The sequence below is a fragment of the Carassius auratus genome, unplaced genomic scaffold (genome assembly GCF_003368295.1).
Source record: "Carassius auratus strain Wakin unplaced genomic scaffold, ASM336829v1 scaf_tig00216649, whole genome shotgun sequence".
In the NCBI taxonomy this organism is placed as follows: Eukaryota; Metazoa; Chordata; class Actinopteri; order Cypriniformes; family Cyprinidae; genus Carassius; species Carassius auratus.
This window is the reverse complement of record NW_020528678.1, coordinates 1-61,172: the sequence shown is the minus strand read 5'-3', so window position 1 is coordinate 61,172 and position 61,172 is coordinate 1. Positions and strand designations below refer to the sequence as shown.

General features: G+C 35.7%; 4 protein-coding genes across 4 annotated transcripts; all 4 read right to left on the bottom strand.

The window, feature by feature from the left end:
- Positions 1-11,667: 11,667 nt before the first annotated feature.
- Positions 11,668-14,913, bottom strand: LOC113098779 (bone morphogenetic protein 10-like). Its single transcript, XM_026263858.1, has 2 exons — positions 14,463-14,913; positions 11,668-13,375 (listed from the first exon to the last, which is right to left on the bottom strand). Exons 1-2 carry the CDS (start codon positions 14,860-14,862, stop codon positions 12,294-12,296), a joined length of 1,482 nt encoding a protein of 493 aa, XP_026119643.1. The 5' UTR covers positions 14,863-14,913; the 3' UTR covers positions 11,668-12,293.
- A 2,234-nt stretch (positions 14,914-17,147) lies between these two features.
- LOC113098777 (rho GTPase-activating protein 25-like) lies at positions 17,148-26,856 on the bottom strand. The gene is made up of 10 exons (XM_026263856.1): positions 26,466-26,856; positions 25,726-25,807; positions 25,502-25,609; positions 25,074-25,278; positions 22,586-22,718; positions 22,437-22,510; positions 22,216-22,337; positions 21,504-21,664; positions 20,273-20,874; positions 17,148-18,539 (listed from the first exon to the last, which is right to left on the bottom strand). Exons 1-10 carry the CDS (start codon positions 26,646-26,648, stop codon positions 18,338-18,340), a joined length of 1,872 nt encoding a protein of 623 aa, XP_026119641.1. The 5' UTR covers positions 26,649-26,856; the 3' UTR covers positions 17,148-18,337.
- Positions 26,857-33,806: 6,950 nt separating this feature from the next.
- LOC113098776 (phosphatidate cytidylyltransferase 2-like) lies at positions 33,807-48,605 on the bottom strand. Its single transcript, XM_026263855.1, has 13 exons — positions 48,421-48,605; positions 44,973-45,112; positions 44,634-44,730; positions 41,357-41,454; positions 39,308-39,447; positions 38,220-38,278; positions 37,998-38,080; positions 37,772-37,859; positions 37,094-37,162; positions 36,751-36,903; positions 36,339-36,458; positions 36,000-36,103; positions 33,807-35,215 (listed from the first exon to the last, which is right to left on the bottom strand). The coding sequence occupies exons 1-13, from the start codon at positions 48,484-48,486 to the stop codon at positions 35,083-35,085; spliced, it is 1,350 nt and encodes a 449-aa protein (XP_026119640.1). The 5' UTR covers positions 48,487-48,605; the 3' UTR covers positions 33,807-35,082.
- A 1,758-nt stretch (positions 48,606-50,363) lies between these two features.
- On the bottom strand, positions 50,364-51,600 carry LOC113098778 (heparan sulfate glucosamine 3-O-sulfotransferase 1-like). Its single transcript, XM_026263857.1, has one exon. It carries the CDS (start codon positions 51,563-51,565, stop codon positions 50,654-50,656), a length of 912 nt encoding a protein of 303 aa, XP_026119642.1. The 5' UTR covers positions 51,566-51,600; the 3' UTR covers positions 50,364-50,653.
- Positions 51,601-61,172: the final 9,572 nt, after the last annotated feature.

Here is a 61,172-nt window from a genome sequence, read left to right as displayed (position 1 = left end):
ATCAAGACGGACAACTTTCTAATTCACATTGAGCTACGACCAACAGGAAGTCGGCTATTTTGATTTGAATGTGGATTGTTTTTTACATTTAGCTGTGAATTAATGCATACTGCTCAGAGGAGAGTAACACTATACACACCAAACTTGGTGCACATGTTGAAAAAACATTGAGGAACTTAAATTGTGAATGGGTTTTGGATAGCTTGGATGGTTTTGTCGTGGGGATTTTTTTAATGACAATAAAGATGGAATTATTAATTTTCCTGCATTTTTAAATTCCAAACACTTCAAAACTTTTTTCATACAGAAAAAAAGTTATTCTGAGTAAATATTGCATAGTTTCATGACTTTACAACACTGTATGGATAACAGAAAATTAAAAAAGTGTCAGACATCTCATATCACTCTGTCCCTCTGTTTGAGTGTGTGTGCTTAGACTTCCATTGTCTGAGAGAAATAGCCCCTACAGGTGCAGTTACGGACTAAAAAAGGGAGGAGACTGTCTTTTTGTTTCACTTTTAAATCGGTTAAAATACAAATAAATACTTGATTTAATTCACACTGACAAGCTAAACCAACATATATGATTATTATCAGGTCAGGGCTCATTAATAATTGATGTGTGGTCAGTGATACGTGAGAAACACGAGAGATGAATCACCGCTCTGAGCACCAGCGTGTGGAATGATGAGCTCAGAAAAAAACGAGTTTATTCTTGTTTTATAGCTATTTAAAATAAAGTATTGCAGCGATATCACACAATTCACCAATTAGAGCACACCAAGAGCTAAATTAAAATGTTTTTGAACTGTTTGTGTGAAAATGAAATATTTGCGGCTGCCTATCTGAAATCACTGCCTCCGATCAGCGCGCACAGTGTCACAAGTTCAAAACTAACGAATTTATCTTGTTTAAGAGCTTTTTCAAAATAAATTATTGCCATAAATGCACACAATACATCCATTATAACACAACACGAGCTAAATGTAGGTGTTGTGACCCGTTTAAGTGTGCAAGACTATTTGAAAGCGCGACTGGCAGAATAACATATATCTCTCGAGCTGCAGGATTCTGCCTTTCGTCGCAAGAACGAACACATCACGGACAAGATTATTTCAAAATACATAATAGCTTGGCGAATATAAACGAAAACAGCCACGTGAACATAAACTGTTGAGAAATAAATCTGAAGTGGATCTACTGGATTTTAATATTAAGTGACCGCATATACCAGCTGCTTCTGTCTTCACTTTTAATCTATATAAAAAATTAAACTCATTCATCTTGGCTGCTTTTTTAATGTGTGTACGTATTTATTTATTCATTTTCAAGAGCCAGCATAAAATTAAAACTATCATAACATATAAATCAAGCTTGCAATTCTTAGTACCAATAATGGCCACCAGATGGAGCTATAGGATCACTTTTAAATAATTATGTAGAAACAAGTTTGATTTAAATCATTTATAGAAATCTTTCAAAGAAAAATAATATGAATTTTATGTATTTTACTGATAAAATGACCCTCACTTTATTAGAATAACAAGCTGAAGTATTGTGAACTATATATTAAGAATAATTCTTTATGGACAGATAAGTTTTGAGTGACTCTTGAAGGATCAGCACCACATCCTCTTTTACCACTGTTTAAAGAATGTATCTTACAGTACAGGTGCGAATTAATTTTGGATAGCTTGAATGGTTTTGTCGTGGTGATTTTTTGAAATAACAGTAAAAAAGTAACCAGTAAATGTCTTTTTATTTTTTTAAAGTGCAGCTTCTAAACACTTCAAAAAAATGTACACATAGAAGACAAGTCATTCTTAGGAAATATGCATAGTTTCATGACTATACAACACTATATGGATGATAGAAAATTAAAAAACTATCATAGATCTGATGTCACTCTGTCCCTCTGTCACTGTGGGTAATGTGTGTGTGTGTGTGTTAAGTGAATTAGGTGTGAAACTATCAGGGAGCATTTAGTCTCCAGTGCCAACATTTTACAGAACTGCCACTTTCCTGGAGTCTCAGAATTACAATGTGTCAGGTTCTGAGAAATCTAAGATTCCAAAAAATGATTTAATTAGAATACCATGAAGTATTGTGAAATACTATATATTAAGACTTTATATATAGGCTTTATGAACAGATTAGAGTGACTTGTGAAGGACCAGCACCACCTCCTCTTGTCCGATAGTTTGAGGAATATATCTTTCAGAATCCGGGATTAAGATTTAGGAGCTCATTTTTATTCCACCTCCTTTCCTGAAAGTTTGTCTTGCAGAATTGACTAAAAATTAATCTTCACATTAATTCCTAATTATTTTGCAATTATTTTTGTCAGTTCTTCTTGACCTGTTTTTTTTTCTTCTTCTTTTCTGACCTCATGACCCAGTCAGCATTTTTGTACAATGGTCAAGTCTTAACTTATCCATTTCTGTATTGCATTTGTGTTTGATATTTCTCATGGGTATTTCATAATTTTCGACTTTGAGTTAAAACAGTTTGAGTTAAAACTCTTTTTAGCGCATTTCATCTGTAAAAGAAAACATGCCTAATAATTCTGCACATGAATATAAGGAGTTTTTCTCTTCCAGCTTTCCTGGACTATTGTATAGCACTCATAAATGATTAAATAAAAAATAATGGTAGTTATTAAGATTGATATGGTTTGGAATTGGTAAAATGTGCTTGGAAAAAAATCACAATAAAACAATGTTTTAATGTTTAAGTTTGGAATATTAACTGACATGAATGAATGCTATATAAATATTGTTCATGTTAACAATGTTTATAAATGAAATCTTATTGTAAAGTGTTACTAAATATATATATATATATATATATATATATATATATATATATATATATATATATATATTTATATATACATATATATATATATATTGTTCTGTGAATGTGATTTTAAAGTCTAGATGATTCGGATTAACCCTTTAACCGCCATATCCTTTAAAACCTCACTGCCAGAGGGATATTGTGAATGCATGTGCCCGCTGGACACAGTTTACCTGATGCCACCGGCGTGGTGATGGCATTGGTGGCTTGAGCCCGCCATCGCTGCTTGCAGCTATATTTATTATTATTATTATTATTTTTTTTCTAACGTTAAGGGGGCTTTTGGGGTCCTTAACATGCTCGAAAACTCTTGAAAATTGGCACACAGATTGGAACCTGCGGCCATTAGGGTCGGGCAGAGACTGATACACGGGCGTGGCACAGGGGCTCTACAGCGCCCCCTGGAATACTGAGGGCCATATATCATACATACTTGCACGTAGACACATGAAACTCGGTACACATGTAGATCTCATTAAACCAAACAACTTTCGTACTGCATGTCATAGGCTCCGCCCAACAGGAAGTTGGCTATTTAGGGTTTATTATTCATATTTTTGGTCAAAGTTGTGGGGGCTTTTGGGGTCCCTAACATACTCAAAAACTCTTGAAAATTTGCACACACTTTGGAATCTGTGGCCTTTAGGAGCCTGCAGAGGTTGGGACCCGGGCGTGGCACAGGGGCTCTACGGCGCCCCCTGGAACACAGTCATAAATGTTGATGTATAGCTCACACATACTTGCACATATTCATATGAAACTCAGTACACATATAGATCTCATCGTGCCGAACAACTTTCGTATTGCATGTCATTGGGCTCCGCCCAACAGGAAGTCAGCTATTTAGAGTTATGTAAAAAGCGCATGCTCTGGAATTTGATATACTTGTCATAGGTTTTTTACTCGTTTACCACCAAACTCGGTCAACATGATCTCAAGACATTGGGGATGAAAAATTGCCAGGGGATTTTTGATATCTCGAACGGTTTGCTCGTGGCGAGGCGTTGAAATTATGGCGAGAATTGAGAAACAGGAAGTGTCTAATACCATCCACATACATTTCCTGATTTCAATCAAACTTCATCAGATTATTCATTGTATGATGTCGATCGCATATATGTGATTATTAGGAGTCAAAGTTATAGCGCCACCAACTGGCAGCAGGAAGTGTGTCATTTTCAAAATGCTTTAAATTCAGCATCCTATTTTTATTCGATTTGCTTCAAACTTCATCAGAATAATGTTAAAACACAGCCGATATGAATCTGCTGGGGGAAATTGGATATCTAAAAATATTGTTGCCGTGGCAACATGTCAAACTGGAATACTTCTCAGGTGATTTTGAGGCAAATAACATGCTTAGAATTTCATCAAACTCAGAACACATATCAGTATTAGTGACAGCTAGACACTGGCAAAAGTTCATAAGAGGGCGTGGAAGAGGCACTCTATAGCGCCACCTTTTGTCAAAAGTGGGGGGGTTAGTTTTAGCTACAGACACCAAACTCAGTACAAAAATTGTTCTTATCAAGACGGACAACTTTCTAATTCACAGTCATCAGCTACGACCAACAGGAAGTCGGCTATTTTGATTTGAATGTGGATTGTTTTTTACATTTAGCTGTGAATTAATGCATACTGCTCAGAGGAGAGTAACACTATACACACCAAACTTTGTCTACATGTTGAAAAAACATTGAGGAACTTAAATTGTGAATGGGTTTTGGATAGCTTGGATGGTTTTGTCGTGGTGATTTTTTTAAATGACAGTAAAGATGGAATTATTAATTTTCCTGCATTTTTAAATTTCAAACACTTCAAAACCTTTTTTCATACAGACAAAAAGTTATTCTGAGTGAATATGCATAGTTTCATGACTTTACAACACTGTATGGATAACAGAAAATTAAAAAACTGTCAGACATCTCCTCTCACTCTGTCCCTCTGTTTGAGTGTGTGTGCTTAGACTTCCATTGTCTGAGAGAAAATGCGCCCCTACAGGTGCAGTTACCGGAGTTAAAGAGGGAGGAGACTGTCTTTTGGTTTCACTTTTAAATCGGTTAAAATACAAATAAATACTTGGATTTAATTCACACTGACAAGCTAAACCAACATATATGATTATTATCAGGTCAGGGCTCATTAATAATTGATGTGTGGTCAGTGATACGTGAGAAACACGAGAGATGAATCACCGCTCTGAGCAGGAGCGTGTGGAATGATGAGCTCAGAAAAAACGAGTTTATTCTTGTTTTATAGCTATTAAAAATAAAGTATTGCAGCGATATCACACAATTCACCAATTAGAACACACCAAGAGCTAAATTAAGATGTTTTTGAACTGTTTGTGTGAAAATGAAATATTTGCGGCTGCATATCTGAAATCACTGCCTCCGATCAGCGCGCACAGTGTCACAAGTTTAAAACTAACGAATTTATTCTTGTTTAAGAGCTTTTTTAAATAACTTATTGCCATAAATGCACACAATACATCCATTATAACACAACACGAGCTAAATGCAGGTGTTTGTGACCCGTTTAAGTGCGCAAGACTATTTGAAAGCGCGACTGGCAGAATAACATATATCTCTGGAGCTGCAGGACTCTGCCTTTCGTCGTAAGAACGAACACATCACGGACAAGATTATTTCAAAATACATAATAGCTTGGCGAATATAAACGAAAACAGCCACGTGAACATAAACTGTTGAGAATTAAATCTGAAGTGGATCTACTGGATTTTAATATTAAGTTACCGCATATACCAGCTGCTTCTGTCTTCAATTTTAATCTATATAAAAAATTAAACTCATTAATCTTGGCTGCTTTTTTAATGTGTGTAGGTATTTATTTATTATTTTGCTCTAACAAGACTTAATCTATATTTAATTAAATCAATTACATTTTATTTTACATTTGATTTGTCCATTTCTGCATCTAAACGCCTAAAAACCTAAAACATGCTCTATTATATTATTGTTAGCAATTTCTTTATCGTCCAATTTATCTGGTGTACACGCTTTTATTTTCATTATAAACTTGTTTGTTAGATTATACACAGTTACAGTGGTCTATAATAAATATTAACAGGTTTTATTCAAGCTGTTTAGAATGATTGCGTAGGCTAATTTTTTTAAATGTAAAAAAAAAAAAAAAAAAAAAAAAAAAAAAACATTGGAAAAGAATAACTGTTGTACATTTTTATAAATTTTGTATAATTTCATAGTTTATGCATTATAGTTATAAAAACAAATAAATTTAGCCACTCACATAGAAATCTTAGGCCTTATCCTTTTCTGACAGTTTTAGGGATTTTTAAAAATCCTAAAAAACCTTATTTGTGCTGCAAATAATAATTTCAAATTAATTTGATACTGACCTCTGACATCCTGTGACATGATATTTATTTGAATTTACATAATCTCATGGATGTAACAGTAAATCTGTTCAGCTCACAGATCAAGACTAAGCTGTAATGCAAGCAGAACTTTCACAAATACTTGTAGGTCAATAAAATCATTACAAAACACTTACAAATCATTGAAAGGATTTAATAACACTGTAAAATAATGTCTAATTTGTTAACATTAGCAAATGCATTGATAACACTTTATAATAACTGCACTCATTAGTAAATAGTCAGTTCATGCTTCATAAAGCCTTGTCCCAATATTAATAGTCAGTAGTAAGCAGTTTATAAATACAGCTATAAATAGCTTGTTCTTGGTTTATAAGCACATTTATTAAAAAGGAGAGTAAAGGGTCAGTTATCTTCCTATGAAAAATAAAAATAAACAAACAACAACACAGATTGATACAGAACTCAGAAATGTTATTGTGGATTTATGATAAAATCAGCCTGTAAATGAATTCATTCTCCTCTAAGAAGACATAAGTAGTTCACACCAAACTGTTTTAACATGAAGCCATATACTGAAGATGTTAAATTTCGAAAGGGTTTAGGATACCTTAAATGGTGTGGCCATAGCGATTTATTAAAGTAACATAAAAAAATACAATAGTTATTTTACTATATCTTTAACATTTTTAATTCCAACTCTTCATAATTTTTTATATACGTAGAAGTCATCATTTGAAGGAAGCACAGTAAGTTTCATAGCTTTATCATTTTCAAGAGCCAGCATAAAATTAAAACTATCATAACATATAAATCAAGCTTGCAATTCTTAGTACCAATAATGGCCACCAGATGGAGCTATAGGATTACTTTTAAATAATTATTGTAGAAACAAGTATAATGATTTAAATCATTTATAGAAATCTTTCAAAGAAAAATAATATGAATTTGATGTATTTTACTGATAAAATGACCCTCACTTAATTAGAATAACAAGCTGAAGTATTGTGAACCGTATATTAAGAATAATTCTTTATAGGCTTTATGGACAGATACGTTTTGAGTGACTCTTGAAGGATCAGCACCACATCCTCTTTTACCACTGTTTAAAGAATGTATCGTACAGTACAGGTGCGAATGAATTTTGAATGGCTTGAATGGTTTTGTCGTGGTGATTTTTTGAAATAACAGTAAAAAAGTAACCAGTAAATGTCTTTTATTGTTTTAAAGTGCAGCTTCTAAACACTTTAAAAAATTGTACACATAGAAGACAAGTCATTCTGGGGAAATATGCATAGTTTCATGACTATACAACACTATATGGATGATAGAAAATTAAAAAAACTATCATACATCTGATGTCACTCTGTCCCTCTGTCACTGTGGGTAATGTGTGTGTGTGTGTGTGTGTGTGTGTGTGTTAAGTGAATTAGGTGTGAAACTATCAGGGAGCATTTAGTCTCCAGCGCCAACATTTTACAGAACTGCCACTTTCCTGGAGTCTCAGAATTACAATGTGTCAGGTTCTGAGAGATCTAAGATTCCAAAAAATGATTTAATTAGAATACCATGAAGTATTGTGAAATACTATATATTAAGACTTATATATATATAAGACTATATATAGGCTTTCTGAACCGATTAGAGTGACTCGTGAAGGACCAGCACCACCTCCTCTTGTCCGATGGTTTGAGGAATATATCTTCCAGAATCCGGGATTAAGATTTAGGAGCTCATTTTTATTCCACCTCCTTTCCCGGAAAAGTCTGTGTTGCAGAATTGACTAAAAATTAATCTTCACATTAATTCCTAATTATTTTGCAATTCTTTTTGTCAGTTCTTCTTGACCTGTTTTTTTTTTTCTTCTTCTTTTCTGACCTCATGACCCAGTCAGCATTTTTGTACAATGGTCAAGTCTTAACTTATCCATTTCTGTATTGCATTTGTGTTTGATATTTCTCATGGGTATTTCATAATTTTCGACTTTGAGTTAAAATAGTTTGAGTTAAAACTCTTTTTTAGCGCATTTCATCTGTAAAAGAAAACATGCCTAATAATTCTGCACATGAATATAAGGAGTTTTTCTCTTCCAGCTTTCCTGGACTATTGTATAACACTCATAAATGATTAAATAAAAAATAATGGTAGTTATTAAGATTGATATGGTTTGGAATTGGTAAAATGTGCTTGGAAAAAAATCACAAAACAATGTTTTAATGTTTAAGTTTGGAATATTAACTGACATGAATGAATGCTATATAAATATTGCTCATGTTAACATAATGTTTATAAATGAAATCTTATTGTAAAGTGTTACTATGTATATATATATATATATATTGTTCTGTGAATTTGATTTTAAAGTCTAGATGATTCGGATTAACCCTTTAACTGCCATATCCTTTAAAACCTCACTGCCAGAGGGATATTGTGAATGCATGTGCCCGCTGGGCACAGTTTACCTGATGCCACCGGGGTGGCGATGGCATTGGTGGCTTGAGCCCGCCATCGCTGCTTGCAGCTATATTTATGGTTGTTGTTCTTTAACAAATTCTTTTATTTATATATATATATATATATATATATATATATATATATATATATATATATATATATATATATATATATATATATATATATATATCTAAGAGCTGTTATTATTTGTTATCTGTGCAAATGTTTTAAACCTGCATTACTCTTTGCTCAGTTTATATAACCTTGTTTTGGTCAATTTCTTTTTCTTTTTTTCTGTCATCTTTATATTTTTTATACATTTGATCTTTTCATTCATCTATATAATTTTGCAGATATATTATATATTATATATTATCATTATATAGAATTTTTTCTCTATATAATGAGAATCACTATATACTAATCACTAATCACATGAAATTGGAATGTTTCGAAAAAATTTTTTTTGCTGCTGCTATTTTTAATATCAATAGCAAGTTTGTTATCATCAGCACATGCTAATAACTTCCTCTGTCAACACAATAAATGAGCAACCGGAATTAGATGACAATATCCAGACACAAATGCTTCTGCAATTTGTAAATAGCTCATTAATAGGACTCAACTCAAAGGCTTGTGTAAAATTGGTCAGGAGGTCCTGAACTGTCATCATTCAAGCTCAATGAACATACTGGAGGGACTACATCGTTTCTCGTCCTTGGTTTAACTTTCCTGACATAGCTTTTATTGCAAAATAAATAAGAGACAACCATTAAGTCTCCACTTGGACATCAACAGGACTACAGTTGACATAAGAGTATTGTCGGTGATACATTTATTAATAAATACTATGGTAAATAAAAATAAAAAAGAACAACATCACAGAAAGTTTCTTCAAAATATTATTTTATTTACAACATTTGTGCGTTTGTACATGATAATAATAATGATAATAATACCTGTTTTAAAATGGCAACTGGCATTTACCAACTTCACATCTTAAATATACAGAAAACAAAGTTAAATAAACACTTCGTAAGCTCCCCTACCCCAAAAAAGAACCAAATGCATCTGCACAGTCTCAAGCCACAGAGCAGATGAGTTTGTGTGCTTGTTAGTTTCCAGTCAGCTTCCCATGGATGTGGATCTGTTTGACACTTGTAAACTATGGGCCTTTGAGCTGCTGGTCTTCAATGGGAAGTTTAATTTATGAATCGCTCCCACACCCGATGTCTAAACAGCGAGCACTGGACTGATTGTGGCTAAATATATCTTGTTAAGGAGTTATGGAGTGTCTGGGTACAAGGGACAAGAGGATCAACAAACTATTTAAAGATATAAACAAATCCTAAAAAGACATCGGTGCTTGAAAAGCGATTGATTAAAGCGCATACAATATCATTAGTATTTCAGCACATAATATATGAGACAATGATAAATTATTACAATTAATAATTTGATTTTAAATTAATTTATATACTTGTATACCCATATTATTTGCACAACAACATCATACAGTATAAAATACTCTGGGGGGGAAAAAAAGCGAAAGTCACATACAGCCAAGTATGGTGACCCAAACTCAGAATTCATGCTCTGCATTTAACCCATCCAAAGTGCACACACACAGCAGTGAACAGAGACGCACACACACACTGTGAACACACACCCAGAGCAGTGGGCAGCCATTTATGCTACGGCACCGAGGGAGCAGCTGGGGGTTCGGTGCCTTGCTCAAGGGCACCTAAGTCATGGTATTGCCGGCCCGGGACTCAAACCCACAACCTTAGGGTTAGGAGTCAAACTAAGCACTAGGCCACGACTTCCCACTACATACACTGTATAGTTTTTGTAGTCCTATGTACAGTATTGCTAAAAGTCGCCTAAATAATAATAAAAACAAATAAATTAATCAATAAATAAGCTTTATAATCATTCAAAGCAGCAGACACAATTTGTTCTCCAACAACAGTAAAGTTTATAATAAAATCAGTAATGCAAAGTATTCATCAGGCATGGGAATAATCCTGGCAGAAATTATCAGGCTGAAAAGTCTTGTGAAGGATATCTGTGGGTGGCATGACCTTGCAAGACAGTTTCCATTCATCCTCCTGCCCTAACGGTGATAAGGGTCCAAAAGGAATAGAAGAATGACAGAAGACTACAGGAGGAGAGCGATAGGGAGTAAATTATGTGTCTTTTGTGGGGTCGAAAAGTAGATATGACATATAACTCTCTCATTCCCAGGACTCTGTTGTCTTCCGGCCTCCGTGCAGCTTGGAATTGTCTTTGGTCCTCAAACACATGTTTTTTTGGACCTGACACCTTCTTATCATGGTCGTGCTTAGGGGTTGGAGCATAGCTCACACGGCATGTGGTGCAGGAGGGGGTGATAGCCCCCTGTATCCCTCTTGTTGATGTCATCTGTTGCCAATGGCACGAGGCGGACAACCTGCATCCTTTGTCAACTGCCCCATTCTCATATCTCAGCAGTGACATGCTGAATTGTAAATTAATTCCATAGTAAAATGCACATAAGGTTTCAGTATGGAGAAATGTTACTGAAGCAAAGAGAATGGCAGGATTCAGAGTAATTCTAGATGGTTTGAGACATTTTAGAAGTTCTTTTTCCAGAGTCTCTGTTTCATGATCATATATTTACTGATTTGTTTTTGGGTCTCATTCATTCATTATTGCATGAATTATTTTGTATTTATTCTCACAGGAGTGCTTCTAACAAAATGATTTTGCGTAATTCACAACACATACATATGCACATGAATTTATTATTTACTCTTTTTGAGTTTTCGAAATGATGATTTGAATGCCTGAGGTTACTTATTTGCATAAAACACACCTAAACCATTAATCATACTCCACACAACCTTTCCTTTACAGCCTTTCATCAATCTCAGCAGCAAATGTGCATCCTTAAAACCAGTTCAAAGACAATAACCACCTTTTATACAGACCCAGATTAAAAACTCTCAGTAGCCAGCTGTATATACAGGTTTCTGTTTTTCTACAGAGAAACCCAAATGCTCAAAAATCTGTGTGTATGCAATGCATGAGTAATGAATGAGACCCATTGCCGTAATAGGCCATTTCACATGCTTCTTGTCTCTGGTAGTGTCACTCGACTGACCTTGTGGTGCTTGAGTTCGCTGCCATTACTATGAAATGCCCACTTAGCGAGGGCTTTGCTGACGCAAACGATATGGCCAAGAATGTAACAAGCTGGAGTTGATATAATCTCTAACTTAAACTTCAGTCTTTACTGATAAGAACAGCTCATTTATCCCGGCTGATCTTGAGGCATGTCAAGTGGTTCAATTATTGTCTTATGTTCCACCCAATCCTTATTCAGCAGGAATGAAATGGTCACCATTCCCACTAAATCTTGTATTGTGGCCCCTCGTCACATGGGTCCAGAATTGGCAGATTCCACTGATTTCATGACTCCTGCTAACGCTGTTAAGGTTGGGAGTAAGAGCTTATCCACTGCCATTTGGAAGAAACTTGGTATGAAGGCAATAGACAATAACTGTCTTTTAGCTTCCTTCCAATTCAATCGCTAAGCTTTTGGCCCAGCTTCACCCCACTCCACCAAGTCCATTAAATACTATCTGCATCCACACTTAGCTACCACCATACCTTCATATTTATACTGATATGTCACCACACCTGCATCATCTAGGTAGAGCAGGGAGATGGGATCTAGTTCAGTGGGTACGCAACAAGCCTTGGACACTCTTTGTGGACTTTTCAGACTGACCAATGTTTGCACAATGGCATGTTTTGTAGGTGTAACGTGATTGGTCAAGGGGTACATGCACGTCCCCGTACACTCAAAGGCTTCATAACCGGAGGGAGCTAGGATCCAACTGTCCCAGCCGATGTCTTTGAAGTCCACATAAAGGGAGGTCTTTTTACACTGGTTGCCCTTGGCATTGCGTCGGAATCTAGACGCCGTGTCATAGATGAAGTTGGAGCGCATCTGTAGGAGAGCTTCCTCACTCTGCTCCTCTTTCTCACTCCCATCTTTTTGTCCCATAAGTTCCAGGTCATCCCAGAGACCGTTCAGTTCTAGCTCAAGGTTGTTTTGAACACCCGGCCCAGTGGTCTCATGCTGGATCAGTTCATTCAACTCTCGTTTGTCTCCACGGTGGTCTCTGCTCTGGTCATCAGAAAAGACGATCATTAAGGGTTTGTGTTTGTCCTCAGGGCTAGTGTCAATGTCCATTTCCCCTCCTCTGGTGTTGCCTTCATCCTTACCTTCAGTTGATGTCAAACTCTGGGAGTTCAGACTGGCTATGTGGACCTCCAGCCTGTGGGTGGTGCCATAGTCTGATTTCCACCAAAGTTGCACAGCAGAGGTCATGTCAAAGGATTCCCACCCACTATCTGTACCGTAAACCTGTCGAGACGCCAACTCCACTAGTTCTGTTTCTTCCTCTTGCTTGGTTTGATTTCCTCCCTCAATAATGTCCTCTCCTATTTGCTGACTGCGGTTCATTTCAAGAAGTTTGACTTCATATATGGTAACTTTTCTGTCAACACCAGTGTATTTGTTGCGGTCAGTCTGGACCAAAGTGTACAGTCGGAGCTCAGCTGCGGCAACTCTCTCGTGATGTGGGATAGACACGTTGAAGATAAGAGGGTGTCGCCTCACCCCACCAGGTCCCACATTACATGGGGAAAAGTCTGTAAAGAACAACACACATACAAAAAAATAGGGAATTCAGATTCTCATGTTGTCATTAAATCTACCATAAATAATGCACCAAAAACATCACAATTATATATGTGTGTGTGTGTGTGTGTATATATATATATATATATATATATATATATATATATATATATATATATATATATATATATATATATATATATATATTCAAGATTCAATTCAAGATTCAAGATTTTATTCGTCACATACAAAATTATATATAGCATATATAACCAGCATTGAAATGTGAGTCAGGTCCGCTCCATGGACAGTGCAATTATTAAAGAAAACAACACAGATGAAAATATACATAAAGCTATGTAAGAATGAATTAAAAGTAAACAATAAAAATATAAGAATAAAATATAAAAAATGTATATTGTAGAATTAAATATAGAACGCAAAATAATGTGCATGAGTGTAAACTTTAGTCTTAAATATTAAGATGTACAGGGATGTACAATGTGCATATGTGCATATTATATATATATATACATATATATATATATATATATATATATGTATGTGTATATGTGTGTGTATGTATGTGTGTATATATATATATATGTGTGTGTGTGTGTGTGTGTGTGTGTGTGTGTGTGTGTGTGCGCGCGCATTTGGACAAGATCAACTGTTCTAGACAACATGAAGATTAACTTTAACAACACAAAAATGCATTTTAACATTTCTTTTAATTGTTCAAATAGTTATTCAGATAAATTACATTTGCATCAAAGTGCTATTATTTATAATGATACACACCCAAAAGAGCCAGCTATTATTATATTTTCTCCATTAATTGTACGTAATTCACCAAGCATTAGTATTATATTTTAATTGAGCAAATAGTGCACAACCAAAACTTTTCTAGAATTTTCTAACATTATTCATTGATTATTCATTTACTTTAAAAACAAAGACACCAATAATTTGTCTTTGTATTACATCCACCTAGAAAATAAATTTTATTGCAATCACCATATTTTACATAAACCAACAAAAATGTCCAGAATACAAACAGTTATACAGTCCTTCATGGAAAAGTAAATATGCAGTTACCTTCATTTTTAAAGCTGCGTACAATGTTTGCAGAAGGCATTGCTGTCCGGTCACTGGCAAAGCGGTTATAGAGCTCCAGCATGTATTCAGGGGGATCTACTCTAGTGGCCCCTGGCTGCACAGGGGGGCTGGGTTGTGTCAGGTTAAAAGTGCGTAGAAACTGTCCTTTCAGGGTCTCCAGCAAGCTCTGCATGTCCATCTCACTGTCCTGCTCCAGGAGTAAAGGATCCAGAACCCCTCCATGTCCGTCATCCAACCCTGGAGCGGTGCGGAGTTTCTCGGGGGAGCCGATAGGGCTACTTTGTGTACAGAAAGGCCCCCAGGAAAACAAGAAAAAGGCCAATAATACAGATGTGCTGGATGTACACATAACCAAAAAGTTCTTCCTGCTGCCACCCATGATGTGAGGCAAATGAGGTGTGTATCAGCTATAGGTGCAGAGTTTCACAGGAGCAAAAACTAGATCTATAGATTCAGTGACAAACGACCTTTTTTTGAAGAACTCAACCCTTTCTTCTGGATAAGGTCAATGGTCGCTCCAGTACAGAATGTAGGAAAGAACAGCCGTCGTATGCTGTTTTGTTTCTTATATGTAGCCGCAGAGTAGTCACTGCATTAAGGAGCCTCTATTCCTGACCTCTGAGCATTTATTCTTCTCACCTTTTGATGTCTGAAAAGTTGAGGGTGGTTTCATTACGTGAAAGAGATGTCCCTCTGTGACATATTTTTTCAAATGTTTTTTCCTCTCTCTCCCTCACTCTTACTCTCTGTACTTTCTCTCTCTGACCCTTATCTACAAACTAGGAAGCTCTGCATTTCTAGTGTTCATAGTGTTCCTGTGTGTGTGTGTGTGTGTGTGTGTGTGCGGCCATGTACCGTTATCTTCTTTCTTTTCCTTAATGAGGATTTTGTAAACATTGCTCTGATACGTGCAGAAGCCTCTTCCTATGTTTGGGTGGGTTAGCCAGGGCAGGATTTTGGGTCTAGTGTTTATTTGTTTTTCCCATGATTTCCTATGAATGTCGGGACTTAAGTTTATTGACCATTTCTTTTCGACAAATGTCCGAAGAGTGCCTCCATATCTTAGAACAAGAGGGGATAAATATCTGTGGCGACGGAAATTGAAATGAAATGAGGTTTGAGAGGTTGCAGGATAGACTGAGCCACTTTTTGCCATTGCTGTGCTGTAATCGGTAAATCTGTGACTATCTCCGAGAGGTTTGTAAGCATCAATTGCAATGAAATGAGTACTTAAAGTCAAATACTTCCTCAAGGGAATTTAATAAGTTGTTCAAACTGTGGACAGAAGACTGTAACTTTGACTCTGTAACACAAACAAAATCTACTAAGAATTCTGTGCATGGGATTATTTAGTTTGTTTTCCACTGACTTCTTAAGCATTTTATCATATGTAGGGGTGTGCAGCAGGGTGCCCGCTGAAGAGCTTCTGTGCTTAAGGGGAAAAACAAATCACTCATTCGGAAGTGGAGGGAAGCCCTTATCATCCATTCTGAGGGGCTGTCACAGCTCTGTGGCCAGTGGAAAACGTCTCTAAAGGCTCAGGATGTCAAGTACTTAATAGAGGGACTTCATACAGTGGCATACAATGCTGCAAAACTTTGAGGTAATTATCAGAAGAATGCTTCAGTCAAGAAAAATATCTACTTCCAGTACTTGCCCAAGATCATTTTCAGCCTGTACGATCCAAATCTGTGTTTCCTCTAAACTGGCCCAGGATCTAGAGCAGTTCTCAAACATGTTGACTCCAAGGCTATTCAATAACAATGGCACATATAAATGGACAACAGTACTGCATATTCATATAAAAATGCACATGCTTTGCAGATCTAGAAATCTAACTTTTAAAATTAGGCAAAATAACAGTTTTATATCAATATACATATTAATATAGTTTACTCACCCGATGCTCAAAACCTCTCTGCTGTTATTTTTCCTTGTAATACAAAAATATATTTTTTAAACATGTCCATACTTCAATTGTTTCCATAGACTGTCAAGTGTCTAAAAGAAAAGTTGAAGTATTTCTTTATTTGTGGTTTATTTCCCAAATATGCTGAAGTCGTATTGGTTATACCGATTACAAAATTCAGCACTTATCAAAATGCGTCGACCAAAATTAGTAAAAAATATATAACAAAGGGAATCGGAATTCAGAGTAGGGAGAGAGGGTAGTTTAAGACGAACCGATTTGTCAGTCGCTAGAATGAGAAAGGCTCTGAATAACCCATTTATAAACACGTTTCGCTCGGTTTAGCTGTAAAGCTGTGTTAACAATGAACAGCCATGTAATTTTGCATCACACTACCTTGATGGAAAAAGTAACTGGTTTTAAAATATAGCTGACATTCTGTCAAACTATGGTAGCTGAAAATGTAGTTAGATTCAAATTATCGTTTTTATTGGCTGATTAAAATCAGTACTTACAATAACTACTGACGACTTGGGTCCGAAAAGATTCGAAAAATATTTGTGTATCACAATTCAGTCTGAATCATATGATTCAATCGTTTACGTTTAAAAAAATAAATACAATAATAAATAAAAATTGTGCTAATAAGTCACTTGTTAGCAGCCTATATCATATTTAGTGATATACATGAATACAAAATAAATAAACACACACACACACATACACACACAATTATAAAGAACAGCATGTGCATTGTTCAAAATTTATTTAGTTCCACAGGTAAATACTGGATAGGTATGCACGTGAAATGTTGACCCAGTAATGAGTGGTGTCACATGCTAATGCTCAAGCTCACCCTCTTCCTCTATGTTCTTCCTCACACTCAATCTTTCCTGTATGTAGGAGATTCTCTTGATGACAGTGTTGTTTATCTTTGAAACTGTGGTGCTGCTATGAGCTCAATTTGTGAACAAGAAACATCGGAAAGATCCACTTAAAAGCATCACAGAACAAGCTGGAATCCACACATGAATGACTCACCTGATCATATATTCTCAATATCAGCTTTGTGTTGATTTTGAGCAGCACATTGTCTGAATAAGCCAGCCTGATCGGAAATAGGAAATACCTTCCCTATCATTTAATCAGCATTATGACAGCTGACAGACACAATGGTATCTGGTCTTCTCTTCCTTACGTAATTCCTAGTCTTTTTTACCACTTCCCCTAAAACACACATGGGGTCTCTTGTGTGAATTCTGATCTGAAAGCATTCTTCCCATTTCTCCCTCACACTCTGTCACATTTTATCTCTTCTGACTGCAACCAGACAACAGAAGTGAAGGTGCAGGAAAGAAAAGCCAGATAAAAACTGTTTATTTACTGACAGCAAATTTTTTTTTTGTCCTTTTCACCAAATTGTTCACAGACTCTAATGTAGTCTAGTGCAGTTTTGTGATCACAGAAGCAATAATCATTTTGAACCTCTGTCACAATAGTTTTTAAATGTATCTTTAATAATTAAAGGTGGGCAAGACTTCTCCATGTAGAAAAAACAAACAGATTCAACCGAACTGGCCTTAGTTGGATCGAGGTACTCTCTGGCAGACTAGCTGTCAAGTGCCTTTAAACTCTTTAAAACCAAATCTGATTAGCCTGTTCACTTTTGTTGGCAAGTTATTTTTTGAGATCCATTAGAAAATACTAATTTCAACAAAAAAATTAAATATTCTTCAAAAAGTAGATCAAATCTGTAAATTCTGTACACATACTGTAGCGGTGTTACTTATGTCACATCATAGACAAAATCTGAGATGGACATTACCACTAGCTTTACTTTGAAGACATTAATCAGAGCAGTTCACGGTGTAAAACCTGATGGAGTTGTCCAGATTGCTTGTTTTGTACAGGACTTATCTTGAACTTTGTTCATTTGATCGAGTCACTATGACGGTCCAGCAGTCGGTCTGCTGAGGAATTGTTGAATCTCTCTGTTCAGCTGCTCATTGCGCGTGAGTGCTTCGTCCCTGCTGCGCTCTGCGTTGCGTAGTAAGATCTCTAACGCTGCTTTGCTGCGTCGCTCTGCCTCAAGTGCTGCCTGCAACTCTGTCACTGTAGCACTCAGCTCTTTGTTCTTCTGCTGGAGACTGAAGGTACAAACACATACAGGACTTTATATACAGCCTATACATATGAGGTCAGTAAGACTGATCAAAAGTTAAAGCCATTTATGATGTTATGTTACAAAAGATTTCCATTACAAACTTTCCTTTTCAACTTTCTATTCATCAAAGAATCCTGAAAATAATGATCACCGTTTCCACAAATATATTCAGCAGTTTTCAATATTGATAATAAGAAGAAATGTCACTTGAGCACCACATCTCGTTCAGTGACCACGTTTTTGCTTCGCAGGCTTTTATCCTCACCCTGCTTCATTCTACTACATTAATAAATCATTAGCTTATCCATGAACGTGATTTCTGCACTCAGTCATGGAGTCATCAAACTACAGCTTTGTTTCTTTGTTTAATTTGAATACGTGCACTCTAGTGGCGAAAAACTACATTGTGCCTTTAATAGTTAAAGGGTTAGTTCAACCAATAATCAAAACGATGACATTAATGACTCACCCTCATGTCGTTCCAAACCCGTAAAACCTCTGTTCATCTTCCAAACACAGTTTAAGATATTTTAGATTTAGTCCGAGAGCTCTCTGTCCCTCGATTGAAACTGTGTGTACGGTATACTGTCCATGTCCAGAAAGGTAAGAAAACATCATCAAAGTAGTCCATGTGACATCAGAGGGTCAGTTAGAATTTTTTGAAGCATCGAAAATACATTTTGGTCCAAAAACAGCAAAAACTACGACTTTATTCAGCATTGTCTTCTTTTCCCGGTCTGTTGTGAGATTTCAAAGCACTGCAGTTTAGTGAGATCCGGTTCGTGAACGAATCATTATATGTAACTGGATCTTTTTTTAACCAGTTCAACAAATCGAACTGAATTGTTTTAAACTGTTCGAGTCTCCAAAACACATTAATCCACAAATGACCTAAGCTGTTAACTTTTTTAATGCGGCTGACACTCCCTCTGAGTTCAAACAAACCAATATCCTGGAGTAATTCAATTACTCAAAGTACACTGACTGAACTGCTGTCAAGAGTGAACTGAAGATGAACACCGAGCCGAGCCAGATAATGAACAACAAAAGAGTCAAGAACAGTTTCTGTAAGACGCGTCCGATTCGAGATCTGAGGAGCTGATGATACTGCGCATGTGATTCAGCGTGAAGCAATACGACACACAGAGCGTCTAAACTGAACTGATTCTTTTGGTGATTGATTCTGAACTGATTCTGTGCTAATGCTATGAGCGCGGGTAAACCATAGGCTTGAATGAAGGGCAAACATTGCAAATGTCGTCATTACGTTGAGCGCAAAAGAACCTGTGAACAGTTTTCTTCAACCGGTTTATTGAATCGAACTGTCCGAAAGAACTACTGGTGTTGGACTACTTTTGATGATGTTTTTCTTACCTTTCTGGACATGGACAGTATACCGTACACACAGCTTCAATGGAGGGACTGAGAGCTCTCGGACTAAATCTAAAATATCTTAAACTGTGTCCCGAAGATGAACGGAGGTCTCACGGGTTAGGAACGACATGAGGGTGAGTCATTAATGACATAATTTTGATTATTGGGTGAACTAACCCTTTAACAGTTTTTTTAAATTGTAATATTTTTTCACAAAATTAGTTTTTACTGTATTTTTATTCATATAAATGCAGCTTTGGTGAGCATAAGTGATCCTTAACAAACTCTTCTAATTAATGCATGGCAAAATATGAACACAGGTACACTTGTATTGGGCCATACCTGTTGATGATAGCTGAGTCTGTGTTTTCTGGTTGAGCTGCACTGATTTTCTGTAGAGCTGGTGCTGAAGGTGCCGCTGGCTTCTCCCTGCTCACAGCTGCCGCACTCACTTCGTTTCTCAGCCGAGGTTGGGGCAAGGGCGTTGTGATCTGTGCCTGTGTTATTTGAGCATCTATCTGTTTGTCTACAACATCGCTGGCTGTCTTATGCAAGCCTGTGTCCTCTGTGTCCTTGTGTCCTTCAACTTTTTCCTTTTCACTTTTCTGCCCACCAGAAAATAGTGTCACGTTCTGCAGGTCGAGTAACTTAAATATGTCCTCTGAGAATGTTTTCTCTTCGTTCTCATTAAAGCTCTCCTGCAACTTGCACCATGAAGGCTCGCGGACTGTTTTTCCCACTGACAGACAGCCCAAGCTAGGTAGAGTTTGAGTCCTTTTTCTGGGGCTGTCGGGCCACATGTCGGGTGTAGATGAAAATGGAGAGGTAGGAGAAAGAGGGGTGCCTTCTGACCCTGTCTCAGATGACCACAGGTCCTTCCTCTCTTCCTCAAGTGTGTCCATTTCCTCTTCCTCAGGAGATTCAGACAGGGAGGACACCTCACACTTTGAGAGAAGAGTGGTACGATCAGTTAAGAGATACAGGTGTGAAAGTTATGCAGTGACAGCTCCAAAAAAAAAAATCCACAACCTTGGCAAACAGTAAGTGTGTCTTCATTAAATATGACTGTATTCTCATTTTGAAGCCTACAAACAAAAACCTTTTCAAAAACCTATTTTGATCGTTTTATATATATATATATATTACAAATTACATTACAAATAATGTGCCTTCTAAATTCTTAAATTCTCTAAACAATATGTACAAATTTTCTAGCTGAATAATTTAAAACTAATAAAATATTTCAGAATTTTTAAATGTCCTTACCAAATTAATTTTTTTAAGTAAGGGCATTTTAAAAAGACATCAATACTTTTATTCAGTAAAGACACATTAAATTGGTCAAACATGACAGTAAAGACATTTATAATGTTGCAAAAATGTTTTATTTTAAATAAATTCCTTTAATCAGCATATTAAAGGGATTTCTAAAGCATCGTGTGACTGAGATTGGAGTAATGTTCCATGATTTTGTTATTTTAGATTTCTCCAGGCCTATAAATAGTGATTTTAAAATCGTCTGATATTTGCAAGTTTTCCATGGATGTATGTGTTTATTTTACGTGATCGGTACCTCTGCAGACTCCCAGCCCACAAAACTGCGAGGGTTACTGTTCTTCTTGCTTTTGTTTTTCTTGTTCGGAAGAGGAGATGGCTGCTTGTCTTTAGAGGGTGGGAAAAGCAGCTCATGGTGTCTGATCATCACCGTCATTACCTTCTGTATCATGGGAGTTCCTGTGTGTGTGAGGAGAGAACAATTATCATCGCTATAATGTGTTAACCATAAACCCTTGAAATCTCATTCTTACTCATTGGAGTTCAGATTAAATTCCCCATAAACAACCAGTCAACCAATCTTTTACTGTCTGACATTAAAACAGGACGTTATGGGTGTGATTTGTAAAAGGATTTGGTTTTGAATATAGCCAATAGCATTTAGTTTAAACCATATTACCCAACAGTTGAACTACTAAATATATAGTATGAAAAGTTTAGTGCAGAAAAAGTAGTATGCTAGTATGCCATGATATGCTTCTTGCTTTTGCAAGGGATATTTTCATTCTAGAGAGCATTTCGTTGGACAAAAATGCTTATAATTGAAGCAAGGGATTTCATTAATATTTTTGGTTCATTTTTTCCAGAAAATTGTCTGCTTAATATGTTTAGGTATATTTAAACAGACATGGACTAAAAGACACAACATTTTTAATTTATGAGGTATTTTAAAAACAATATACAGTAAATGACATAGAACATGTTTTGTATGTCTTGGGATGATAAATGACCTTTCATCATACTGATGGCATCCTCCACTTGTGGCTTGAACAGGTTCACTCCCATCACCGTGGCCAGATTCTCAACACTCATCTTATTCACCTTTGAGTTCTGCTGGACCTCAAAAAGGAATCTGCGGGAATAAATACGGATATACCAGTGTTAGCCTTCCACAGCTTGCTTTTGCTCCTATCAGTGTCTGATCCTTTTTCGTTCTTATAGGGACTTGTACCTGCAGATGTAACTCAGGAGGTTGTAGTTCACTTTTGGCAGAAGGCTGATTTGTTCCTCCAGCTTTTCTTTGCCCTGGGATTGATCAGATTGCAGTTAGTCAAAGAATCATTACTCTTCTGATGTACTCTTTGTGAATGCGGTTCTCACAGCTGCAGTGGCGGCATCCAGCATCAGAGTGCTGTCAAGAAAGTCCTGATATTGAGTCCAGGGCACAACAGGTTCTGGAAGCTCTCTGAGGTACAACTTAAGTAATGACGCCACCGTGTGGACATCAGTGTCACTGCAGGCAGAAGGAATGAACAAATCGAGTAAAAAAAATGTTTAATTGTGTCATTACAGTCTATTCATCATCTTTGCAATCAGAAAGGATGAAGATGAAATGCACAAACATTTGCTTGTCAAATAGATACGTGCGTGTGTTGAATGGCAAGATCTCTGTTAGACGGGACAGGATGTGGCTAAGCCACAGATCACCAGGTTCCTCTGAAATAGTCTGCTTTTGTATTTCTCTTTCGCTATCTCGCATGCTTTTGCATGTTCTTTCTCTCTCTCTCTCAAACACATGCATCTAGTTCAAACTTTCTGGGTCAAACTCTTTACCTATTCTACTTCCTCAAAACAGCAATGAAGACTTCAGTGTCTATAAATTCACCATAAATGGTCATGGAGAGTGTGGTTATCCGATTAAAAGCCCAATTTGCATGCAAACTTTAAAGAACATTGCATGGTCACAAAATCAGGTACAAAAAGTCAAATTACAATTAAATCATTAAGGAGATTATGGATATTTCTTGACTGTTGTGCATTTATTTAATTATTTCATTTAATGCTTCTCTTCACCAAATGTAGTGAAGAGGATTCTGAAGTTATTGCAAACAAGTTATATGAATAACTTTTTTTTTTTTTTAAAGTCCGGGATCAGTATCATTTTTTACTAACATTTATTTTAATACATTTTAATACAAACGTGAATGTAAAGATATTTGTACAATGATTCATTTATTTCTAACAAATATCAAAGAATCCTGTTTCCACAAAAATATTAAGCAGTCCAACTGGTTTCGACATTAATAATAATAGGACATGTTTCTTGAGCAGCAAATCAGCATATTACAGTTTTTTTTTTTTTTTTTTTTTTTTTTTTAACTACAGTGAGCACTACTGGAGCTACATGTGCAAAACTCTAACTACAGTCTGCACTAGCAACAGTCACCTGAGCTAAACCGTTTACATCACCTGCAAAACTCATTCCAAGTAACACAACTCTTAACACATGGCTCAAAACAGGCTCAGTGCAGCCAAACACTACACACAACCCTAACTGAGATAACACACACCGTCACTCAGAACACACCGAGAGGAAAAACACTTGCATCAAACACCAATACAGAAAATACTCACTTTTCACTTTTACAGTTTGAACAATTTCAGTGACTTCATACAAAGTAATATTTTCTTCAAAGAAAGGAGTGACATTCTTTCACATGATTTATTTACATTTTTAGAACATAACAATTATATTAGGTAAATGAAAATGAGCAATTTGCTTCAATAGTCTGTAGAAATTTATGGAATTACAGTAATGAGAAAAAAAAAGGTAGAAACTAAAAGAACATACTGTAATTTGAACAAATAATTTTCAGGGCTAATCCTGAAATTGCAATCAGCAGTGTTTGAAAGGTATAAGGCTGAAATCTATTCTTATTTTGAATGTGTGGTTCACAGTTTTGACAGCAGTGTGTTAGCATTTGAACAAGGTGCTGTAAATCCACAGTGTTGTACAGGTTGTGGTTAAAGTCATGGGATAAGTGTGTAGAGTTTTGAAAACTGTGTTCAAGCAATGAAAAACGAACTAGAGTTTGGTCCACATGAACTGCTGCTGTGCAGACTGTAGTTAGAGTTTTGCACATGTGACTCCAGTTGTGCCCACTGTCGTTTAGCAATCGCAAAAAACTGTAAAATCATTTCTGAAGCATCATGTGGTACTGAAGACTGGAGTAATAATGCTGAAAATTCAGCTTTGCCATCTGAGGACTAAATTATTATTTAAAATATATTAAAACATATATAATAAAATTGTAATATACAGTAAGTAGACATTCAAAAGGCCCTTTTTACCGCCGCGGCATTTGTAAAGTGCATTTGCAGCTTTTGACCACTGAGTGTGTGTGTGTATATATACGCACCCACTCTTTTTTATATATATATATATATATATATATATATATATATATATATATATATATATATATATATATATATATATATAAAAATAGTATTTCACGATATTTTAGTTTTTACTGTATTTTGTACCATACTATACTTTATTTGATCAAATAAATGCAGCCTTGGTGAGCATAAGTGATTTTTTTCAAAAACATTAAAAAACTCGTAACAGACTCCATAAGTCTGAATGGTAGTGTGCTGTGGTAATATCATCATATTCTTTGAAGTTCTTTTTAAATGCCATAGCACATGAATGAATTGAGTGGTACATATCAGTATTACCATTGCATGCCATTACTGGACTATAGTACCATCACAATACTTTCTGTAAACAACATGCTTTATTCAGATCAGTTCTCTACCCCATCCTTGAGTCGTTTCACACAGATTTACACATGTGAAGCTTTACCTGGGGAATGAGGGTCTCTCTCCGGCATCAAAGGCCTCTCTGAACTGTTTGACCTGGTTGTCCTGTCCTGGCAGGCGAAAGATGCCCTCCTCGATCAGACCGTGTTCTCGGATGAATTCAGCACACTTCTCCACCAGGATGGGCACGAGACGTGAACCAAATTTCTTCTCATATACCATGATGTCTGAAAGGCTCTTCCCAAATACTTTGGAGAGAGAAACATAACAATTTGATTGAATTGCAGTGGCAGTCTATGAAGTCATAACATTATGAATAAGACAGCCTTCTGGATATTATACATTATAGTGTGATACAATACAGCAAAGTTATAATAAACAAGAAACATTCTTACAGTGATTATTATTAGAACCTCCTCAGTCTATAACATATTTACTGTATATTGTTTATTTGTATGGTGAATGAGATACCTCCACTGGACCGTGATCCGATGGCTTTGCGAATGGAGCGCACCCACTCTTCCATCTCGCTCTGACTCGTCGCCATGAGAACATCCCGCTCCCGATCTGTATTGCTACCTGCAGCATCAGGGACACAACAGCTGTAGGATTTTACCCTCCAACATAATACAGTAGTAGCCCATGATACTGTATCTTACACTATACAATATAAACAAATAAATAAAAATACTTACCTGGGATAATCTCAAATAGGAATTTATCATCTGCATTTGATGGCAGCTCATTAACTTGGCATGAGAACAAAGGTATAGTTCCCTGAGATCAGAATGATACAAAAGGGAATAGTTGCTGAGTGGAAAAATATTTAGTAATATTTAGCCTTGATGAAATATTGTAAATAAATACTAGTAAATAAATGAAGTAGAGCAGTAGATAAAATTGTCATAAATATAATAATAATAATAAATATCAGAATGAAAATATAGAAATAAAAGGAAATTTCACTTTAATAGGGGAAATGAGCATGCACAATTTCACTTAAAAAAAAAAAACATTAGGTTATTCGTTTTGAATGTCGCTAACGTTTTAGAAATATTTATATGACGTTCAGATAGAAAAGTCTAAGACCACACACAAAATCTAAAACTCAAGAAAATTTATATTAAACCTGAAAACAAACAAAAGAAAATGATTTTGAAAAAAAAAAAAATAGAAGAAAATATTACAATTAAAAATAATGAGCAAATATAAACAATTCTGGATAACATGAATATCACATGACCAAATACCTGAAAAAAAAAACCTAAATTAAAATTTTCATGACAGGCCTGGCATTGAAAAATAAAATATTCAAAAACCAAGGAAAGAACAAAAAGAAGGATATTAAGAGAGAGAGAATTCCTGCATTAAAAATAACAAAAAAATGGTTATTTTTGTAATGTTTCTATTGCTCATGCTTGCTTCTGTCTCCTACCTGGACGGCGCTCTCTCTGTCATCTTTATGGTATGTAAGGACATTTCCTCTCAGCACAAAGAAACGCAGCTGCCAGTTCTTTACGATGGATCTCTGCTTCTTCAGCCAACCTGTCTTCAGAGGTTTCTCCATGGATCTCTTTAAACCAGTGTGAGTGGATCCAGGGCTACCTTCCCCTGGCATAACACTCTTGGAGCGAGCTGAGGTGGAAACCGATAAAAAGCAGGCATAAGACACAAACACGTCGAGTCTGAGATTGCTGAAAATCCTGTCACTGAACTTATTCTATTTTTATATCATGAGAACATCATGAATATATTGTTGTGATGACAGTAGGTAACTGTCTGAACCTAATAGCTTCCTGCATGACAGATATATGCAGACTGGCTGTGATTGTCCTAATGCTGAAGAAAATGTCCTGCTGTGACTTTAGGGTGGTGAAAAGATCAGTTCTGACAGGAACAATACCATGCACTTAAGCAGAAACAACTTTCGATGTTACTGTGCAATGGATTGTTTGATAGGTCAAAAGGGTATTATTGGATTTTGACTCTTTGCCACATGAGTTTGAGAAGTGAAACATCAAAGAGAAACATTTTATTGTTCAGAGACTTCACTTTTATACATTGAGAGATCTAATAAAGTTCTCAGTTATGTTTCATTCAAGAATCAGCCTGCATGGTTTTAGATGTTTATGTATAGAAATCTAAATAAAATAGAAATAACAAAAACACAAGTTAACATACTATAGGTGCACAGAGCTTTAAAGATTTAAGTGAATGTAGCTTGAACAATTCAAGATATGATTTAAACCTGGAAATAAACCTAAAATAAAAAAAGTAAGATTCAAGATCACATGATCATTAGGTTTTATACAAACTTATAGTTGATCACATGCTGTCAAAGTATAAAAGGAACAAACCAAATATTTAAAAATAAGCATACTTTGACAAATGTACAGTGTACAGATCTTTAATATTTATGTGGATATTTGGTTTAAAAAAAAAAAAAAGGTGGTTTGCTTGTTTAAGCAGGTCTTATGGCCTGGTCAAACTGGTTTGTTTGACGGTTTTAGAGTGGTTTGGGACACTTTTCCACTGGTCAGGCTCAGACCAGATGACTGCAAGGGTGAACCAGGTCTTACACCAGCTAAGACCAGCAAAACATGACTAGCATTTGTATGTTTTCTTTTGTTTTTTTTTGTGCGTGTGATTTTGTTTTCTGGTGGGATAATCCATAGCAAAGGGAGGGTGGAGTAGAGACCCCTGTGATTGAGAGATATGAAACACGGAGAAGTTCAGAGAGGCAGAAACTAAGAAAATGATATAAGCATCCCAATCAGCCCCACATGGAAAGAACCTATATGTGGATATATGCGCATATATGAAACCCATATGCAGTGTATATGCACATATACAGTATGTTGCATGTATGCACATATATGATAATATATATGCTGCATATTTGCGTATATATACTGCATATATGCTCAATATATGCGTATATATGCCACATATAGGCAAAATTTAGGCGCATATATGTGCATATACAGGAAATATAGGTCTCCTGTATTGCTTCTTCATATCCACATAAAAACCCTAGTATACATACAAGATATTTCTTCTATATAGCTAATGTACATATATGTACACATATGTGTATATATATATGTGCATATATGTACATATAATAAAGGAAAACCGCCAATTTTATGTCACATATATTAAAAACCTATATCAAAACCTATATTGAAACATATATGTTTATATAGGTTTTTTCCATGTGGGGCTGCTTAGTGAAGCCCCAACTTTGAGAAGAAAGCATCTACAACAAATATATCTCTAGAAGCAACAAATCACCCAATATCTAATTGACAAAAAACAGTGTCACAGTGATTTAAGTAGCCTAGCGGTTTTTTTTAAAGTCACATTTTCTATAACCCATTGAGATCAGAGGAAAAGGCTAGAGAGAGATCTAAGATAAACAGGAAGTTACAAGCTCATCAGCTACAGGAAGTAGCATTTTGAAAGATCCCCACCTAACGCCAGCCTCTTTGATCTGTTTTGAAAAGATCTTCCCTGATCACTGTTCTCTCTCCTGGACCACAGGCCCACACACAGTCCCGGGCTTCAGACCTCACCCATTTCAATGACACACGCTGGGATCAGGGGAAGGGAAGAGAGTAGGTTCAAGCTCCCAAAGAATTATCAAGGAGATCATAGCAGAGATGTAAGAAGCTGTTTGCCTCAGGCTTAAGTTTGTGACATTAGTAAAGGAACTGTTGATCATTTCCATTCAGCAAAACAGCTCTGCATAAAAATGTCTTGGCAGACTTTCATTAAAATAATTGGCTAATAATAAATGGCTAATAATAAATGGCTGGTAACTTAAATGGCTGATATTAAATTTGTTAAAATCTAAATAGTTTAAATAAATAAAACTGTAATAGCTTAAAACTATCATTTTAAAAGGTACAAGTGAACTTAGGCAAGGCCCGTTCATTTATATAGCACATATCATACACATGGTAATTCAAAGTGCTTCACATTAAAGGAAGTAAATCACCACATTAAAACAAGGAATTTAACATGATTTAAAAAAAAAAAAATTAATTAAAAACAATTAAAAATAGAAAATGATTATACATATAAAATACAGTGAAATAAGTAGCACAGTTCTCATTCAGTAAATGCACAGCTAAACAGATGAGGTTTTTTAGCAATTCTGATCTTTTCTGAAAGCTTATTCCAACTGTAGGTGGCATAATAACTAAAGGCGGACTCCCCTTGTTTTGTGTGAACCCTTGGTATTTCTAACTGACTTGATCCTAATGATCTGAGTGCTCTGTTAGATTTATATTCAGTGAACATATCTTTAAATGAGTAAAAGTACTTTAAAATCAATCCTAAATGTAACTGGAAGCCAGTGTAAGGACCTGAGGACTGGTGTGATATGCTCAGATTTTCTGGTTCTAGTCACAATCCTGGCAGCAGCGTTCTGGATGAGCTGCAGCTGTTTAATGGTCTTTTTGAGGAAAGGCCGGTGACGAGCCCATTACGATAGTCCACCCTGCTGGTGATAAAGGCATGAACAAGTTTCTCCAAGTCTTGACTGGAAACAAAACATCTAATTCTTGCAATGTTTTTTAAATGATAGTATGCTGATTTAGTTACTGCTTTGACATGACTACTGACACTAAGGTCTGTCTCCAGAATCACACCAAGATTCCTAATTTTGAGAGTATAAATTATTAATTTGTTTGTATTTTTTAATTATTAATACTTTTACAAATTCAAAGTGAGTGTTAGATGATGGCAAAAGTAACCTTAAATGCAAAAATAGGGGAAATGACCATGCTATAGATTAGATTATATTAAATATTAAAGCTTGTATAATAAAATCAAAACAACAGTAATAAAATGAAATTAATAATAGCTCCAGAATTGAAAGAGTGGTCCAATGCAATGCTAGAAATCACATCTTATGAATCAATGCTTAATCGAATAAATGGTGTTAGAGAAGAGGGGTTGTCTTCCTGGGAAGATCCCTAGACATATATCTCAAAATTAATAGACAACTATTTTATGTTCATTCTTGCACTGTATTGTATTTCATGGTCAAAATGTGCCTGTAAAAATGTGTATATAAATGTGTAAATAAATAAATAAATATTAATGATAATAAAAAAACTCTAGAATACCAGTATATATATATATATATATATATATATATATATATATATATATATATATATATATATATATATATATATATATATATATATATATATATATATATATATATATATATATATATATATATATATATATGGAAAAAATAATACCAATACTGTGCAACCCTAGTTGTGAACACTGTTGTTGCTGACTTTAAGAAATTAGGCTTTACTAAAAGATGCTTTGAATAAATAATGTCAGCAAAATATTAAGTAACAATACACTTTATATAATAAGAGCAATGTGAAGCCATCAGAAAATGATCAGATGGTGAGAAACGCCTGCTCTCTTAACCTAGGATACTGCTGAGCGAACGTTAACCAAAGACCTTGTAATAGGCCGCATCGCAGATTATTATCTAGCATTTAACAGTATGCTGACAATTTTGAGCAGAGAATGAACGTTTCTCAGAATGTCGCAGCATCTTCCTGTCTGCAGCATGTGAAAATTACACACTCGGAGGAAATCACGAATGCTTTGCATCTCAAACAGAGAGTGCATAATGAGACCAGAAACACCATGCGTCACCACATACAGCTGTAAAACTGCCTCTTTTTATACTTGATTGCACTATAAATCTGCTGGAAGTTATGCTTTTACTCTTAACAAGAGTTTTTAAACAGCCTGGAGATTAATGAGAACATTTAGTCAAATTAGAAAGAAAATTCTACAAATAATCCTGTCACAATGACTATACAACACATCAAAAGGTGTGTCAGAGATTCAACACAAACTGTGAAGCAGACGAGAAGTGCTTATAGTGAATTATATAGCCTCAGGGTGAAGTCTTTATACCATCACTATGCCAGTTAGGTCTACGATTTACACATACTGTAAAATCCCTCTGTTAACCTAAACCAAAACCGTAGTTCCTGTAGTGACAGAAGGACTGTTGTGTCAATGAATCAAAGAATCACACATAAATCTACCCACCAAGTGAAATTCCTAAAACAGGAAAAAGACTTTTGACATTTGACCACAAGCATAAACACACAGTGTTACTCACCTATCTTTGCAGTTTCAGCTCTGAAGGTGCTGAAGTCCCAGTTGCGAGGTAGTCTCAAAGACATTTCTTTAAAATCGGACCAAAAGGTTACACACACACTCTCGCACACATTCTCTCGTTCACACACACACTCACACACACATACACACAAAACACAGTGTACTCTAAGAGCACATTCTCTCCAGTCAGCCTCTCTTCTTCTCTTTACTTCCTCCTTCCTCTACTGATCTGATTATTCTTCTTCTTCTTTTTTTTTTTTATTAACACCTCTAAACACGTTGAATCTTGCCCCCTAGCTCGCCTGTAGTGTTTTTGTTATTTTGAAGTTCCTACATCCAGCATTTCTGTCAGGCTGCAGAGAAACAGCAGAGCAGCACTGTCACTCCTCGAACCCACAATCTTCATGAGCAGAGGAAGTGAGTGAGTGAGTGGCAAAGTCAAGACTGCCACAGAACAAATAACAGAGGTGATGAATTTTTACACAGGCGAAAACGCAGACTACAATTGTGCTGTACGTACCTCAACCAATAGAGCTACTTTCTTCTCAGACATTTGTCATCATTCTCTTGGAGAGAGGCACCATGGTGTTTCTTTGTTTGTCACAAATCAAAAAAATTAATAAAATATTTTAACATCTAAAATGAACACAAAACTGTTTCTGTCATTTAAAAAAAAACTGCATCTGACACAAAAAAGGAAGTTCAAACAGCAGGAGGCATAGACCAAATTTGAGTATATTTCTATATACTGAGCTTTCCTTTTTATTAACCATTTACAAATGAGCAAATCACTGTACACAAAGCAGCAGGGAAAGCACATTTATCTGCTTTATCAAAATTACAAATCCAAATACAACAGAAATACAGACCATACTTAAAGACAAATAACATATTGAGCTGTTGTTGTTAATTTGTTTAATAGAGATTAATAAGGTTTTTTTTTCCTATCAGTGGCAAACCAAAAGAGCTTAACATGTCTGAGTGGGTTTAACATTTCTGTTTTTACTTTAATGGTCATGAATAATTTTCCAGAAATACAGAGAGCACAATCGCACTGTGGTCAGTTTCTCTCTGTGTATGTGTGTCATACTTTCTAAGAAGGATGAAAGGTCATGGCAGTGTTTATGAATAAGAGAAGTAAGGCTGCACATTAAAAGGGTCATAAACTGAGAATTCAAAATTCCCTTTATCTTTTGACACATAAGAAGCCATTGTACTATAAAAACCTCCTGTGAGTTTCAGAACTCAAATCTTTCCAGTTAGTCTAAAAACAGCTTATCTTGAAGCCAACCTGCCAAAACTACAGCTTGTGGAATAACCCACTTTATGACTTAATAGTTTGGTTAAACCCCGCCTCCTCAAAAGAAGATCTATGACGGTTTCTTGATATGCAATTACTGAGTTTTTATGTGTTTTAACCTAAAACACACTATCTCTGAAGGATATAAATTAAGCTGTCAAACATACACAACCGTTAGCCAGTAACAACAGTAGGTGTCTACAATCTACCACGGGATAGAAACAGCCTATTACTTTTAAATTATAATGTTTTTTTTAATGTAAAAATCTTAATAACATTATAAGTGGGCAACAACATAAAAAGGAAGTTCATGATCCGTTTAAAACCCGTTCATAACATTGTAATGAACCGTGTTAGTTGCTTTTCTCTAACACTTGTTAAACCCTACCCACACACACACACACACACAAAGATGGTTTGGTGCCCACTAGTGGCTATGAACGGCACGCGCAAGAGTCTGAAGATTCTATCAGAAGTGTTTTACTTCAGCATGCAATGTAGGCCTATCATCACAGAAACAAGAGCTAGATATTTTAGCATGCATTTAAGACTTTATTTAAGACAAATGTGTCTCTTTATAAATGTTTACGGTCACCACACTCAAACGCATTATGTCTCTGCTCACCCGCCTGACATCAGTGACTCTGTAACTCTCTGTTGACTCTAAAACTTTGAAATTGCTCTGTTAACATCTGGAGTTTGTACAGTACGGGAATGTTTCAGCACAGGGGCCTAATACATACACAGAGCACAGACTGGCTTAGAGGAAAAAATAAGAATAGAATAATCTCTACGTCAAACATATAGCCTACTATATAATCTTATATTCTAATATAATGTAATTCTCTATATAAAATAAGCAGATTGTACTGACTTAACACAAAATCATAATGAATGAAATAACTTAAAAACAATCAGCACCACTTAACAGATGAAGATAATGTGTTTGTTTACTAGTTGAAAAAAATAAATTAATACATTACAAAACATGCATTGATGGTGGATGGAGAAAATATGGAGGGGCTCCAAAATGTGCACACACATTTATGGTCATAACTCTTCAGCAGCGTGACGCAGTGTTTATTATTGTAACATCACCACTCTGTGCGCCATACTTAAGCTATTTGGCTTGAGCTGTCCATCTAAATCATGCTAATGAACAAAAGCAAAACAAAAGTGAACATAACTCAGGTAATAAGCTACCTATGTATCTTTCAAGACCTGTGGTCATTAAAAGAAAAATAAATTTGAACTGAAAAACACCCATCAATAGTTTATCAGTCATGTCAATACACACATGTCTGAAAGTATGTGCTCATGGATCTTTATTGATGAATGGCAGTGGACTGTATGTACAGACTATCCTGAGCCATTACGTCCTCCTACAGCTTACTGTATAACACTACTGTGCACTACTCTTTTGAAGCTGCTCGATGGCACCCATTAAGGTTGAAATAAATAATGTCTATGGCACGTGTGTTAATGACATCACGTATAAGAGGGAAACAAAACACCTTACACGAAACACACAATAGTTCTGACCCTTTTTTGTTAGAGTTTACACAGCAGGCGATGGTAAGAACAAAAGATGAAATAGAATTCTAAAATGAGACGTGGGGGACGTGGTCTCATGCAGTGAAGATGGCCCAGCCTGATCATGAACCATTTAGTATGTAAGAGTTCACAAACACACACAAAAACAAGACCCGTAGCTTGACTAAGATTAGCTTGTAACTGCTTCGTGACAATAGAACATTCAAATAAAACTAGAAATGATAAAACTATGATTTAGACCACAAACAGTAATTCTTAAAACATTTAACATTCAGTGTGAAAAATGTTTGTCAGTGTCTCTAAATGGTATTTTTCAGTGCGAATTCTTATTAACCGTTAACAATATAATTAAAGTTACTTCATATTTGTTGGGCTTACATGTTTCTTTGTAACAAACATTAAAAGCCAAATAATTATAATCTGATGAGGCCTTAATTTCCTCTCAAACATTGAATAATGACATCTGAATCTTCTCCTTAGCTCCAGGAGCTACAGCATACATAGACCAGTCATCTCGCAGTCATTTTGAACTATGATGGGGTATGGAAACACCGGTTAGCAAAAACTAAATAAAGGCTAGCCTGAGGTTGAAATGACAGTGTGATGAGCAGTGCATTAAAACAAAATGAAACATAAGAAACACTATAAAATATCCAGGCAATTAATAGGTACAGAATATTTGCACACAAGTGGAATTGTACAGTTCAACTCACAAAGAACTGTAACAACAACGTCAATGTTATCTTAATATAATATATAGAATATTTTTTTATGGTGTAAGAGATAAACATAAAACAAACATTCACAAAAAAATTAAATAAGCAAAAACACAGAGGTACACACACACTCACTCACTCACTCACACACACACTGAAAATGGAATGACCCTAGGTTGTGGTTCAGCTTTCCGTTGTTTCCCTTCTTATGTTCTTCATCTCATCTCCCACTTCCATACATTCCTGAATCTGCTTCCATTGCATTCTCAGCCCACTCTGTTGGGATGTCCCTGGGATGGTCTGAAGAGCTAGGCTGCTTCTTCCAGGGCAGGGAGCAGGCCTTTCTCTGTCAGATGAGCCTTGAGCGAGTTAAAGATGTGGAGCTGTTGGTCTGGTCTCAAAGCAAGAAGCTGCTGGATGACTTTAGAGGGGTTTGGGCCTCTAAAAGAAAAGAAATGTTTTTAAGCTCAAGAGATACTCACATGATTAATATTACACTGATTATAATAGTACAATGATGATATTTTACACTTTGAAAAATACAAAAAAATGTAACCTAGCAAGGCACTTATTAACTCAAACTATCCAAAACTAGACCAAACAAATGAATATAAAAACCTTTAAACATAACAAAAAAAAGATAAATAGATTATAGAAAATATCACAATAAGTAAGTATATAAATGAATAAATAAATAGACAAAAGGACATGTCAGTGCTTCTGAAATGCTGATATAATGAGCATAGGCCAGGTTGACTAGGACAACAATCAGTTATATAGTGTTATCCAAGTTATTTAAATTCCAGAATGTCTAAATTCGTTTCAGTCAGTGCATAATGAGTAATAATATCAAATACAAATGTAAAAAATCATATGCATTCAGTTTAGGGTCAGTAAGATTATTATTTATTTTTTTTGGTAAAGATGTGAATACTTTTAGCTTTGCTTTCAGCAAGGATGCATTAAATCGTACAACAATGTTACCCGAGAACCAAATCAGCATTTTAATATAATGATTCTGAAGGTTCATGTGACACTGTGACACTGGAGTAATGGCTGCTAAAATTCAGCTTCGTCATCACAGGAGAAAATTACATTTTCTAATATATGCAAAGAGTAAACTTTTACCCACCCTGAACTTTGGATTGGTTCTGTATTTAATTGATCAAAAGTCAATTAAAATCCACATACAACTGTACCAGAAATTCAGTAATAACAATCTTACCTGATAAAGCTGGCGATGTAAACATTTACAAATGTGGCCATAAGGTACTGACAGTCAAAACGGTCCATGATTCCTCCATGTCCTGGAATGGTGTTCGCAAAGTCCTGCAGTGATGGACATCAGAGAGACCGTATGACCAGAGTGTAAAACAAAGGACAGGAAACTCCTCAGGTACACTAAAGCCTTGTGCGACATCTAAATGTGTCTTTTACTGTTGCTGCAAAGACGGCCCCCTTAAGCTGCCTTGTGGTAAAGAATACTGTAGGTAATAGTTGAACCAAGACTGAACCTTCTTTTTTTCAGATCTGTATGATCTGTGTGTGCTCAAATTACACCCACCTTAATTTTAAAGGCCCTTTTGAAGCCGCTGGCAAAAAAGCCTCCAAAAGGTCCCATGATGGAGGCAAAGGCAGACAGGGCAATGCTGTGGATCTGGAATGGGTACAACTTTACTGTGGTCTAAAAGGAAAATGGGAGAGAGAAGGAAATGTGTAAGACACTGTCTTTATTTGTATGCAATTTCAAAATATGTTACATTTAAGGGATTCTGCTTTCAAGTCAAGTAGAGCTGTGACAGATTCACAATGAGTGTAAAGTGAGCAGATGGCTGTGTCTGAGCAACTGGTAATCACAGACACAAAGGACAGAGAAAAAAAAAGAAACAAGACAAAGAGAGGAGAAGTGGACAGACCGAGTGAGAGACATGAGATGTAAGTGTCCGACAGACTGTGTATGTGTGTGTGTGTTTTACCCAGCCCGTGATGGACTGCAGAATTGCCGGCAGGCCATAGTCCTGAAGCTGGAAGAGATCAGACGGCTCACAGTCCACTGTGAAACGGTTGGAGTCGTTGTTAAACTCCACAGGACACACAAAGTAACGGTAACCTGACATCACATAGGACAGCTGGAGAGGGGACGAAATGTGATTTGTTATTGTTCAAACACATCAAATACATTTAGAAAAGAACTAATCAGCCCCTTCCAAGTGTCAATCAAAGCAATTCTTATTTTCACATCACCAAAGTTTCCAAATCTATATAAAAACAATCAGAGAAGACCAGACGAAGAACAGGAAGTGGGTTATTATTACTCACTAGGATGCCAAAAACAATGGTGGCGAAGAAGCCACCAATAAACCCCTCCCATGTCTTCTTAGGAGACAACTGCAGAGAAAAATCAGGAGTCAGAGAACTGTACTAAAGATACACATTACACAGAAAGTATTTATATAGTTAAGCCACACTCAAAGTATGAATGTTACTGCATAAGACCAAAGCAACTGGTATTTATTCTAAAGAAAGAAGACACTATTCAATCAAAATATTTGACAAAAAAAGTTCATTAGGTTTTTACAAATCTATTTCAAATAAATCCTGTTATTAATTCTCAAACATCAAAGAAGCTTGTAAAAAAGTGCAATGCACAATTGTTCAAAAAAATTCAGAAATATTTTTTGAGCACCAAATCAGCATGTTAGTATACTAATCAGACTGAAGTAATGGCTGAAAATACATTTTTGCCACTAGGAAAAAAATGACATTTTAAAATATTCCAAAATACGAAACAATATTTTACAATATTACTGCTTTTACTATATTTTTTATAAAATAAATGCATCCTTGACGAGTTCTTTCAAAAAAACGTTAAAGCCTCTTACCTACTCTAAACTACTGAACGGGAGTTTAAATATTACACAGCCATTTTATTATATTTTAGTTGTAACAATATTTGATTTTTAAATACTATTTAACTGGGGTGTTAAAAACACAAACCTTGATGAGAGGGGTTCGACCAAAAAAGAAACCAAACATGTAAGCCATGATGTCATTACAGATAACACAGGAAATGGGCACAATAAACCTGCGCACACAGAAACAGATAATCTTATATAAACAGATCACCCACACCAGAAAACCAACTGTACTGTATCTAATATTCTTGACTGGCAATGGATTGTAAAATTGAAATGCGTAAATGTCATATGGGTTTTGATTTTACCAGATCATCCCCTCAAACAGGTTATGAATGATTAAGTGGGACTGAGTCACCACAATCAGCAGGGTCACATGAGTCCAGCCGAACTGGGGAGAGAAGAAAAGAATGGTATGAATAGCTCTATTCACTTCAAATCTGGGACTAAAGACAGTGCTATGATGAGGAAAAGAACCGTGTAGTCTGTGTGAAACATGTTTATAACGCTACTTTAGCAAACTCACTCACCATGTAGAATTGCAGGCGATAGTGTTTTTTCACCAGGCTCAGAACAAACATGCAGAACCCTGGAAAAGACATACACGAACACATACACTCACATCAGTAAAACACAAAGTTCCACCAATGCTAACCCAACATGTCTATGGGACTATTTTAGGCCAGTCACACGGTGTCACTAATTATATCCTGTTTGACAAGAACCAGCCAGTGACCAAAAAACCCCTCCAAGCAAATTTAGTACGAACCAAGCACACTGAAAAGATTATCTGAAACTAATCTGAAGGACATGGAAGCTTTATACCTTTTTTAACAGTTTGCCTAACAAAGTGACAACACTATATTGTTTATAACTGATGATCTTGTTTCACTTTACACCAATAAATGTTATCGTTACACTTTATAAAAATAGAACACTGATATACATTTTAAAAAGACCTGTTTACATTCCATCTCAGTCATAATACATATATAATCATAACATATACAGCTAGCAATGCTACGCAGAAAATGAATGAAATGAATAATTGTTATTACAAATACAAGTAATCAATAAAGTACTCATATAGCAGGGAACTTTGTCGATATTTCTTACTCTTGAACCACATGTGATTCACACTATTTTGTTACATATTGTAGTTTGGTGTGTGACAGTTTGTCTTTTTTTGTACTTCTTGCTTCGATAATCATCGTTAAAAATTTTTTTTTTTTATAATAAGAAAACAACATTATAACTTGTTGCTTCTCATTTAGCTTATGATGAAATCTGCTGTGTTGCATCTTTTTGAAAGAGAAAACGAGCGAGGGGTGCACAGACAGGCAGAGCCTAACCACATCCTGGATGACATTAACTCCATGCTTATGAAAAACCATCACCCCAAAAAACCTCAAATCATTATGCCTGCATTTCAACTTGACATAAAACACTTCTTGAATACTGCATTTGACTTTCCCTTTAACATTCTGTGTGGAAAAGTGATTGAGCTGTTGGACTGAGCAGTAACTGTGAGAACTATTAATTATAAAAGTTCCCAAAGGCCTTGGGACATCAATAATCAAATGAAGTACCACACTTGGTGGAAAGAGAAGGTTCTAACCTGTGAGGTACAAGGCAAAGGAAATGAAGCGGTGGTATTTGCTGAGGATGCGTAGAGGCTCCTCCCTCTGCACCAGTGTGAAGAAATAATCAGTCACTGTTTCACCATAGAAGAAGTAGTTTACACACAACAGGAAGTACCTGACAAAAAAAAAAAACGTTACAATTAGCAGTCAGACATTACTTTGACAAAGGCCTTTCACATCCATGCATCAATCAAAGTGTTTCTTATGGTTGCCAAAGTAATTATGAATTACAAAACCTAAAGACTATTTCAAAGAAATATTCAACCAGTTTAAACATGGTAAATTAAGAAATGCATGCCAAGGAATGTCATACTTTATCACGAAAGAAAATAAGTGAAAATATTGTGCATTAAGAAGGTGAAGCCTGTTTAGAAACGTAAAAACATTGTTTAGAAAGATTTTTTTATTTGTTTGTTTTTGCATGGCAACATCATTTAATACAAATTAGGCATGCATCCCTCCTTCAATTCTCAGGAATCCAATGTAATAAAAGTAAATACATATTATTTAAATAAACTGATAGATAAATAAATAAATAGATTTTCCAAAAGTAAATCCATTGTATTTTGGTGCATTTTAAAAATTACTATTTTAAAATGCTTTTGTGGCTTTTAGTAATGAGAATTGGAAATAAATTGCTTAAATTATGATGAAAATGTTATGAATTATTAGTAATTGTCTGAAATATAATCTAATGTTGTTTATAAAATTGATTTAAAGTCTTTTCTTATTTCGGAGGTAAAATATGACTTTTTTCAACAGATGCACAGAAAAACCTTTGACTTAAATGTATGCAGATTAATTACTACAAATTAACACTAACATTTGGCATCAAGAGACCTGATTTTTGCCAGATTTTCCAAATATTTCAAGTGAATAGTGATGTCAATGATTAATTGATGATCGATTAATTGTCATTAAGAGATGTAATCGATTAAAGCTATTGATGGTGAACATTAAAAGTACATTCAAATAGAAACTATACAAATTCCATAAACATGGAAAGCAATAAAAATTAAGTAACCAAGTCATACGTTGTAGGAATGAATTCTTGATTCTTAACGAAAGCTTTCATTTCCCCCCACATCATGTTAATCTCTGTAAAAATAAACTTGACGTGCCTCGTTTAACAAGCACAAACTGTGTTGAAATTAAATGAGATGAGAGATAAAGCCTTAAACCCATGAGATTTCTATAACATAATTAGGTTAGTTTAGGCGCTCTTTGTCATTTTGGCAAGTAAAAAGGATATTGTCTAATTTGTTTTTTTAACCACACTAACAAGGATTAAAAGTGAATGACAAGAAAATAAACCTGCAAAATTAGAGGGTTAGATGGTGAGGGTTTGGAAAAGAAATAATAAATATTTGTAAATTTGTGATGAACCAAAACATAACACAAAGTTGTATTAATTTAACTGTATGGGCTCACAGGCTACTCAAATGATTGCAACGGTGGTTTTGTCCCGACCAGTGTAAACAGCCTCAAGCTGTTGCGGCGTGATATAGACAATGTCTTAAGGTTAACAATTAAATTATTAATTGATCTTTATATCAAATGAAGATCGTCCATGGGAATGATCGAAAATTGACATTCCTAAAATCAGCACTGAATTTTCAAACTTCAAAAGGCATTCAGTTGGATTTTGATGTTAATAAAACTTGGTGAATCTTTCCTTCAACATTCAAAACAAACTACACTACAGTTTGACTGTGGTCTAAACCAGAGTGATTTTCCATACCTCTATACAGCTGGTGATAGCATGTATGGCTGGATGAATAAACAAGTGCAGTATTTACACATTTTTACACCGAAAATGAAAGAACTTGTAAGACATCAAGACAGGCATATTATGATACGATGAAGTAATGATAATGATGATGCCATCTAATTATAGGCAGTACACAGTGGGAGAGAGAAAGACAGAGAGATCAGGGGTGACAGATAATGAGAAAAGGGAGCGAGGGAGAGACAATGAAGCGAGAAAATGAAGGTGGCAGGCAGCTACGTGTCACAAGTCTCACCAGCTTAGTGTTCTGAACCATGGCAGGTGGTAAGAGTGATACACGCTGTAACCAATTGTGATGATCTCATGGAAGCACTTGATCTGAACGCACAGCACCTGTGGAAGACACACAGACAACAATAAAAAAGAAAAAAAACAGGCAACCTACCAGTTCTACTCTGATGTGCTATTTCTAGTTGCTTTTGAAAGCAAAAGTTCATCCTGTGCATTTGCTGCTCTAACTGGCAGTCAATAAAGCTCATTACATCTTTTGTTTTTGTCCTACATGGCATGATATATCAGGACTATATTGGTTATCGGACAGTATAAAAAATTATTCACCATTATGGAAATGTATTGTTTGTTAAATCTGAATAACACATTTTGTAAACTCTTCAATCTGTTTTGGGATTTTAGATTATGCAACGCCACCTGCTGCTAATATAATGGTGAAATTTAAAGGGGTCATATCATGTTACTAAAAGGAACATTATTGGGTGTATTTGCTGTAGTGAAATGTGCTTATGTGGTTTAAGGTTTAAAAAAAACCATTATTTTCCACATAATGTACATTATTGTTTCTCCTCTATGCCCCACCTTCTGAAACGCGTCAATGTTTACAAAGCTCACTGTTCAGAAAAGCGAGGTGTGGAGGAGGGGTGGGGTGGAGGAGGGATGCTGATAAACTTTCAATGGATAGAGGTAATTTAGAGCGATATTTATACTATAGTACCGATTACTTGATTGTGGTCCACCTGTGTTGATTAGGCTAAGAATATGACGCGCTCCTCCCGAATCTTGTTACTAAAACATCATATGTTTTAAGTGTCTGACAGAAATGTTACGCCCCTCAATAGGGCTGCACGATATTGGGAAAAAATGACATTGCGATATTTTATTTTTCTGCTATATTTTTTCTTACAAACAAAAATGGGGTGAGCACACTTACATTCTAATTTTAAATGATTTAAACATCGACACCATCGTGTCAATTGATTAATATGCACGAGGGAGAAAGAACAAGACAGCGCTCGTGTTGTTTGAAGACGGCTCGCTGCCTCACTCTCTCTCTGTCTCTCTCGCGCACGCTCTCTCTCTGTCTCTCTCTTTGTCTCTCGCGCGCGCTCTCTCTCTGTCTCTCGCGCACGCTCTCTCTCTGTCTCTCTCTGTCTCCTGCGATGTGACTATCGTGGATTCGTACATCGCGATATCGATGCTTAAACGACACATCGTGCAGCCCTACCCCTCAATATAAACTGTTGTCGCTGTCCCAGTCATAACACTGCCATGACAGGACAACAATAATAAAACCCATTACAATCGAGGCAGTTGTTGCATCCAGTGGGAACATAATTACTGATTATAATGACTGATAATAATCTTTGTGTGAACATGCAACACGTTATGCAAATCTTCGCACCTAGTGATGTAGAGATGTGGGGGCGTGTTAAAACAAGACGTTTTAGGAGGACCTGGATGTATCTTAACTTTGATAAAGAATATATCTTAGGATTTGAGACTTTAGTCTTTGCAACTTTACAGATCTTCTTCATGAACCAAGAGCTCGTAAACACAGCAGCATTATTTTACTATTATTTATATATTATTACTGTATTTATTAGCAGTTTAATTTTAGTTAAAGTATTTGTAATTTTGTGATGTTTCCATATACCTTTAAAACATTTTTATTTCAGTTTTAGTATGAGTAAATTTAGGACTTCTTTCAGTAAGTTGCCATGGCAACATTTCTAATTTACAGTAAGATGTTTCATCTAAGATTTATATTTAATTGTATTTTTTAGCATTTTTTAAGTTACCAAATTTTTTTAGCAATAACAAAACTGAGTTAATCTCTGACGTGATCTGACTGTCTTTAGAAAAGTTTAGATGATATTTTATTTTCATCTTGTCTCTGTATAAAACATATTAAAGTATAAGCGCAGCTCTGCTTTGTTTACAGCTTACCAAGGAAACACTGTCTCGCTGCTGTTCTATAAGCGACCATCTGCTGTCAGAGAGTGAATTTGCATTTTCATTTAGTCCATCTGCAGTTTTTGTTTCGTGCAGATGTTTTATATAGTATAGTTTCACACAACTAAAGACAGACCTTTCTGTTTTTGTTTAAAATTGGGTTTGTTTTAAAATTTCAAGTTAGTCTTGTTATTTGACATATTTCTGTTTCACGTAAAAATGTGCAGCATTTTGTCCAAGCAAAAATAAAAGGACAACTTTCCATTTATAATTTGTCTTAAAGAAAACCATATAGTAAATCAACTCATGAGTTGAGTGAATCGTTACATCCCCATTGAGGTCCCAACTATTCAGCTTTATTGTCAATTACTCACTTTGAAATTAATAATTGTGCATATTTTATAATATTGATTAAAACAGTGTGTAGCCTGAATTCACTTAAGCATAACAACACAACACTGAAAAAAAAACCTATTAATTTGAGTGCATTTTATCCATATATTTATACATAATAGTATAGATTAATACTGTTGGCATTTGTTGACATGAACATTATAACAGGCTATAATATCTGAAGTAGCCAGATTATGGATCAAAGTGGACCGTGTTTATTCAGAGTCTAAATTCAGGTCTCACAAATATATCTGCGGGCCTGCTCGAAGACAACTCAATTCAGCAGCTCAGCGGAGTAATAATGTTTAATAATATTAAAAGAATAAATAAACATCAGTACTCATCTGTCATGTTTTAAAACAGCAAAGAAAAAATATCTCAACATTAATTGGTTTATGATTCTTCTATGGAACATTATCTGTAGTTGTAACTAGATGTTTCCATAACTTGGAATCTGGCACTCTCCTTTATTTCCCATCAATGTCATTAAATCTGTAAGACCATGACACACCAAACATTCACAGTGGTGATTTTAGAAATTACCAGCACAACTCAAGACAACTCTTAAGATGCTCCCTATATTCTATTACAAATGTCTCTCTGATTGCATATTCACCATGCACTTAATTTACTCTTGTCTGTGTCTGTGTCATGCTCATCAGACTGAAGAAAGTGCAAATGCCACCAAAACACGAGAGATTGGACTAATTTAAGATCCACACAAGCAGGTGGCTGATACTGTAGACATAAAATAGTAAAAATACTAAAATAAGTTAAAAAGAAAATAAAAACCAAATGTTGGACGCTGCATTTGGAAGCTTCAAAACCAGATGATTTGTCCCCAAAAATATGGAATCTGAGCAGCCTGTTTTTTAAGTCTTAAGTAAAAATGTCCCTTGGTGTTTACAACAACAGCATAAGAACATACTCACAATCATCATCAGCACCATCGGACCAAGATAAATAATGATAAAGAAAAAAGAGATCATAGCCAGAGTGAGGATGCCCCTCACCCACCAGTTCTTCCATCTGCAGAAGAGACAAACACATTAACGCAAAGCATATTGGGTGGAAATATAATCTTTCTAATGCAAGGACTAAAAGCTCCGGTGGCCTTTTTAATGAATGAATCATCTGTTGTTTACAACAAAATGCCAATAATCTGCTCTGGAGTGGGATGCTTTAAACACACTTTGTATATCACGTCACATGATGCAAGTGTGTTCTACTTTACTATGAGTCATTTTAATTGTTGATTTAGAGGTGTTTACCGTGAGGAAAGGCCCGAGAGGGCTTTGTTGAGAACCTCTGGTGTGTCATCGGCAGGAACGGGAACCTCAGGAACCCCAGAGTCTGACTTAGTCTCATTATCCGAGGCTCCATCTTTCTCCTTGCCCTCCGTCTCAGAGCCCTGAACACAAATACAGAACAGATAAATTAATATATCAAAAATCATATTTGCTTGTTTGCAAATAATTCTGGATAGTGGCTACTATATAAACTACTGTTTCACAGTTTGGGATCAGTAAGTTTTTCAAACAAGAAATAATACATGTATTTTCAGTAGTGATGAAATACAATTATCAAAAGTGACAGAAAATAAATAAATTGTTGATAAAGAAAATGCTTTTCTTTTCAACAAAAAATCCAGAAAAAAACATTACAGATAATATTATGCAGCACAACTGTCTTCACCACAGATAATAATAAGAAATGTTCTTGAACACCAAATCAGCATATCAGAATGATTTCTGAAGGATCATGTGACTCTGAAGACTGGAGCAATGGCTGCTAAAAATTCAGCTTTGCCATCACAGAAATAAATTACATTTTAAACCTTTAAAATAGAAGGCTCTTATTATAAAATTCCATTAATATTTCACAATATTACTGCTTTTCCTGTAATTCTGAGCAGATAAAGGCAGCCTTGGAAGTAAGTAGCCTGTTGCACAATTACAAACAACCTGTCTTCATCCCTACAGCAACACGCTGTCATCCTCAGATGGGTCTGCACCAGCTGGTCCAGTTGTTAAGACTGTTCCAGAAACCTCTTTCTACCCATTTGACATAAATAATTTGGATCTGATTACGAAGAGCACCCTCAAGCTAACGTATATTTAAGGCTGACACTCATCTGAAAGCAAGAGCTACAGAATGATCCAGGGTTTCCATGGAGATGGACTACATCCTGTTATTTAAGATGCCAGAGTTAAAAATACCCTCCCTCGTCCAGCCCACCTCCTCCCCCGTCTCTCAAATGCTCCGCCGACTGCAAATAGCTTATCAGGAATCCCACTCTTCCTAAGAGAGACATTTTCAGTCTTTCTGCCAGATCTGACCCATACCCATCTCAGAGTATGAGCAACACTTCGACGAAACTGGCGGACAGCAGAGTTAGCCATCTGGAAATGTGGAATTCCCAGGCAAACACAACATCAGTGACAGTCTACAAAGGAGATGACTGATGTAAGCCTGTGTTAAATTTGTCACATTCGTAAAAAATGTAATGTCTGATGAGTTGATGTCCTGGCAGAGCAATTCGAGCTCAGTGACTTTCAACGTGGCAATATCACTGTAAAATGATTTGGTCTGCTGTGGAAGAATTTACCTAACCTTATCCGGTACAGGAATTTACCTAACCTTAACCCTAACCCAATGTGGACAGATGGGTCCCTGACAACATTCAAAACACAACTTAAAACCCATATCTTCCATGGTATCCTGGCCTGCTGACAAAGAAGTTTGCTTCCAAATCCCTCCTTCTTGTAGTTTGAAACTTTGTTTTGCTAGCACTTTACATGTTATTGCCTCCTTATCATAAATCGCTTGTTCTATTACTCATTTGGAAGCCACTTTGGATAAAAGCTTGTAAATGTAGATAAATGTCAAATAATCTGACTAGTCTGCATAAATAAATACCAGTCATGAACGCCTTTGATACAGACTGAAACGGCAAAGAGGGAAGCTGTTACAGCCACAAATTAACTATCAATGCCCATGTTAAACAAGCACATATGGGTGAGTTGTCTACATACAATTGGCCATGTAGTGTACTTCATTCTAAAACAGGGACAAAGCATCTTTCTCTGTTTCATTACAATGTAATAAATTAGTTTAATGTAATAAACTCAGCAGGCTCTCTCTGGCCTCTTGAATGAATTCTTAAAATTCTTTAACTCTCACAGCAACACAAATACAAATCTGTTTGAAAACTTGGGAAAAGGGTTAAAAATCCACTGTTTGGTTACCAACATTCTTCAAAATATCTCCTTCCACAGACAAAGAGAGTCATACAAGTTTGGAGCAAAATGAGGGTGAGTAAATGATGACACAATTTTGTTAATGGGAAAACAATGATGAAAAAACAAATCTGATAATGCAGTGTCTTTTTTGATTCAATCGATTAGGAACGGACAAAAAGAACAAAACCTATACCGAAAATTCTATTTTGCTCTGAAATGTCAGATTATGAAAGCAAAGTGTGTTGGAAACTTTCATACTGACTTTTAAAAACAAATAGACAAATACTTACTGTAAAAAAAAAAAAAAAAAGGTTAGAGTCAGACCATGACCACATTTAGTCAATTTGCCTGAGAGTTGATATGCGAATGAAAGCAGCACAATGTTTCATTTGCATGATCAAGTATTAGGTCTCAGTGTTTCATATGAAAAATGAATCTATTTAGTATAATATAGACCCTGTCATTGCACTAGTAAGCACAGCTACAATTACACACGCTTGCTTGGCTTATTCATTCATCACTCCAAGATTTTGGCAGTACTAAAGATAGAAGAGGCTGTTGTGCTTAATTCTTCATTTAAAATACATTTATGACAATAATACAACATAAAAAAAAAAAACGAATTACCAAAAAAATTCTCAAGAACTATTGACTGAGTATATAAAGGTTGCACATAAGACAGTTTACCCTACAATTCCTTAGACTGTGGTCCTTTCAATAACATTATCACATACTACTAACAAAATCTGACATTTGATGGTCAAAAAAGGAGGACAAATACAGAAGAGAACAAATTACTAAATATTCACAAATAATTTCTATTACCTTATACTGTGATCTCGCTATCAGGTTTGAGACCATGCCTACAGGTCAAGACACTTTACACAATGTTGACTCACCCATCTGCCCACGTCTCTCTCAGTCTCCATGTTTTTTACCTTTATTTGTTCACAGCATGAAGATCAGTCCATGCACTCCAAACACTGTCTAACTCTGCAGAAAGCACAGCTCATCCAGAAGACTTGTACCTCACTGTCCTGAACTGAACAGAGCAGGGATTGTTCATGCATCTTAACTTCATTTCAGCAACATGGCAACTGCAAGAAATACACTGGAGCCTTATAGGTGTGTTTTTTGTTTGTTTGTTTGTTTTTGGGACACAGTCAGAAAACATTCAGTACATGAGAAGTTCAGGAAGAACATCAGACCCCTGATGATGCTCTGACTCTCATCACGAGCTCTAATCTACTGTGTTACACACTCATGAACGATACAGTTCTATCTTTTATCAACCCAAAGCATTAAAACTGCTTTCGTGCTGTGACAAGACACTTGCACGCGGGAATCACAAAAATATAACGGCCTATAGTCGATTTTTTTCTCTCTCTCTCTCTTCATATATGACAGTTTGTAGCTCAAATGATAGCCATAACAACATGCATCTCTCCACATCTCTTTCTTTATTCGGTAACGTTACCTTATCCTCCGAGTTTTGATGCTGCAGCTCCGTTTCCGTCCCTGCTCGGTGTCGTAATTCTGTCATGATTGGCTTGGTTTGATGAAAATAAAGGCCCGATGAAGCAGCAATCTTCGGGGGTTGCTGTTCGTTTTTAATGATTGTTGTTATTAGGACGGGAAAGGGAGCGACTGCGCATGCGTGCGCCAAGAGACAGCCATCTAGTGACCAGTGCTGAGAAGACAGTCAGATAGATGGATGGATGGATGGATGGATGGACAGGTATCTGATACTACTGAACTTCTATATATTAAAACGACACTGTCAACAGTAATTAAATCATTTAGATTTTTAAAGCAAAATTATTGTTTTATAATTTAGAAATTAAAAGTTATTTATTTGTTGTAATATATATTATATATATATATTTTTTTTACTTTATACATTTCACACATCTTCATTATTCATTATAATCTATACAGGCTAACTGAGCATAATTCGTAGTCTACCGCTGTTATGACAATTACAAACAATAACATTGTAACTTTACATATAATTCATGCATTAGCTGACTTTTCAGTCTCTTCGACTAAAATTCTGTCTGATTTGTCTTTAATTAATTTATTCAGCTAAGCTGTAAAATACATTAACATATACTCTTATTTAGAATCTGAATTAGAATTTTAAATGAATGGTACCATTTTTCAAAAATAGAATTTATCTAAAATAATGTATTGCATTTATAGTAGGCCTAACTTGTAGAACTTAGATGGCAGTTTAGTAGTGGGACACGATGCCTCCTTTTCATTATTTTCCTTACATTTTCTTCCCTAAATAATATATTGCAAATAATAAATAATATATACTAAACATGCTAAACGAACAGCTTTACAATTTAGTTTGTCATTCATCATTAAATGCATATTGTTATCTTAAAGGAAGCACCTTTCGCTAATGCATGGCCTTTCTGATGGCTTGTCACGTGATCTCAAACTATTGGACCTGTCTTATCTGCTGTAAAATCGATTTCTCTAGGCATTTAATAGTTTTAAACATTCAACCTATTTCTTTCTGTATATGTGTTTTTAAGCAGAGAATCTTCTTCTTCTTGGCGTTTTGACGCATATCCCAAGAAGTAGTAAGAAGTAGTTCAAAACACCTGGCTCTGTTGTTTTCATCCACTATACATATCATATGAAACACTGCCATCTATCGGACATGCGTGCTGACGACATCTGCAGGATCCTTACCTGTTCATATCGCGAGAGATTCAAATGGCAAAACTCCAGGTTCGCTGCCTTTGAAGATGTATTCATGTAAGTTGTATATTAAGAGCAAATTCTGATTATAACATATGATAGTTGTCTGTAAATGTTTTTCATTTATGGTTTATCTTATATTGACCACAGAGCGTGGTGACAGTAAATGTAGGTTTGGGAGTTTGACTCTTAAAAGGTGTATCAGTCGTTTTGTAGCCATTAAAATGTTTAACCCTTACGAAGTTAATACTATATGCTTAAAATCATGTACACTCAAATGAGATGTAGGTTAGATGAACAGATGCTTTATGTACATTTATTGAATAGAAAACAGTTTTGTAGTGCATTATCTTAAGACATTATGAAATTATCTCATTAATTTAAAGAACCAATTAATTTAAAAAATAGACATTTCAATTCAAAAATTAAAGTAAAATCTTAAAGTACAAATTAGTAGATTAAACATGAGAATTAAATGATTAGACCACAATAATTACATCTTGCAAAGAAGTATTTTTGTACAGTGCTTCAAGTGCCGCTGAAAGCAACCATTTATTTTTAATCTTATTATATGCAATTCTTGGTATCTATCCACATTCTGTCTTTTTTTTTTCTATTAGAGAAAACCACTTTTTCAAGTTCAGTGTCTTCAGTAACTTGGACCTTGCCGATCATTTCGATCACACTATAACCATATCAATAGTGTTTGAACTGAGACTTTTGGATTCAAAAGTGCTCCAGAGAGTTTTTAAAGCATGAAGTCCTGCAGATCTATTTTATTTTCCACAGAAGACAAATTGTAGACTGTAGGCCAGATGTATTACCGTTCAGAACAGATTTTGATGCTGGTCTCTTTGCTTGGCCATCTTGCAAACTGGTTGCTGTATTTTTTAAACATATTCCATTGACACTCTTTTTACAAAATGAGTTTTCAGTAGTAATTTAAATCTCATTCTCAGTCTCTGTAAGAGCTGTCAATAATTTTTCAGCTGTCTTTAGCACCAGTCAAACCTCTGTCCCACCATTCTGAAAAAGATTTGATTGGGTACTCGCAGGTAACGGCAAAGCTTCTGGAAAGCCTCGCTGCTAAGTGGTGCATGTGGTCTTCCTTTAGACTCATCCAGGCACTTGTCATGTCCCGCAGACAGCAAACAATAAAAGCCCTTCGTGACGTTAAAGTAGAAATTATCTGGCTTTATCCGAGGTGGAAGTTCCAAAAATTTCTCCGCCTTCTGCAGCTCAGGGAACGGATTCTGAATCAGCGCCTCTCCATCCACGATGTGCATCTGCTCTCTGGGAAAAAGCTCCAACCACTTGGCAAGGTGCTGGTAGTAAAAGCTCCTCTGAAGGGCTTTGTATTTGGGGTTGATGTGTTCTTGTGGTAATAGCAGCTCTTCGAGTGGCTGATATGGCTTGTTTTGCTGAATTCGGTTGTGGAGAACTTGTGTGTAGTCTGATACAAGTCTCTCTGCAGGGTCACGGACGATCAGCAGCAGTTTCACAGCTGGATTCATGGCCCATATCCTCTTTGGGGCCAGTGGTGCTGTGAAGTAGCCAGGGGTCTTTTCCACCGTCAGCTGCCCAGGGAGAGTGATGGGCATCTGGGCACGATACCAGTCCAGACCCTTCCGAAAATTATCATCCAGGTTGAAGTAGTGGATCTCGTTTTTGGCTACTTCCACATCTGGATGGAGGTTGAGCATCTCCAGCAGGGCCCTGGTGCCTCCTTTGCGCACCCCGATGATTATGGCTCCTGGCAGACGTTGCAAAGCTGAGGCATTGGAAGATCCAGAAGGGGTCGCTGAAGTCACTTTGGCCAGAGAGGATCGGAGTTCATGCAGACAAACAAGCAGCTGTGCCTGGAGCAACAGCAGGAGGATCAAAGCCAGGAGGAGCGTCCAAAACATGCCGTCGGTCCTGTCAGGTCAAGGGTGGCACACAAACCAAGTCAAGTTCTGTGAAGTCAATTTCTAAAGAGAGAGAGAGAGAGAGAAAGTGCACAGGAAATTGATTATTTTTCAGAGAAAATAAATAGTAAGATCCGCAGGGGAAAAAAAATTAATCATAGCATTAATCACGCATTAAAAAAATATCAAAATGTATAAAACATTCAGTGTCAGGCAAATTTAAGTTACTAACATGAAAAAATAGATGTAAAACGTGTTAAATGAACAACAGCAGCAGGGCAGGAGTGTGATTTAATTAACAGAATTATTAGAACAGAGAGAGAAGAAACACATTAAATATTCATGAAACAATAGTGTCTCAGAAATCTCCCTGGGTAAATTTACTCATCCCAATCTTACTTTCTTCTTCTCACTGCTGTCCTCTAGTGCTCACTGTTGGAGCAATCCTCATGAGCCTGAGTCATTCCAGTTAAACTACATGAGCCACCCTTTGGAGTTAATAGAGCAGTTCTTCATAACAAGAATAAGATTTACTGGTAACACTTTATAATAAAGTCCCATTAGTTGATGTTAGTTAATGGATTAATATATTGCCCATTGTTACAGTATTAACATTAGTTAATAAAAGTACAATAGTTTTCATTGTTAGTTCATGTTTTTGCAAATCCATTAAAAACCTAACACTTTTTGATTTGAATAATGTATTAGAAAATGTTAAAATGAACATTAATGCAACGCTCACATCACATGTAGCAAAGACAGCTCATTAGAGTTTTAATTTTTTATCAGATTGAAAACAAAGATATGCATGTTTGTTGTTTGTCCTCAGAGTCACAAAACTGATGCAGTGGTTACATATTTGTCTTTTTAGTGCAGGTTCAACAAAAATGTAATAGGTATAATCTTAAAAAGTTTCTTAGAATAACAATTCGAAAATTACTCACATTTTTGTTTAAAACACATTTGAAACGTGGTTGTTTAAAGCAGAACCTCCAATCTGCTCTTCCCAAACATTGAAAGTGAATGCTGGCCACGGCTGTCATGTATGATATTTCATGTCTTCCTCACACAAAGTTATAAAAAGGCTTGAAAATACTTGGAATATGGTGTGCAAATTATATAGACTATTTTATGATCCTTTTATATTGTCTTAAATTGCTTTCGGAGTTCGACGACCTCTGGCCCACTTTCATTATATGGATGTTTTGAAAGGCAAACTCCTTTTGAATTCAGTGGAGAAAATCATGCATGTTTGAATTGACATTAGGATGAGTATATAATCAAAGAATCTTCTTCTTGGAGAGAGTGAAAATAACTAAACTAAAGAATATGAGGACAGATGTCAGTAGCTGATCAGGACAGTTGGCCACGTCATTTCTGACCTCTATACTATTTTAAAATGATTCATTTTCCATGTTTAGTCTCCTCACAGTTGTGATGTTATTGTACCCTGCTGCTGCTGCTGCCGGAGTCACGGGTTATTAATTTGCTCCTCATCTAGTTTTGAGCAGTCAGCCCTTGTAAACGAGCTGTGGTGTTGCTCTGTACGTTGTATAATTACACAGTTGGGAGTAAGTGTGGAGCCCTGTGGTCTTGCCACTCCTGCTCCAGCATCAGCGTCATCATTACTGCTAAGCCTCATCACCTCTGCCATTACGGGTCTGAGTGGCTGTCTATGTCTCCCACTTTATTCCCTTATCTCACAGCTTTAATCCTCAGAATGTGCTGCTCCTGGTCCTCGGGTTATGTTGTCTGTTGGTGGTGACATTTAATCAAATAGTATAAGAAAATAATACATTAAAAGGAGATTTTCAATATTTCTGTCTTAATAGTGCTGTTTTCTGGATTGCGCATGAACAGTGAGCTGTAGGATATTGTGAACAGAAAGCTGTGTGTGTGTATGTTTTGAGTCTGCGTTATATTAGCTTTTGTTCTTGGTGATGGGCAAAATTGACCTTTTTTGCTTTTTCTCTGTTCTCACCAAGGCTGCATTTATCTGATCAACAATATATAGTGAGAATAGTAAATATTATTACTATTTGAATATATTTTGAAATGTAATTTATTCCTGTGAATGCAAAGCTGAATTTTCAGCAGTCTTCAGTGTCGCATGATCCTTCAGAAATCAGTCTAATATGCTGATCTTATGCTTAAGAAACATTTCTCATAATTCTCAATGTTGAAAACAGTTGTGGATACGTTGATTAATTTTTTAAGATTTTCTGATGAATGAAAAGTCGAAAAGAACAGCCATTGCAGTATTTGAAATAGAAATCTTTAGTAACATTTGAAATGTCTTTACTGTCATTTTTGAACAATTGAATACATCTTTTGCTGAATAGAAGTTTACATTTTTTTTCTCCAAAAAATGCTTGAGCCCAAACATTTGAATGGTCGTGTAAATATACAAACATTGAATACATTGAATGAAAAAATTTGCTAGATTTACAAGTGTTTATTCTGTTAAATAAAGACATCAACATCTCCATCTCATGAGAATACATTGAACGAGTCTGTATATTTGTATGTTAAACTTCATTGTGAAGGTCCATCCCTAGACTTAACCATCAGGTAAGCTTAAGCAGTACAAAACTGCACAAGTGAGATCATACAAATTCATATGAATTTGCAACCAGCTTATGTTGGCGACTAATTCCCTCAGACACACAAGTTGTCGTAAAGGGATCTATAATGTGTGTTTCATCTTTATCGGGGACTCACAGACCTACTGATTAAGTAGGACTTCCAGTTTTTTTTTCTCTCTCAAGCAAACAAAGCTAGTCTCTCCTTTCTCACACATACACAAATTCTGTAGCTGAGAAAAAACAAACATCCGCTGTCACCTCTCACTGTGCAGTATAATCCTCTTTTCTGAATGCCATTGCACACCAAAAGAAAACCCAGCGACGCACATACAGTGACACAAACTTCTGTTGGTTTTCTTACACATTTTTGCATTTAGTCTCCTCAGCTTAGCGCAGCACACAGTAATCCTGCACAAGACCAGCAGACTCATTCATGAACACAACCACAAGACAACTGCGGTACCGCACACATACACGCAGACACGTATAAATATATGCACACACTACAAGAGTCTTGGCCTCTTGTAAAAAAAACTAAACAAAAAAAAGACGACCTGCAGTGTTTGAGATCAAAGGACTTCCTGTCACATATTAGCATTTTATCTCAGTTCCTGATCCGAGTGGATTGTTCAGAGCTCAGTGGCACCTTGCAAAACTAATGCATTTAGTCACTTTCTTTGGCATATCAAAAAAAAAAAAAAAAACATTGGTGTGTTGTTTTCAGAAGTGACTTTTCATACCTATGCCCACCAAAGGCCTTTTTCTACAGTGAAGGATTAAAGATTATTTTTTTATAGATTATTTTTTTATCTTGTTTTACCATACTCCTATAGCTCTACTGTATATATTAGTTAATTATAAAGGTGAAATAGACCTGATTGCTAGTTAGACATTCTAAATAATTGTAGCGTGTATGTTCAGTTATGTTCAAAATGAAATATTTTGCTTCAATTGTTTTTTCCTTTCTAAACCTCCTTACTGTAAAAAATATCCTGTCAAGTTTACAGTAACTGTGGTTGCCAGAAATTTGTCATTTATGTTAAAAAAAAAAGTGTTTCAGGTGTTATGGGATGGCATATTAATTTTCTAATAACTTAATAACGGTATATGTAATTAAGTTTCTTTAAGTAATATATCAGTCTACTATCTGCATTTTGCCTGATAAAGATAATAAAGGTGGTACAATAGAAGGCCAGTTGAACAGTATATAGAGTCATACACACAAAGACAAAACACCATCAGGGTAACACACAAGACGCTAAAATAACGCAAAACAAAAACCCATCATAAATAATAGAAATTGTGACATGAAACGGCAAATGTACATTACTAATAATGCAGGGGCTTTTGGGAATGTCCTTTTACTATTTTTCACCATAAATTATTTGGTAATTAATCGTTTTTACTTAACAGTATTTTACAGTAAAATTACATGTAGTGTAATGTTAAGGGAGTAGTAATGTTAAACCATTTACATTGTTTTCACAGTTTTTGTATATGATATGGTAAAAGCTTTTAGTTTACAGAAGCAGAGCACGTTTGCAGATGCAAATGGTTTGATGTTTTTGTCACATTTGGCAGATGTCGTTCTTTGTTTACTGCTGTCTTTAAAGAAGCACTTTTGAATTTCTTAGTTCTTTTTTCAAGAAGAAGAAGAAGAAGAAAAAACTGGGAAATAATTAGTTTACAAAAATCTGATGTATAATATCTAGCAGTACTGTTTTCTTTTTTTCTTTTTTACTAATTTGGTAAGAACACAAATATTTCAAAAGCATGTGAGTGAAGCATGTGGTTGTGTATTGTAAAAATGAAAAGATTTGTGTGTTTGAGGTGACTCGGCAGCTCATTTGACTCTCACACAAGTATTACCGTGCAAAGATTCACCAGACGTACTACAGGGAAAAACCAAGTGACTTTCAAGATTTCCTCCTCTTCCTCTTAAGTAAATGCAAATGGAGAATGAATGAGAGGATTAAACAGTGTTTGAGAGGATGCAATTGTCTCTGCCGCTGGACTGAAAGAAACAGGGAAAAATGTCCAGAAAGTGTCCCTTTGGATGCTTCTGAAAGATCTCATTCAATCTGTCCAATAGACACTGACCTTCAGTAAATCTGTTCAGTTTTTAGCACACGGACACCCCGCTAAGCCTCAAATTAGTCTCTTCATGAACCTCCCCCGCACCCCACCAGTCTCTCACTCTTCCTCACTTCCATCTCCCTCCATCCCTCCCTCCTCTCCTTCATTCTCGCTCTCATTTGCAATTGAAGATCTGGGTCAATCGAATCACACACTCTACAAGCCCCCTCTGGTTTGCATGTTCCTCGCATTGATAATGAGGAGTGTGTGTGTTTGGGGGGGGGTTAGTCTCGTACCAGCAGAGGGGAGGGGGAAGTTGAGGGGGGCTACACTCTAATTAAAGAGGTTGTTGGCATGGAGAACATGGCAACATAATTGGCATGAAAATGTGTCTGCGTCTTGTCAGGTTTAGCAGCTACTTCGTGACAAGCACTCTTCTTGTAAAGTATGTGATATGGAAATTTAGCATGTACTGTAGATGAAAGGAAAGAGGAGCATAATGTAATAATGGGATGATGGAGAAATAATACAGTCTGGTTTGGTTTGTGTTCATTTACAGTCATGTCTGGCTTTGGATGTTGTCAAAAAAATTGTTGTCGTATAGATTCTGTCTAGTGCTCTTCAGTTTTTATAGTCCTAAAGTCCTGTGAACTGCCATTTTTACTATGGGTTCTCTCAGGAATTTTGCGAATGGATTTCGATTGAGTACAGTCATTTCTGTAGTTACCATTACTCAAATAGACAATGTGAAAACATGTACCACATGTGCATTTTAGTTTCTTCAAAATAATTTTGAAAGCTGTGGTTGCCAGAATAAAACACATTTACAGAACAAACTGTACATTTTACAGTATAGTAACAAACAAGTAAATTTGAATGTAAACCAGTAAATTCAACATCGCAAGCAGGTGGCAAAAGAGAATGCAACATGAAGAATTAAAGTTCATCACAAGTAGCTGAAGTATATGTTAATATAAAAAACACAAAAAACCATCATGGTAACACACAACACTTAAATGATGCAATAAACATTCATTAAACAACAGAAAATGTAACAAAATGTAGATAACTGATACCAAAGACTATTCAATAACATGATTAAACAAAATACTTTCAAATGTCATGCAGGGAATTCTGGGAATATATGTTTAGAGTTTTTACTCTAAAAAATACTAAATTGTATGTTTATTTGTTCATTTTTGCTTCTAGAAACTGTACAATTAATAACATTTTACCGTAAAATTAAATGAAATTTCTGGTTAGATCTTTTACATTTTTCCCCGTATAAAGTATAGGAACTTGTTAACTTCTTAACATTTTCTTTTCTTTTTCAATATTTTACATTTAGAATTACACAACATTGTTTTTACAGTGTGAGTTTTAAAGTAGTAGTGTTGTTTAAAAATGCAAGTTGACAGAGTATGCTACAGTACATAAGGATTACAACTAACAATCAGAAGTGAATTTACACTACCAGTCAAAAAAGATATATCTTTTTTAAAGAAAAATTATGGCATTACATTTTCAACAAAGAAGTTTACATTGCTACAATTTTTAATTTCAAATAAATTTTATTTATTTACTTTAAGCTTTCTATTCCAGGGGTGGCCAATGTTGGTCCCTGAGAGCCACAGTCCTGCTGCTGTAACGCCGGTTTGGGTTTTCATGTCTCTTATGTTTGAAATTGTCATGTGCTTCCCTGTATACAGCATATTAGAATGATTTTAGAATGATATTATAGCGAAGTCTATTGGCTGCTGAAAATTCAACTTTGCAATCACATGATAAATAACATCTTAAATAAATGAATATGGAAAACAGTTTATGTGAAATATTTCACAATATTACTGTTTTTAACTGTATTTTTGATCAAATAAATTCTGTGAAATGGTGAGCGTGAGACACTTGCATAAACAAAACAATCTGTCCAACTTGCAAATTTACACACAGTTAAATTTACACATTAACTTAATGTAGTGCTAAGCATCTTAAATCCACACAAAATGTAATTCTGAATAGTGGAAATTATTTGTGGTTGTGATTTCTAGGTTAACAATATTATCACATGAAAAGCCCTGACGAGAGTTAGCAGTTCTTTGTGAAATCATTTCTGTGGTTAACGTTATTGAAGAGAGAACATTACCTGAGTTACCAGGAAATATACATTTTGAAACTGTGTGTTTTAAAAACTTTCTAAAATAATTGCTACATAAGTACCACACACATGCAAGTTTATTTGTTTGGCAGATCTTAGCTTAAGCAACTTGTTAGCAATTTTCATTCTAAAAGCACACTCACAAAAATTACAAAAAAATGCTATTCTAGAGGCAAATAAGCTTTTAAGCTTAGAAATACTATCACATATTATTATGTGAAATCATGCAGCCAATTAATGTTTCGCTGTTCCTCTCTCCTTTACTCTCTCTGCCCGTATGATTTTGATATTTCAAGGACTGTTGACTAAATTATGTATTATCATTATACATTTAAAATATATGAACTAAAATCGCTGCTGTGAGCCAACAGCCTTTCATTATCAAACTGCAATTTTCCAATTCGGTATGACAAGCAAATCATTCAGTGATTAGTAATCTGGACTGTGCCACAGGGGCAAGAGATTGGGTTAGTAGTTCATGTCAGTTGACTTGTGTTTGGCTTTCACTACAGGGGAAAGAATCCATCTATTTCCTATCTCTTTGTGTGTGGGCAGTATAATATTACAGATTTGGAGGGAAGGGGTAAACATTGAGAGTCAGTGGTCACATCTATAATCTGTCTCTCTCTAGGGGTGGATGGACAGATGGAGGTTAGACCGTTCATATTAATACAACTCAGAAATTGAGCATGTGGACCTGACAGCTACTGCAGGGTCACGGCAGGCATGAGGGCTGAAATGACACATCTAGTATGATTTCATGTTGTATAGCAAAAAAAATCAATAAAAGAAAAGGGATGGATGAAATGAGATGAAATCAGCAACAACATGTTCTGTGCTGTAGGATATAAACTAATGCTGACCAAAAGTTTGGGTTTTTGAAAGAAGTCCCTTATTGTCATTCAAGGCTGCACTCATTTGATCAAAAATGTAATGTTGTACATTTGAAAATGTAATTTATTCCTGTGATGCAAAGCTGGAATTTGAGCAGCCGTTACTACAGTCTTTAGTGTCACATGATGCTACACAAATTATTTCTTCGTATCAGTGTTAAAAAAGATTTGCTGCTTTAGTGGAAACTGTTTTTGTAGCTTTTTTATATTGTTTATTTCAAATATAAATCTTTTGTAACAATGTTTAAGTTTGAGTTTAAGTAATGTTTGATGCTTAAGATTAATTTCTCTCAAAAACAAAATAAAAAATTGTACTGACCCCAGACCTCTTAACAGTAGTGTATACAGTACATGCTACTAAAATATGCAATAATACAACATTTTCATATATTTTAATTTCAGTTTGAACATGTCAGTTAAAATGCACTACTATCAACTAGTTTTACTTCAATACATCAAGTTTTATTAAAATGTGGTTTTGTCCTAGAAAGTTTGAACTGGATTTGAATGAGAGAAAGATGTGGAACCTCTCCTGATTGCAGATAATGCAATATGTTAATGCTTATTAAAGTTGGGGGGGAAATGACAATTCTGTCATCATTTACTCACCCTAATTCCAAAAGCGTATGACTTTCTTCTGTGAAACACAAAAAAACCATCCTGTTTCTTACATAAAACAGACTTAAAGGGATAGTTCACCCATAAATGAAAAATACTGTGATCATTTACTCATGTTGCGCAAGACTTTCTTCTTCAGAACATACACACACAAATAAAGAAATTTCAAAGAACCATTCATTGATGTTGTAAGAACAAAAAACATTTCTCAAATTGTCTTTTTTATTTTCCACAGAAGAAAAAATGTGATACAGGTTTGGAATTACACGAGGGTGAGTAAGTGATGAAAGATTGTTTGCAAGTCTACTTTTAGAACTACTTTTTTCTTGTTTCTTTCTCCTTTTTTCTTTTATTTTCTATCACCCAGATCATCACCTGCGATTTTGTACTAAACTTTTCCTTTTCAGTTCCATGTGAAAAAAAAAAAAATGTTTGAGGATGAGTAATTAACAGATTGTTTAGATGAACTAGTTCATTTCAGAAATTTCAGTGAATACTTTAAGGGATGTTGATCATTTTACACTAGGTATGAAATGTATTAGCCAGCTGCATCATGTTGGCTGTGAGGTGTCTCTACAGTCCAAAACTAGGGGTGATTCTCACACTCTCTTTAGTTTTAATCTACTTGTCTGGTAAATCCCAAAATGGAGAGATAGATAGGGAGTGTTTCTACAAAACAAACAGCAAGAGGGTGAGAATGAACTTGCGCCAGAAATCGTTTTTTCCAGATTTGTCTTTGCAATTGGCAATTAATCCCTGGAAAGTAAAAAAAAAGTAGTTTAGAGGCCAGATGAATGGAGCTGTCAGTCTCAGAGCAGGTGGTTGTGTGTCTGCATGCGAGCTTGCCATCTTTCAGCTGCGCTAAAATCTCAGAAGTAACATCTTTGGTTCTGCTTTTTTTGTCTCTCCTCGTGCTTGCGTTTCCACACCAGGTTGTTGCTTTTGATTCATCCTTAAATCCCCTCACATTCAAAGATTAGTGAAAAACATCTTCTTTGTGATTCTTTAAATGCTCACATACTGAAAGGGCCTTAAGCTCACAGCTATATCCTTTGCTTATAGATATGCATGCGGTGAATGGATGTGTTGTGCACAGAGGATTTTTCTGCATCGCTGCCTGTGTTTTTGTTCTTCGGTATTGTGAAGAAACAGTGGTTATGTTCTGTGCGTGTGTGTGTGTGGACAAGAAAGGGGTCCCGTCAGGCCCTGCTGTGTTATGCCAGGCAGTTCTGTACTTTGTAGGACACTTGGGATGCAGAATAAGATGTTAGTTGTGTTGG

Coding starts and splice junctions, on each gene's coding strand:
- LOC113098777 (XM_026263856.1), bottom strand. CDS start 26,648: ATGCCAGGGGAAGGTAGCCCTGGATCCACTCACACTGGTTTAAAGAGA. Junction 25,610..25,725: donor CCTATTTGAGATTATCCCAG/GTAAGTATTTTT, acceptor CTGATGCTGCAG/GTAGCAATACAGATCGGGAG. Junction 22,511..22,585: donor TGGATGCCGCCACTGCAGCT/GTGAGAACCGCA, acceptor GATCAATCCCAG/GGCAAAGAAAAGCTGGAGGA.
- LOC113098776 (XM_026263855.1), bottom strand. CDS start 48,486: ATGACAGAATTACGACACCGAGCAGGGACGGAAACGGAGCTGCAGCAT. Junction 37,163..37,771: donor GTCGAACCCCTCTCATCAAG/GTTTGTGTTTTT, acceptor TTTTCTCTGCAG/TTGTCTCCTAAGAAGACATG. Junction 36,904..37,093: donor CCATTGTTTTTGGCATCCTA/GTGAGTAATAAT, acceptor TCCCCTCTCCAG/CTGTCCTATGTGATGTCAGG.
- LOC113098779 (XM_026263858.1), bottom strand. CDS start 14,862: ATGGGTGGCAGCAGGAAGAACTTTTTGGTTATGTGTACATCCAGCACA. Junction 13,376..14,462: donor ACGCAGCTTTAAAAATGAAG/GTAACTGCATAT, acceptor TGTTCTTTACAG/ACTTTTCCCCATGTAATGTG.
- LOC113098778 (XM_026263857.1), bottom strand. CDS start 51,565: ATGTTTTGGACGCTCCTCCTGGCTTTGATCCTCCTGCTGTTGCTCCAG.